Consider the following 72,089-nt stretch of genomic DNA (forward strand, 5'->3'; position numbering starts at 1 on the left):
ACAAGGGTAATCTTTGGCATGTTGACTTTGAAAGAGACATTCATGATGCTCAAAGTGGCTGGACTCCTGATGCGGACACAGGTGCATTCAAGGTGTACCAACGAAGAAAGCGCCAACCACAAGTGCCGTCCTTGTGGATAGGCGAATATTGAGGAGCTGAAGACCTTTCACATGTGATTGGACATATAAAAGACCCCACTTAGGGAAGACACATGTGAAGGAAGATTGGAGAAAGAAGACCGAGCGCCCAAATTTTCCCATACTTATGTTATTTGTGCGTTTTTTGACTTAGTTAGGGGTCTTTTAGTAATCTTATATCTTTATTTGCTTATCCTAGGGGTATTTTAGTAATTTTATGTCTTTATTTGCTTATTTAAGTGGGGTAAAGCCCTAAACACGAATTTCAACTATTGATTAATGAAAAGCAAACCCTTTGGTTGCCTCCTTCCTCTCTTCTCTCTAATGGTGCTTCTTCTCTCCCCTTGATCTTCTTCTTCTAATTTCTTCTTGTGCCCCTCCAACTTCCTCAAGGTAATAACTTTCTTCCTTCTATTTTTCAGTTTTGGCTAATTCCTCTTCGATCAAAATCTTGAGAACCGATCTAAACCCTAAATCCCCAAATTCTCAAATCCCTAATCCGAGAAACTTCTTGGTTCTTCGGACTAGTGATCTTCATTGATCGATTGGGTGTGACCATGCAAGATCGGGAGGTCTCATCCCTCGCCGGATCCAACCTAAGTAGTAATTGAATTCCATACTCCATGGTTGTAGTGATGGCCCGCTCCATTGCATGTTTCCTTTATAATTTTCTCAGTTATGATGATTACTGTTAGAATTTTATATCATTTATTCCTTTTATTTCCGCTGTTTAATTATCTCCATGAGCATGCATCATAATTAGGGCTGTCCTGCGTCAACTCCTCACTTTGATAGGCCTCATCTCCCTAGGTTCTATGGCAGTAGAAGTTGCATACTTGACGCATGTTCTCTGTGTTTGCATGGATCAATGGGTGATGAAGGGGAATTTAATCAAGTTTATTCCCTGCAGTATATGGGCCCTCCCAGTTAGGAAGGTTATATGCCGTTTTTAGACCAAGTTGTTTGGGTGTGAGGTTAGATCTCATTGGTGGGGATCTTCTACCCATGGTTTTGATCCTACTCCAATCTCCATATCCTAACCCTTTGTTGCTACCATCATTCAATTGACTACTTTTCAATGAATCAATTTATACGTTTATTGTTTTCAACGCTAATGATTGGAGTAGTAACTGTTATCATACATCTAATGTAGTGTCTCAAACAGAGGAAAAAGAAAATAAAGTAATGCTGGACCAAACAAATTGAAGAAAGAACAATAAAGGAAAAAGTATCAAGAAATACCTTGTTCCAAACCATTAGCTTTGGAATTGATGCAACATCTAGCTCTGACAGAACTTTGTCGATAGCATCAATCTGTTGCTGAGCTAGTGGATGGCTGAACTTGGTTACAAAACAGATTATAAGTAAACATGACCAATCAGAATGCAAAAGAACCATATACCAATGTTTGAAACAGGTGTGTTACATAATGTATCGTTCGCCATCGATACCATTACGTATCGCCCTGGCAGCTGTTTCAGGACAATACAGAGCTGATACACCCGTATTGTTCATCTTGATACTGCTACATATCAGGCGATATGTACTGACTTCAGATGATACTTTAAACCTTGGTATATGCTATTTTGTTACCTGAATACAGGTCATCAAGAGGCTCATAAAAAATTGTACCTGATATCCACAACATGCACCAAAAGCGAGGACTCTGATATTTCCTCCAGTGTTGCTCTGAATGCAGCAACCTGTAGCAACAACCAGTTTAACAATACTGGTGAGAATTCAATGGCTTCATATTCCTATGATCGATTTGTTGAGTATCCAATAGAAGCTCTTATTTTAGAGCGTCCATGCCAAACCAAATCAACCAAGTTTAGATATGAACCCAAACATACAAGTATAATTGGCAGATTTTGAAGTTCTAGAAGAGCTTACAAGTGTTGTTGGTAGCTTCTGGATGAATCCAACAGTATCTGTTAGGAGAAACTCCTTCCCATTATTGATCTGTACAGGATGCCAGCAAAAGAAGAAATTAGGGGAGAAAAGAAGGCATAAAGAATGATGCCTATTTGCAAGATACATGGCTAGTCTAGTGGCAAATAATTCACCCAACAGTATCAAGTGGACTATCAAGAAACATTTGCTCATGTAGCGAAGTTAAACTATGTGAATTCTCCCATCAATCGTTGTATTTCATAATCTGCCTCTTCATTAGCTAAATGAGAAGAATTTGTTTCTTTACGAACATTACGAGAACTTCAAGAAGACCTATATTTGTTCCTGCATCCTAAGTTCCACCCACCAGGAAAGAAAGGTCAGTTTTTCTGAAAGATAATTATGTTTGGATGTCATGGTCTTCAGGACTGGAAACAAAGCCAAAGGTTTGAAAGAACAATGATGAACTATAATAAGGGCCTGTTTGGTAGACGCTGATTTTCAGTTAGTCACAATTATATATTAGATATCACGACCTCTAATACATAATTCCATTTTATTTAATCATAATTAGAGCTTTGCTAAGCCCACACGTGTGTACAATAATGCTAATGCACAGGCCACCACATGTGCCGACCTGGCACATTCATACGAGATCATCCATTAATCAGAGTAAAACTCTTAAGCTGCTTTCCTCCAAGAATTAGGTGAGTCCAATTGCCAGATGTGGCACAATTTACAAAATAAATTTATAGCTCGGATGAAATTCTTTTAACCATTCAATCGTTTCTAGCATTTTGGCCCACCTGCTGAATAGACCAGATTTATTTTTGGGAGAGAACATATACACAGTCTGGACCACCATATGGATGGTTTAGATATTGCACCTATTAGCTAGGTTGACACATCTGGTGGTGTGTATTAGCATTATTGTACACGCATGTGGGCTTATACTGGTGGCTGATGCTATACAGTGAAATTTTCTTTTTGTGTCTATCACAACCTTCTTCCAATTCATGCTCAACTAAGAAAACAAGAATACCAACCAAATCCAACTATACACTGGTGAAATATGAGCATTCATATGTACATGCACCCTACAATTTTCCACATGGCAAACATGTACCACAATCCAACCTGTCTGAATAATCCGCATGAGCCAAGCAAAAACAGGAATTTTGTGATTTTGCACCTGTTGGTTTCCACCTTTTGGTGATTTTGCACCTGTCACATCAGTTTACTGAATTTGATTTAATAACAATTTTCTTAATAGAAATAAAGTGCACTTAATAACATTTACTCAAACTGTCTATGACTCCTCTAAAGGATATAATTCATAAAGCAACTTCATTTCTTACATATGATGAAAGTTATGGTGACCTGCATAACACATTGTTCAACTAAAGATATCACCAATGAGGGATACAAATGAGTAAACTACCAAGCCATGAGTGTGTGTGTGTGTGTGTGTATGTGTGAGTGAGAGAGAGAGAGAGAGAGAGAGAGCAGTGTTTTTTTTTTTTTGGTAATAGAATTTGGTGGTCACAGTTTCCATCTATCTCTATAGAGTGAGAACCATTTACCTCCTCCGTCAACACCAAGAGCAACAGGACTGCCCTGCAGAGACCACTGCAGCAGAACCACTAGAAGAACCTCCAGACAGCCCTGCAGAGACCACTGCAGCAGAACCACTAGAAGAACCTGAGAAAACATAACATGATCAAGAATACAGATGTATAGATTGATTTATAGACGTTACATAGTAAAGAATAAACTAACAAACTTATCGAAATGGCCAAGTACTGGAACCAACTTATTTTAGTTAGTGCCGGCAAACAAGCCCCCCACAGCGTCAGCTAAGCCTACTTTTGTTGTAGTGCAAGTTAGACCCATGACATCCATGCAAGTTTAAATGAATAAATACAAGGGCATTAAACAACAAAAACACTTGTGGAACAGTGGATGGAGCGTCTCCTTGTCAACGGTAACACCTTTACTCAAGCACATTTACAATCAACATTTACAAAAAAATTGTAAATAAAATAAAAGTTGGTTTCTAAAAAAATGAAAAAAGACCCAGATGGCTGGACCAGCTGACCAGCCTAACCCGGACAGTTCAAATGGTTTCTTGCCCAAAATGGGTTCTGGTGACTCAACCCATTTATTTGGCCATTCCATCATCGATCCAACTCACCAATCCATAGTTGTCAAGACCCACATCAGATCTGGTCTACAGCTTGGGAGCTCCAAGCCATTGGATGATCAACAACTTAAAGAAGAGAGGAATGGACATTCCAAATGTTTGTTTGTTGTGCTTTAAGGCTGAGGAAACAGTAGATCATCTCTTTATCCACTGTCCTTATTCAAAGGATATTTGGTGGAGGGTTCTTAGGATGGCAGGAATCTCATGGACTATGCTAAAGCAATCGAAGACCTTTTCTGCTTGTGGCACAATAAGCACAGAGGAGGCTTAGGAAAAAGAAAGTGGAGGATTGTTCTGTTGGCTGTGTGTTGGGATGTGTGGGTAAATGAACAATCATTGTTTCAGGAATCAGAGCTCTTCTTCAACCAAGGTGCTCTTGAAAGTCCTTGTTTTGTTCAGGGATTGGGCTCCCTAGCTGTTAGGTTCCCCTGTGGCTTTTGGTTGCTTCTGTATATAGGGTTTCTTCCTTTCAGCAGTGGGGTTGAAGTTTGTAATATAGTTTTAGTTCTTTCTAGTTCTGTCAGTCGTTGGGCTGAGGGTTGTACTTTAGTTTCTGTTTTTAGGTTTTTACTTTTCTTCTAGGTTTTTTCTTGTTCTTTCCTTTTTCCCTTTCCTTAGTGTTGTTTTCTTACCGGTTTCTTTTAATAATATTCACTTTTCAAAAAAATTATAATGGGATTGTCATACTCAATAGGGAGTTGAACTTCTGCAATCCCAGTAGTCCACTGTGTAGAAGTTTCTTCTGAGTTCCTCCTCTTCACCTGACAGAGAAGTAGTCAAATTCATGATTCAGTAGAGATTGGATGGTACCACAAATAAAATATGGCTGCAAGATTGGGTAACAAGACATGCGAATTTAAAGCAAGAATTACTTGCCTTAGAAAACAAGAGATGCTCAGAAAAAATAAATAAAATAAAACAAATAAAAAATAAAAAAACAGAAGAAGAAATCAACAATGAGCATAATGACAACCCCACCAATGTCTAAATCTAATATGTGATAGATTTACAAGATTTTTTTTATTATTACTATTTAGTATGAGGGGTTGAATACACAATCCTTCAAGTAAAAACAGGATCATATGAATATCAACAGGATATGATTGGATGTGGAGCAAACAGTTAAAAGGCATGTCCATCAAAAACCATATAGACATGGCTGCATGGGCTGTTAATCTCAAGAGAGGAGGCGAGAGCAGTCCAGATACAACCATTGTCAAAGGAAAGCAGCCCCAAGGCACTGTTCTAATAAAAACAATGAGGAGATGTAATACCACCAATCTCACCTTAAGATGCTCTGGAATGACGTACAATTCATCCTCTGCACTTTGTAAATCATTCTCAATTTGATCTGTAGCATCAATGCTCTTGCCCCTTTTCTTCGACAATTCTTGTTCAACATACTTCAACCTAGAAACAAGAAAACATGGAAATATGGGAGTTGATACAAGTTGAAAGGAGTCAGTCAGTACAATTGGAGAAGTTAAGAATTCAGCACTCAACATTGGCAGACAAACAACACCAGCCATAACACAAATCGAATTCAATAAATGCATAAAAAACACTGGGAAAAAAAAAATCTACTTATGGAAACACGCATTTTCCATTTTTTCTGATTTTCCCAGAATATTTTGAATTAAAAAAAGTTTGCAGAAATATTGGCAAATATTGGCAACAGTGTGGTTGATAATGGCGCAATGGTATTAGTTTTTTGGCTAGCTGATACAGCCACAGATTCCAATATTTAGACCTTTGATTGTACGGTTATCAGAATCCTCAAAAAGTCCATGTACCATAGAATTTAAACATAGATTGGACATCATGCATCCATGTCTGATGCAAGCAGTCACATATCTATTCAAGTAAAATAATCCACGAGAAGGTATGAAGAAAAAAAAAATTTTGAATGCTGCAGAAGCAGGAAGTACATATCTACCAAACTGGATGTCTTACGTTAGAGTTTGTGTCCACTTTCACATCAGTTGTAATGTTCTTGTTCTTCAATTGCGTATTCACATCGGCCAGAAACAGCTCGCCTTTCTTGGTTCCTGATGCAGTGATTGCCTACATATGTGGAACAAGACAAAATGTCATTTAACATAAATAGGCCAGGATTCAGCAAGTACTGAAATCAATAAAACCCTTGCAATTGAAACTTGAATGTGAACAAAAATATGGCTAATGACAAGAGGCCCAACAAGACTAAGAAGTACCCCACAGACCAGCACATGAAATGATAATTGTAACGAGACATACCCAATTATAGCTTCTTTAACATCAGAGGCGCAACACAATGACTACAGAAGGAGATATTGAACCCAATAATATTCTCACCCAAACAAGCCTAACTGCTTGGTTTTATATAAATGGTGGGTAAGACATTTTTAAATATACCAAGCATGCAGATACATGTACATTCATAATTGCAGACAATATTATACAATGATATACATGGAGACATATATCACAAACCATATTGAGTTTAACAGAAACATCTGGTGACATCAACTATTAAGTTTAAACTCTAAAACTTTAACTTTAACATGAGATAGTACACTATTGTTTGATACTGTGAGTCACATGGCATGCGGCTAAGTACATAATATGACATTTGTTTGTGCCAGGAATAACTTCAAGACAGTTTGTGCAGCAAGACAGTTACAAATGATAAAAAGATAATTTCCTTCAATAATTGACTCATTGAGATAACATGCATGAAATGTTTGAGTTCGACATGAGTCATTGATTCCTTAGGACTTTACAAGCATAGCTATGAGCAAAATATGAACTTCCTTCAACTTCAGACCTGCTTTGGTTGATCTGGACAGCTACGAAATCATTACCAATTATATAAATAATGAAACATCTCATATCTCTATTCGAGGAATCTGAGCATTTACATAAATAACACTAGTAACCAGCTAATGTGCACAGTGTTTGGTATTGTTCATATAACTACATAATAATTCCAGCAAAAAACAAAGAAAGAGATACTCATCATGTTAACATTGTATTAATTTCAGCTACTAGAAAAGTTCATAAATACTACAAGCTTGAATCAAGAACTGCTTACCGAGATCCAAAACCACAAACCCAATGTATGGAACAACCGGCTTTGGTATGATTATCATTGTATGTCCAGCATATGCCATCAACAAGGGCAGTGCTGCAAATGAGGGTAACACCAATTTTCTGTTCCACAGTTAAATAAAAGGATAGTCCAAAATCATTTAAGGTAAAGTTCCCAGGCAAAGGGAAAAAAGACTGAATCAAGCTTTTCTCAAGCACATAGGAAGCCAGCAAGGATGAAACCAGAACTTACATTCTCCATGGGACATGAAGGGCATCATCAACAAATCCGAACAGAATCATGAAGCAGATTGATCATTCCCCTATACAGAGTAAAAACAAAAAATATCAGATTCTTACCCTGCACAAAAAGAACAGAAAATATCAGATTCTTGCCTTGCACAAAAAGATGAGACCTGGATATGTGGAACAGGCCCCAAATAGTCCAGCCCTGTTGGGAATGCAATGGTGTTTATTTGCTAACAGAGAATCTATAAAATAAGAAAGTATTTAAGTAAGAAAAATCTAAGATTACTCAGCAGCTGAAATGAAGTCATCGAAACAATTCTGAATGGCCATATAGACCACCATTGCTTCCACCTTCAATACACAGCTTTTTAGGCTGGGTATAACCAGCAGACACAAGATACTCAGCAGCTAAAATGAAGTCATCGAAACAATTCTGTTTCTTTGAAAGGGATCCCGCTTTATCCCATTCCTCTCCATACTCTCCACCACCACGTATATTTGCAATGGAGAAGACAATACCCAAATGCCATATAAGAACAATGCGACTCACACTAAATGATAGTGTAAGAGTTGCATTAAACCCCCCATAACCATACAACAAGGATGGATGCATCAGTTTCCACAGTCCTAATGCACTCTAGTCCCAATTCTTGGGATGCCATTAAAATTGTGAGAGAGTATTCAACCACAAAACTCTACAATGGGAGTATATACAACTCACAGTTTCCATGGAACTGGAAAGAGATAGGATTGTGGAAGTTGAATCACCTTAAGAGGCAGCGCATCTGCTGCCAAAGCACGGTCATCAACAACGAGGGGATTCAGACCATCTGAAGAAGTAAGCTCATGAATACCAGCCAAAAGTGGCCGCCAGCGTTCAGAATGGCAACAAATGGAGGCAAAATAGTCACTCTTTTTCTGATGGATGAGCTACAATGCAGAAGTAACCATAAATAATCTTGATTTCCCAATTAACAAGGACTTCGAATTTGAGCTGATATCTACAAATGCATCAAACAGATACCTACTGGAGGGCAATGGGAATTGCTGAGACTTTTCCTTTTGCAAAGCCCACAACTCCATGATAGTTGCCACAAGATAACATGAAAGTGTACTTGACTACTTGTCCTCCCTGAAACAGGAAGTGAAGAGAAAGATCACATACAATAGAGAAATGAATTTTATTCCTAAGAAAGAACCCAAATAAAAGAGAAAAGAGCATCACCTTTTGTAACTTTGCAAGTCCGATTTACATTGATTAGTTTCACATCAAAACCATGACATTATTCCAGAAAAATTAGAAGTTCTCAAGAAGAACGAAGTACACAAAAGGTTGGTGCAACAAATGAATGACTTGCAACTTAGATAAAAGGTTTCACAAAGAATTATAGAGAAAAATTCTGAAGTAGAGCTCATAAGCACAGGTGAAAAAGAATCATACCAACTAAGATACAGTGCAATTAAAGATGAAATAGATGGCTATAGCAAGCATCCAAATAGGAAGCATTAAGAGATAATAGAAAAGCAAAATTTGCCAGAGGGCTTACACAGATGTCTATGTTGACAGTGGACTGTTGGCAAGTTAATCTTAAACAATCCACCATCATAGGAAGCATTTTAAGGAAAGGATTTTCTCTAGAGGACTTATAGATTTGTATATGTTGACAATTGACTATTAGCAAGTAATCTTTCTTTCTTTTTTTCTTCTTCTTCTTTTTGAACATTGTTGGCAAGTTATCTTAAACCATCCATTGCTTTCATATAGGGGTGGCTGCCTGATGAGTGGACCAGCCATGTTGGCACTCTGCTGCATTTGCATGTAGAGAGGGTGCATATGGGGATAGCAAGCCCCTTATTTACCAACATGTCAATGAGATGATTTTTTATTTTTTATTTTTACTTTGAAGATCTTATTGCACAAAAGGCTAAAAGCCAAAAGAATTACAGGAAAAGAAAAACCAAACAAAAGAGAAACTACAACTACAAATCAGCCCAATTAACAGCAAACTAATCTGCCCCAATTGCCTTAGATTCGATTGCCACCACATTCTACCAACATGCATCTATATTTAATCTTTAAAGAACATCAGAGAATCCAAACCACCCATTTGTAGAGATCTTCAAAACCGCTAGAACAAGACAAACCCCACAAAGGATCAAGAACATCCAATGGCCCAATATATACCCTTAAAAAATTTCTAATTAAGAGTTTTGAATTTCGAATCCCTAATTAGGGATTTTCAGTTTTTTAATCTATAATCCACAATTAGGGAATCGACACTACAAATCCCTAATTAGGGATTCGAAACTCAAAAAATTTCAATACACAAATCATTGCACAATGTTACTTTTAAGGATTAAAAATGCTATAAAAAAAAAAAATGTCCAAATTGATATGAATAGATAAGGAGAGAGGGGGAAAGAGAGAGAGAGAGAGAGAATGATCTGAACCAAAGAAAATAAGAAAATAAAAGAGGGAGCGGTAGATCGAGCGGATAGGGAGAGGGGAGAGTTCGAGAGTGGAGAGGGAGAGAGAGAGAGGTAGAGGTAGATCGACCATAGAGGGAGAGGGAGAGGGAGAGGCACAGAGAGAGAAGGAGAGATGGAGGGAGAGGGAGTGGTAGATTGAGAGGAGAGAGGCGTAGAGAGAGAGAGAGAGAGAGAGAGAGAGTCGGGGGCAGGTAGAAGGAGAGAGTCAGGGTTGGGATCGAAATGAGGGGGTGTAGGGTTTTTTTTATATATATAGAGACAAGTTAGTCGGCGCCCTCTTTTACTTAGCGCCGGTGCAAGGTCCACGCAAAGTGCCGGTTAAGCTCTAGTTTGTTGTAGTGTTGATGAGGTCAATTTTTATTGATTGGTTACCATTATTTTCTGTATTATGGTCCACCTGAGATTTAGATCTGCTTCATTTTTGGATCATGCCTTAAAATGAGTTTTCAAACTGGATGGACAACATGGATATAAGGAAAATACATTACGGTGAGCCTCATGGATCCCACCCCCCTTAATGGAGACGGGCACCAAGCCGCACCCGGTTTGAGTAGATCACCCGATCTACTAAGGTTGGTGCATCCCTAACTATAAGGCCCACTATGATGTACATGCCTTACATTCGCAAGGTCCATCCATTTTGAGCAATCGGCACTAATCGAGCACCCTTTGATCGCTCGAGCATACCAAAGCTCAAGTAACCGAACTAGCCAAAAACTGTCCAGAGAGTTAACAAGAATATTCTGAATATGCTCAATCAATTGACCAGGAGGTTCGAGAGATCAAGCATGGTCCAAAACTGCTGCGCAAGCAATCTATCTAATTTTGGAGAGGCTCGATTGATCAAGCATGGCACTTGAGCAATCTCATGATTTAGCATATATTGAAGACTTCCATTCAATAATCTCCACTATAGATTTAATCTACATGCTCCATTGCTTCGCTGCCATCATCATCTCTAATTGTTTTCCATCATAACTTCATTATCGCTTCTTGTGTAGATTCTTTCTTCATTAAGCCTTTCAAGTTCGAAGAAGTCGCGTAGAACTTGAACTTCTTTGTGGAAACCAATTTAGTAAGCATATCATTCAGATTCACTCTTGGGTGGATTTTCTCTTGAGTCACACCGTCTTCCTCAAGCACATGTCGGATAAAATGACGATGAACATCAAAATGTTTACTAAGAGAGTAATAAACAGAATTCTTTGCCAAATTGATTACACTTTCGATGTCACAATTAACCGGCACGACCTCCTGCTTAAACTGAGATGATTTATTATTCCTCTTAACCAAACACATTCTTTAAATGTCTCCATTTTCAGCTGTGAAAAGAGTCATCACAAACTAAAGCTTCGACATCTAACTAATCGCTCCACCTGCTGACACAAATGGGTAACCAAAAGTCGACCTTTCTATTATCCATACTACCCGCGTAATTTAAATCCACATATCCTAATAACTTGTACATTGATTTTTCAAATGTTAAGACGTAGTTTTACGTACCTTGAATGTATCAAAGTAGTCATTTCACTACCTCTTAGTATTGCCTACCGAGGTTAGACATGTATCTACTAACAATACCCACCGAATATGAAATATTCAGTCTTGTACAAACCATAGTATATATTAAGCTACAAACCGCACTCGAATAAGGCACATAAGACATAACATGCTTTTCTTCATCTATTTCAGGACACTGTTAAGAAGAAAGCCTAAAATGAGTTGCGGGAGAAACATTGACCAGTTTTGTCTTGTCCATCTCATTCTTCACCAATACCTTCTCAAGGTATTCTACCTGAGATAACTATAGCTTGCTCATCTTTCTGTCTCTGTCTATGTCAATATCGAGAACACTCTTTGCAGCTTTCAAATCTCTCATCTCGAATGTTCCTGATAATTGAGTCTTCAGTATGTCGATCTCAGATATACTATGACTGACGATAAGCATGTCATCAATATACAATACCAAGATAATGAACTTGTCATCACTCAATGTCTTCAAGTAGACACAATGATCATACTCATTCCTGATAGATTTCTGAATTACCATAAAAGAATTAAATTTCTTATATCATTGCCTAGGTGACTATTTCAGGCTATACAATGACATCTTTAACTTGCAAAACTTGTTCTCTACCTCTTTTATTTCAAAACCTTCTGGTTGCTTCTAAATTATTTTTACCAAAATACTTCTCTACATTAAACTTCATGTTAGATGTCATTGATACCTTGCTTTCAGATTCAATCTGCTTCCCAATGTTATCTAAAATACCACTTGTTGGGACTCGCAGAAGCACACAGAGCGAATCAAGCAAAATAATCACAATCGCACAAACAAATTCAAATAAGAATAATCCAATTTTTACGTGGAAAAACTCTTGTGGGAAAAAACCACGGCACAAGCGATAAGTAATGCACTATAAAAGCAATATTACAAAAGATAATCAATCTTACTGATTCGAATAATACCTCGAATCTCCTTTGAACCTTAGCTATCACCTTGAAACCCTTAGGAACGTCTTAAAAAGCCCTTAACTTCTCCTAATCCCTATTAAAACCGATATATATACTATCACAACCGGACTAGGAAACAAATCGTGCACATTTTGCACGCGTCGTCGATCACTGTTGAGCGATTGACATTAATAGAGCACCCTTCGATTGCTCGACCAGACCAATACTCGAGTGACCGAACTAGCAAAAAATTATCCAAAGAGTTAACAAGAATATTCTGAATATGCTCAATCGATCGACCAGGAGGTTCGAGTGATTGAGCATGGTCCAAAACTGTCCAGCAAGCAATCGGTCTAATTCCAAAGAGGTTCGATCGATCGAGCATGGCACTCAAGCGATCAAAGTCCCATGATTCAGCATAGATGGAAGACATCCATTCAACACTTACAACCTTACATGAGCTGTAAAATAGATGGACCATGTCAATATTGCAAAAACATCTACTTTGCTGGGGAGGTTTGTCACAAGGACCTGGATTAGGTACTAGCCCTGCCTGTGTGTCGAGAGAGCTCGGTACATGTTGGGCTCTGAAGGCATTATGCATGAGTTTTATTTACACCATTTATCCATTTTGCCATATCATTTTAGAAAATGAGCCCAAGAGGTAGATTGAAGGTTCCAGTGGACCACACCACAGAAAACAGCGGTGATAATGACGCCCACCAGTGAAACCTTGCTAAGGCCCACCGTAATATTTGTTTTCTATTCACCCTGTTCATAAAGTCTTATAAACCTGGATGAAGCAAAAACACAAATGTTAGCTGGATCCAAAACTTCTGTTTTTTGGGCTTGATCCAAAACAACTGATATGAAAAAAATAGATGGACGGTGTGGATAAAACTTATCCATCACTGTGGCCCCTCGAGCCCCTGCTAATGCTGAGCTCGGGACAGTCAAGGAAGTACCCAATCTGCATCCCGGTCACGCTCGCGTAACTTCCGGAAGGATTGCGTCCTGCCCCTGCCTGCACGAAAATCGGTCCAGACAGGTAGGGATGTCAATGTACCGGGCTTGGGCCTGAAAATCAGAAATTTGACTGCTATACAGGCAGGGGTTCTGTGGAGCCCACTGTAATGTATGGGTTTTATCCACGCCGTTATGCATGTTTCCAAATCATTGTAGTACACGAGCCCAAAAATGAGACCAATCCAAGGCCCAAGAAAACCACACCAAAGGAAGCAGCAGTGATAATGACACTCACCGTTGAAATCTTCCCAGAGCCGACCGTGACAATCACCGTTGAAATATTCCTAGAGCTGATGTGTATTTTCCATTCAACCTGTTCATAAAGTCGTATAGACTTGTATGAAGGCTAAACATAAATTTGGATTTGATCCAAAACTTACATGGCCATCAAGAAGTTTTTAATGGTGGGTGTTACATCTCCACTGTGGGGTCCACTTGATCCTTGGATTTACCCCATGTTTTAGCTCATACCCTAAAATGATCCGGAAAAATGGATGAATGGTATGCATAAAACTTATACATACTGGTGGGCCCCACGGAGCCCTGACTGGACTGATTCAGTTCAGGCGTGGCGAGGACGCCATCCGCTTTGTAATTTCAACGTAATTTCAGCTGAAGGAATCCATGAAAGTATCAAAATCTGAATTTTCTAAAGCGCGTTTTGAAACCCGAACTTGTTGGATGGTTGGAGATATGCGGACCACAAATTAGCTATGCACTTTGAACACAATTTTTATTTTTATTTGTTTGCTACTATTGGAAATAGAAGGGTCACTTACACCAAAGGGAGATAGGTAAGTAATTTAAAATTGTCCATAGGCAACGTTTTGGATGAGGCTGATTAGTGTATCTTCGCTTCACGCTAGTGAGTCACACTTGATGAACGGTTTGATGATAGAAACACAAAAACCTGCAGTTGGAGTCAGATCCCCACTGTTAACTGTGGTGTGGCTCACATGAGTCTCTGATCTGACCAGCACACCTGATAGACGGAGCAGATTTCACATATAAAACATAATGGCCCCCAAAGAACTGGAAGCGGATTGGCGGGTTTGCCACACACCACCGTCGGTGGTGTGTTGACGTCACCAAGTTCTCTGGGGCCTGCCATGAGTTATGTATTATATCCAAACCGTCCATCCATTTGATGAGATTGTTGCAAGGCATGAGTCCAAAAATAAGATAGGCACAAAGCTCAAGTGGACAACTCTGAATAAACAAGTGGAGGGATTGAATGTCTACCCTTGAAACCTTCTTTAATGTCACATAAGTTTTGGATCAATCGGATATTTATTTATTTTTCCCTTTGATGTAGGTCCGTGTGACCTTACGAATAAATTGGATGGAAAATAAATATCACAGTGGAATCAATGACCCTACCGCTATAAAAATGAGCTAGACAGAGGAACTGACGGACTTATCTTTTGCGCCACGTCGTGGGGCTCGTGGAACTTTGATCTCACTTCAATCATTTGTACATTTACGGGCTCCGGGAACTGACGGACTTATCTTATGCGCCACGTACACACACCGTCGGTGGTGTCTGATACATCACGCAATCGACTCTGCTCTCCGTCACACACTCGCGTGGAAAAGTCGTCCCGGGACCCTTGACGGGACCCTCACGCGGAGACTGAGGGATGAAGACCCTCAAGTCAACAAGATGGGAGAAAAATATCAGGAAAACAAAAGAAAAAGGGTAAAAGGGTGCGTTTGGTTTCACAAAATATCACAATATCTCATGATATGTGGTATAACCGGATGCAAAATTTCAACCAAACACGCCCAAAATAAGAAAAATATCAAAAGATTAAAGAAAATGCAACCGTGCACCAAAATATATTCTCCATCATATGTCTATCAACAAACCCAAAGGAGATATAAGACAAACCCAAAGGAGATGTAAGAGTACATCGATTTCTCTCTTCTTTCTTTCTCAAAAGGCAATCATAGCTGCAATTTCTTTCTGGCTATATGAATATTCATTACACCATCTCTGTTTCCTTCACTTGTTATAACCTTTGAAATTCTACCAAAAATCCAGTCGTTCCATCAATGGTTACTTGTGCTCTTTCCCACCTTCTCCTCCTCTTCTTTGCACTTCTCCCACTTTCCACCGTTGCCCAAACTTCCGGCAGCAGCATAAACTTGCGCGACTCTCTCTCAACCGATGGAACTTCTTTGGTTTCACCGTCTGGCGATTTTGCCTTTGGATTCTATCGCCTCCAAGACGAAGACCTCTTCTTGCTTGCCATCTGGTTCGACAAGATCCCTGAGAAGACTATAGTCTGGTCTGCAAAGGTAGATTCACCAGTACCGAGAGGATCAAAGGTCGAGCTAAGGACCGACGGCCAGCTCGTGCTCACCAACCAACAAAACCAAGAAATATGGAGGGCTAACGGCATCAACGGCACCGCCGCTCGTGCTGCTATGCTCAACAATGGAAACTTTGTGCTTACGAGAACCGATTCCACAGTCGTATGGCAGAGCTTCAACAACCCAACCGATACGATCTTGCCTGAGCAGGTATTGGATAAGTCGGGCAGACTCGCTTCTCATGAAACAGAGACCAACTACTCCAGTGGGAGGTTCGAACTACGTATGCAGGATGACGGCAATCTTGTGCTCTACACCGTGGAGCGCCTCACCAGACTCGCTTATTCTTCTTACTGGGATAGCAAGACTGTTGGAAACGGTTCTCAGCTGGTCTTCAACCAGACGGGCTATCTCTACCTCTCACTAACGAACGGAACTGTATTCAACCTCACAAACAACCTGGTTTCCGTCGCCAGTGGAGGTTTCTATCACAGGGCGACCCTGGATTTCGATGGAGTTTTCAGGCAATACATCTACCCGAAAACACGCCGGACCGATGGAAGTTGGGAGCAGTCGTGGAGTAGCGTGCAGTTTGTGCCATCCAATATTTGCACGGCTATTAGAGGAGACGTAGGTGATGGAGCTTGTGGGTTCAACAGCTACTGTATTCTGGAAGGCGAGCGGCAGAGGCCTAGTTGTAAGTGCCCGCCAGGGTACACTTACTTGGATCAGAATAACACATTCAAAGGATGCAAACAAGATTTCATTTCGCAAAGCTGCGAGATGGATGGATTAAGAGCAGAGGCTCGGTATGAAATGGTACAGGTGATGAACACGGATTGGCCGCTGTCCGACTTCGAACACTATAATCCCATTAACGAGGACCAGTGCCGAGACGCTTGCTTGGTCGATTGTTTCTGTGCGGTCGCCATCTTCAGAGGAGGAGAGTGCTGGAAGAAGAAACTACCGCTCTCAAATGGGAGGATGGACCCTGACGACGGCTCAAAGGCACTCATCAAAGTGGCAAGAGGTAATTCCACATCGCCACCTCTTCCTACGCCAGGCACCAGCAAAGAGAAGAAAGATGAAAAGACCGCGGTACCGATCATATCAGCAATTTTGGGCAGCTCTGCGTTTCTCAACTTCTTCCTTCTGTCATTGATTTTGTGGTTTATTTTCTTCACAAACCATAAAAAATTGGTGAAACTCCAGCCAGATTCCAGCGCGATCGGAGTAAATCTCCGCTCTTTTACATACATGGAGCTGGAGAAAGTCACGGATGGGTTCAAGGAAGAACTCGGGAGGGGTTCCTGTGGCACTGTTTATAAAGGCCTGCTAGCGTCAGATCGTGCAAATTTTGTGGCGGTTAAGAGGTTAGATAAGGTGGTGAAAGAAGCCGAGAAGGAATTCAAGACCGAAGTGAATGCAATAGGCCGGATTCATCATAAGAATCTAGTCCAACTGTTAGGATTTTGCGACGAGGGGTCCCACCGGCTGCTGGTGTATGAGTATATGAGCAATGGCTCTTTGGCAAGCTTCCTCTTCGGCAGTCCAAGGCCCAGCTGGAACCGAAGAACACAGATTGCATTTGGGATCGCAAGGGGGCTCACATACTTGCACGAGGATTGCGGGAACCCGATCATCCATTGTGACATAAAGCCCCAAAACATATTATTAGACGACAACTTCACAGCAAGGATTTCTGACTTCGGGCTCGCAAAGCTTCTCATGACTAACCAGACTCGAACTACCACATGCATCAGAGGGACCAGAGGATACGTCGCACCTGAATGGTTCAAGAACATGGCAGTCACTGCAAAGGTGGATGTGCATAGTTTCGGTGTTATGTTGCTGGAGATCATCTGCTGCAGGTCTAACGTCCTCCATGATCTTGAGGACGGAGATGATGCGATATTGACAGATTGGGTTTGTGATTGCTATAAAGAGGGGAGAATAGATAAGCTAGTTGAGAATGACGAAGAGGCATTGCACGATCCAAGGAAGCTTGAGAGGATGCTGATGGTGGCAATTTGGTGCGTTCAGGAGGATCCATCCCTGAGGCCTTCAATGAAGAAGGTCACACAGATGCTAGAAGGAGCCGTGGAAGTCGCTGTTCCACCCGACCCCTTCTCCTTTATCAGTTCACTAGCTTGAAAATGCACCATCCTCCAATGCGGATGGTAGGTGCTCATGAAGAATGTGCATGTTCACACTCCCATTCGATCAAGTACTTGCTATGTATCAAGGCCCTTTGCAAATCAACGCCAGCTTAGTCAGTATAATCAAGTTTGGGCTCATTTGCAGCCTAGTGCATCTTGGTCATCAAGCACTTAATAAGACCATCATTTATGTTAGTTGAAGATGTCTAATAGTTACAATCTATGGCGCTGATGTTGCATTGCCTATTACCCTTTATCAAAGGCTATCTTGTGATTTGAATGACAGTCGCATCTTAGAAAATTACAGACAAACAGCTACATCCCACACTCGTGCGCAATTCTACAAGTGGGTTTCACATACAAAATAGGTCTCAAGCTTCAACACAAGGCTTCCTGGAACTTGAAAATGTTTTAAACTAACCAGTGTTTCATGATTTTAATTATTATTTTATTTTTTGGGTAGAAGCTGCCAGTAATCATAGAGTATCTCGTTGAGAACAAGTCAATGAGCGGCAGGACACGGCTACCTTTGCTGATATGCTCTGTTGATAAGCCACTATCTTCCTCGTCTTGAGAGTACATCGAATACAGTGAATGCACGTTGAAAATGAAGCTCAGGGTAGCTGGTAAGTTAGGTTTACCACCCAGCAGAGGCATGTGTTTCTAAAGCTCATTTTCATGCCTCAAGGCTACAATATATTTTGGTTTCTCTTTCACAATGGGCAACAGGGCATTTTAGTCTAGAGTTGGTTCCACTCCATATTTCATTGCAATTGGTAAGGCCCTCCTCTTTAATTTTGATGGGGAGAGTTTCTACCAACCAACCTCCCTCGAATTTGAAGGATAAGTAAGAGTTTCTACGATTTTTTCAGTTGCCAGTTCCAAATAAGAATGGGGCATTTGCTTCAATTCCTTCATTGGGCCTGTCGGGTATAGGATTGATAGGTCTGCCACCCACACCAAGTCGCCAAATGCAGGCCACTTTTTTCCATTCTGTTGTTTATTTTGAGAATATCTCATCCAAACAAAAAATTACAAATCTCAGGATTTGCAAGTCCCCGTCCAGGATATCAACCAAAGAAGAAGAATGCCAATCCAAGATTAACTGCTCACAGGATTCGTAAGTGCCCTAGAACTGGGTCCCACCATCCAAACAGCCACTTGGCACTTTATTCAGCATGGAAATGTTCCAACAGCATTATGACATAGCTTGGAATGGATCATCATCCAAATGAACTATACATAGATGAACCATTAGGACTACTGTCAACAAGTATTTTACAGAAATAACAAAAGCATGTTGGGGAAGCACATTCAGCGCCTACATTCCCACTACCATGGTTTTACAAGACTCAAGTCCAAATTGCTTTAACTGCATAAATTTAAAATGAAAAACAAGGTTGTAACTTGCCATCAAGTCCCCGCATTTCAGCAATTCCTTTGTTTGCCCACATAAGAAGATCACAACAAGAAGACGAGAAAAGAAGAAAAAACAAACGAAGACACATCCAATCTTTACTGTGGTGTCAGCATCTCCCAAACAGAAGACTGTATTACCAATTTAATTCAGGTGCACTATGAAGTCTGATGCAGAACTGGAACTCTCAGAAGAAGCAACTGAAATTTCTCAATTGGTTGGGACCCACAAAACATCAGCCTGCCTAGCCTGAACTCTTACTGTATATGAGTTCTGTCATACATTTTCCTGACTTTCACATGCTGCTTTATGGTTAATATGAAAAAACATTGGTGACAGCACCCCAAAAGGGTAATGGAAAATTGAAATACGTGTCATGCCAATACTACCCTATGCTATAGCCAAAACCAATGGGGAACCAGAACCAAACCTCAAAAAATAAAATATGAGAAAGTGACACATCACTGAAAAATGCTACTCACAGAGCCATCATCATGAAACCGCCAAATCGTTTCGCCAAGGAGGTTGGCGACTGATAGTACAGTCAGTTGAGGAAAATAATTTTTCTCTGCTACGGGGATTGTGTTTGTGATGATAACTTCCTGAAACAGGCCTCCAGAAAGCCTCTCAATCGCAGGAGGACTACAAGAAAACCATTTTAAACAGTTGATTGAGAGGGGAGGAAAAAACAGCTTCAGCAAGAGAGGGAACTAGAAAAGATATTTCATTTTCACATGAACCGTAATGTTGGCAACTCTCAAAGTTCGTAATGATGGCAACTCTCAAAGTTCTAGGTTAACTACTGCAGTGTTTTAAGATTAGGGGAGTTCTTTCATACTCTGGCAGTGTATTATCCTTGATACGCAGGAACTAAGAAATTGTACACGGAACTCAAATTAAATTGTGGAACCCACTCTTAAGTCGCAATCCCAAAATCAGCATGGTTGAACAATCCTAACCTTTGACTCTTGGACATTTGTTTTCTGAAATACAGTTGATATTTTTCATCTAACCAATCCAATAAATGTCCAACTATATGATAATCATACAATAACTGTAATTGGCTATGATAAATCTAAAATACAACCCATAATTTGGCAAGTTCAATTTGAATTACTTGCATGCACATGCAAACCTACCCTTCAAAATTACTTGAAAGACTAGGTACTAGGTCACAAATGCTAACCGCAAGGGGTGGTGACAATTTTCTTGTAGAGAGGGTGCATATGGGGATAGCAAGCCCCTTGTTTACCAACATGTTAACGAGATGATTTTATTTTTTATTTTTACTTGAAGATTTTATTGCACAAAAGGCTAAAAGCCAAAAGAATTACAAGAAAAGAAAAACCAAACAAAAGAGAAACTACAACTACAAATCAGCCCAATTAACAGCAAACTAATCTGCCCCAATTGCCTTAGATTTGATTGCCACCACATTCTACCAACATACATCTATATTTAATCTTTAAAGAACATCAGAGAATCCAAACCACCCATTTGCAGAGATCTTCAAAACCGCTAGAACAAGACAAACCCCACAAAGGATCAAGAACATCCAATGGCCCAATATATCCCCTTAAAAAATTTCTAATTAAGAGTTTTGAATTTCGAATCCCTAATTAGGGATTTTCAGTTTTTTAATCTATAATCCACAATTAGGGAATTGACACTACAAATCCCTAATTAGGTATTCGAAACTTAAAAAATTTCAATACACAAATCATTGCACAATGTTACTTTAAGGATTAAAAATGCTTTAAAAAAATGCCCAAATTGATATGAATAGATAAGGGGGGGGGGGCAAGGGAGATACCTGATGTTGCAGAATGCTCCTTGATGTGCTGAATCAAAGAAAATAAGAAAATAAAAGAGGGAGAGAGAGCGAGAGACAGAGAGAGTGGGGGAGCGGTAGATCGAGCAGATAGGGAGAGGGGAGGGTTCGAGAGTGGAGAGGGAGAGGGAGAGGGAGAGAGAGAGAGAGAAAGAGAGAGAGAGAGGTAGATCGACCATAGAGGGAGAGGGAGAGGGAGAGGGAGAGGCGTAGAGAGAGAGAGGGAGAGGCACACAGAGAGAAGGAGAGATGGAGGGAGAGGAGTGGTAGATTGAGAGGAGAGAGGCGTAGAGAGAGAGAGAGAGTCGGGGGCAGGTAGAAGAGAGAGTCGGGGCCGGGATCGAAATGAGGGGGTGTAGGGTTTTTTTTTATATATATAGAGACAGGTTAGTCGGCGCCCTCTTTTACTTAGCGCCGGTGCAAGGTCCACGCAAAGTGCCGGTTAAGCTCTAGTTTGTTGTAGTGTTGATGAGGTCAATTTTTATTGATTGGTTACCATTATTTTCAGTATTATGGTCCACCTAAGATTTGGATTTGCTTCATTTTTGGATCATGCCTTAAAATGAGTTTTCAAACTAGATGGACAACATGGATATATGGAAAATACATTACAGTGAACCCCATGGATCCCACCCCCCTTAATGGAAACGGGCACCAAGCCGCACCTGGTTTGAGTAGATCACCCGATCTACTAAGGTTGGTGCATCCCTAACTATGAGGCCCACTATGATGTGCGTGCCTTACATTCGCAGGGTCCATCCATTTTGAGCAATCAACACTAATCGAGCACCCTTTGATCGCTCGAGCATACCAAAGCTCGAGTAACCGAACTAGCTAAAAACTGTCCAGAGAGTTAACAAGAATATTCTGAATATGCTCAATCAATTGACCAGGAAGTTCGAGAGATCAAGCATGGATCAAAACTACTGAGCAAGCAATCTATCTAATTTTGGAGAGGCTCGATTGATCGAGCATGACACTTGAGCGATCTCATGATTTAGCATATATTGAAGACATCCATTCAACAATCTCCACTATAGATTTCATGTACATGCTCCATTGCTTCGCTGCCATCACCATCTCTAATTGTTTTCCATCATAGCTTCATTATTGCTTCTTGTGTAGACTCTGTCTTCATTAAGCCTTCGCCAAGCTCGGAGAAGTCGCGTAGAACTTGAACTTCTTTGTGGAAACCAATTTAGTAACCATGTCATTCGGATTCACTCTTGGGTGGATTTTCTCTTGAGTCACACCGTCTTCCTTAAGCACATGTCGGATAAAATGATGATGAACATCAAAATGTTTAGTAAGAGAGTAATAAACAGAATTCTTTGCCAAATTGATTACACTTTCGATGTCACAATTAACCGGCACGACCTCCTGCTAAAGCCGAGATGATTTATTATTCCTCTTAACCAAACACATTCTTTGAATGTCTCCATTTTCAGCTGTGAAAAGAGTCATCACAAACTGAAGTTTCGACATCTAACCGATCGCTCTACCTGCTAACACAAATGAGTAACCAAAAGTCGACCTTTCTATTATCCACACTGCCCGTGTAATTTAAATCTACATATTCTAATAACTTGTCCATTGATTTTTCAAATGTTAAGAGATAGTCTTACGTACCTTGTACGTATCAAAGTAGTCATTTCACTACCTCTTAGTATTGCCTACCAAGGTTAGACATGTATCTACTAACAATACCCACCAAATATGAAATATTCAATCTTGTACAAACCATGGTATACATTAAGCTACAAACCGCGCTCGAATAAGGCACATAAGACATAACATGCTTTTCTTCATCTATTTCAGGACACTGTTAAGAAGAAAGCCCAAAATGAGTTACGTGAGAAACATTGACTAGTTTTGTCTTGTCCATCTCATTCTTCACCAATACCTTCTCAAGGTATTCTACCTGAGATAACTATAAATTGTTCATCTTTTTGTCTCTGTCTATGTCAATATCGAGAACACTCTTTGCACCTTTCAAATCTCTCATCTCGAATGTTCCTGATAATTGAGTCTTCAGTATGTCGATCTCAGACATACTATGACTGACGATAAGCATGTCATCAATATACAATACCAAGATAATGAAATTGTCATCACTCAATGTCTTCAAGTAGACACAATGATCATACTCATTCCTGATAGACTTCTGAATTACCATGAAAGAATTAAATTTCTTATATCATTATCTAGGTGACTGTTTCAGGCTATACAATGATATCTTTAACTTGCAAAACTTGTTCTCTACCCCTTTTATTTCAAAACCTTCTGGTTGCTTCAAAATTATTTTTACCAAAATACTTTTCTACATTAAACTTCATATTAGATGTCATTGATACCTTACTTTCAGATTCAATCTACTTCCCAATATTATCTACAATACCACTTGTTGGGACTCACAGAAGCACACAAAGCGAATCAAGCAAAATAATCACAATCGCACAAACAAATTCAAATAAGAATAATCCAATTTTTACGTGGAAAAACTCTTGTGGGAAAAAATCACGGCACAAGCGATAAGTAATGTACTATAAAAGTAATATTACAAAAGATAATCAATCTTACCGATTCGAATAATACCTCGAATCTCCTTTGAACCTTAGCTTTCACCTTAAAACCCTTAGAAATGTCTTAAAAAGCCCTTAACTTCTCCTAATCCCGATTACAACCGATATATATACTATCACAACCGGAATAGGAAACAAATTGTGCACATTCTGCATGCGTGGTCGATCACTGTTGAGCGATTGACATTAATCAAGCACCCTTCGATTGCTCGACCAGACCAATACTCGAGTGACCGAACTAGCAAAAAATTATCCAAAGAGTTAACAAGAATATTTTGAATATGCTCAATCGATCGACCAGGAAGTTCAAGTGATTGAGCATGGTCCAAAACTGTCCAACAAGCAATCGGTCTAATTCCAAAGAGGTTCAATCGATCGAGCATGGCACTCGAGCAATCAAAGTCCCATGATTCAGCATAGATGGAAGACATCCATTCAACACTTACAACCTTACATGAGCTGTAAAATAGATGGACCATGTCAATATTGCAAAAACATCTCCTTTGCTGGGAAGGTTTGTCACAAGGACCTGGATTAGGTACTAGCCCTGCATGTGTGTCGAGAGAGCGCGGTACATGTTGGGCTCTGAAGGGTCCAGCATTATGCATGAGTTTTATTTACACCGTTTATCCATTTTGCCATATCATTTTAGAAAATGAGCCCAAGAGGTAGATTGAAGGTTCTAGTGGACCACACCACAGAAAACAATGGTGATAATGACGCCCACCAGTGAAACCTTGCTAAGGCCCACCGTAATATTTGTTTTCTATTCAACCTGTTCATAAAGTCTTATAAACCTGGATGAAGCAAAAACACAAATGTTAGCTTGATCCAAAACTTCTGTTTTTTGGGCTTGATCCAAAACGACTGATATATATATATATATATATATATATATATGGATGGATGGTGTGGATAAAACCTATACATCACTATGGTCCCTCGCGCCCCTGCTAATGCTGAGCTCGGGACAGTCAAGGAAGTACTCAATCTACATCCCCGTCACGATCGCGTAACTTCCGGAAGGATTGCGCCCTGCCCCTGCCCGGACGGAGATTGGTCCAGACAGGCAGGGGTGTCAATGGGCTTGGGGCTGAAAATCAGAATTTTTACTGGAGCCGGCCCGAAACAGTTCAGAATCGGGCCGAGATCTACCCCAAGCCTGGCCCATTGACTGCTATACAGGCAGGGGTTCTGTGGGACCCACTGTAATGTATGGTTTTATCCACGCCATTCATGCATGTTTCCAAATCATTGTAGTACACGAGCCCAAAAATGAGACCAATCCAATGCCCAAGAAAACCACACCAAAGGAAGCATCAGTGATAATGAGACTCACCGTTGAAACCTTCCTAGAGCCGACCGTGACAATCACCGTTGAAATATTCCTAGAGCCGATGTGTATTTTCCATTCAACCTGTTCATAAAGTCATATAGACTTGTATGAAGGCTAAACATAAATTTGGGTTTGATCCAAAACTTACATGGCCATCAAGAAGTTTTTAACGGTGGGTGTTACATCTCCACTGTGGGGTCCACTTGATCCTTGGATCTGACTGGACTGATTCCATTCAGGCGTGTCCAGGACGCAATCCGCTTTGTAATTTCAACGTAATTTCAGCTGAAGGAATCCATGAAAGTATCAAAATCTAAATTTTCTAAAGCGCGTTTTGAAACCCGAACTTGTTGGATGGTTGGAGATATGCGGACCACAAATTAGCTAAGCACTTTGAACACAATTTTTATTTTTATTTGTTTGCTACTATTGGATATCGAAGGGTCACTTACACCAAAGGGAGATAGGTAAGTACTGTAAAATTGTCCATGGGCAAAGTTTTGAATGAGGCTGATTAGTGTATCTTCGCTTCACCCTAGTGAGTCACCCTTGATGAACGGTTTGATGATAGATACACAAAAACCTGCAGTTGGAGTTAGATCCCCACTGTTAACTGTGGTGTGGCTCACATGAGTCTCTGATCTGACCAGCACACCTGATAGACGGAGCAGATTTCACATGTAAAACATAATGGCCCCCAAAGAACTGGAAGCGGATTGGCTGGTTTGCCACACACTACTATCGGTGGTGTATTGATGTCACCAAGTTCTCTGGGCCTACTATGAGTTATGTATTATATCCAAACCGTCCATCTATTTGATGAGATTGTTGCAAGGCATGAGTCCAAAAATAAGATAGACACAAAGCTCAAGTGGACAACTCTGTATAAACAAGTGGAGGGATTGAATGTCTACCATTGAAACCTTCTTTAATGTGACGTAAGTTTTAGATCAATCTGATATTTATTTATTTTTCCCTTTGACGCAGGTCTGTGTGACCTTACGAATACATTGGATGGAAAATAAATATCACAGTGGAATCAATGTCCCTACCGCTATTTGTAGCGTGGACAACTTGAGCTTTAGATATCACTTATTTTAAGGGCATGCTTTAAAAATGAACTGGACAGTGTAAATATAACAAATACATCGTCGTGGGGCTCGTGGAACTTTGATCACACTTCAATCATTTGTACATTTACGGGCTCCAGGAACTGACGGACTTATCTTTTGCGCCACGTACACACACCGTCGGTGGTGTCGGATACAGCACGCAATCGACTCTGGTCTCCCTCACACACTTGCGTGGAAAAGTCGTCCCGGGACCCTTGACGGGACCCTCTCGCGGAGACTGAGGGATGAAGACCCTCAAGTCAACAAGATGGGAGAAAAATATCAGGAAAACAAAAGAAAAAGGCTAAAAGGGTGCGTTTGGTTTCACAAAATATCACAAAATCTCATGATATGTGGTATAACCGGATGCAAAATTTCAACCAAACACGCCCAAAATAAGAAAAATATCAAAAGATAAAAGAAAATGCAACCGTGCACCAAAATATACGCTCCATCGTATATCTATCAACAAACCCAAAGGAGATGGAAGAGTAACATCGATTTCTCTCTTCTTTCTTTCTCAAAAGGCAATCATAGCTGCAATTTCTTTCTGGCTATATGAATATTCATTACACCATCTCTGTTTCCTTCACTTGTTATAACCTGTGAAATTCTACCAAAAATCCAGTCGTTCCATCAATGGTTACTTGTGCTCTTTCCCACCTTCTCCTCCTCTTCCTTGCTCTTCTCCCACTTTCCACCGTTGCCCAAACTTCCGGCAGCAGCATAAACTTGGGCGACTCTCTCTCAACCGATGGAACTTCTTTGGTTTCACCGTCTGGCGATTTTGCCTTTGGATTCTATCGCCTCCAAGACGAAGACCTCTTCTTGCTTGCCATCTGGTTCGACAAGATCCCTGAGAAGACTATAGTCTGGTCTGCAAAGGTAGATACACCAGTACCGAGAGGATCAAAGGTCGAGCTAAGGACCGACGGCCAGCTCGTGCTCACCAACCAACAAAACCAAGAAATATGGAGGGCTAACGGCATCAACGGCACCGCCGCTCGTGCTGCTATGCTCAACAATGGAAACTTTGTGCTTACGAGAACCGATTCCACAGTCGTATGGCAGAGCTTCAACAACCCAACCGATACGATCTTGCCTGAGCAGGTATTGGATAAGTCGGGCAGACTCGCTTCTCATGAAACAGAGACCAACTACTCCAGTGGGAGGTTCGAACTACGTATGCAGGATGACGGCAATCTTGTGCTCTACACCGTGGAGCGCCTCACCAGACTCGCTTATTCTGCTTACTGGAATAGCAAGACTGTTGGAAACGGTTCTCAGCTGGTCTTCAACCAGACGGGCTATATCTACCTCTCACTAACGAACGGAACTGTATTCAACCTCACAAACAACCAGGTTTCCATCCCCAGCGGAGGTTTCTATCACAGGGCGACCCTGGATTTCGATGGAGTTTTCAGGCAATACATCTACCCGAAAACACGCCGGACCGATGGAAGTTGGGAGCAGTCGTGGAGTAGCGTGCAGTTTGTGCCATCCAATATTTGCACGGCTATTATAGGAGCCGTAGGTGATGGAGCTTGTGGGTTCAACAGCTATTGTATGCTGGAAGGCGAGCGGCAGAGGCCTAGTTGTAAGTGCCCGCCAGGGTACACTTACTTGGATCAGAATAACACATTCAAAGGATGCAAACAAGATTTCATTTCGCAAAGCTGCGAGATGGATGGATTAAGAGCAGAGGCACGGTATGAAATGGTACAGGTGATGAACACGGATTGGCCGCTGTCCGACTTCGAGCACTATAATCCCATTAACGAGGACCAGTGCCGAGACGCTTGCTTGGTCGATTGTTTCTGTGCGGTCGCCATCTTCAGAGGAGGACAGTGCTGGAAGAAGAAACTACCGCTCTCAAATGGGATGATGGACCCTGACAACGGCTCAAAGGCACTCATCAAAGTGGCAAGAGGTAATTCCACATCGCCACCTCTTCCTCCGCCAGGCACCAGCAAAGAGAAGAAAGATGAAAAGACCGTGGTACCGATCATATCAGCAATTTTGGGCAGCTCTGCGTTTCTCAACTTCTTCCTTCTGTCATTGATTTTGTGGTTTATTTTCTTCACAAACCATAAAAAATTGGTGAAACTCCAGCCAGATTCCAGCGCGATCGGGGTAAATCTCCGCTCTTTTACATACATTGAGCTGGAGAAAGTCACGGATGGGTTCAAGGAAGAACTCGGAAGGGGTTCCTGTGGCACTGTTTATAAAGGCCTGCTAGAGTCGGATCGTGCAAATTTTGTGGCAGTGAAGAGGTTAGATAAAGTGGTGAAAGAAGCTGAGAAGGAATTCAAGACCGAAGTGAGTGCAATAAGCCGAATTCATCATAAGAATCTGGTCCAATTGATAGGATTTTGCGATGAGGGGCCCCACCGGCTGCTGGTGTATGAATATATGAGCAATGGCTCTTTGGCAAGCTTCCTCTTCGGCAGTCCAAGGCCCAGCTGGAACCGAAGAACACAGATTGCATTTGGGATCGCAAGAGGGCTCACATACTTGCACGAGGAGTGCGGGAACCAGATCATCCATTGTGACATAAAGCCCCAAAACATATTATTGGATGACAACTTCACAGCAAGGATTTCTGACTTCGGGCTCGCAAAGCTTCTCATGACTAACCAGACTCGAACTACCACATGCATCAGAGGGACCAGAGGATACCTCGCACCTGAATGGTTCAAGAACATGGCAGTCACTGCAAAGGTGGATGTGCATAGTTTCGGTGTTATGTTGCTGGAGATCATCTGCTGCAGGTCTAACGTCCTCCATGATCTTGAGGACGGAGATGATGCGATATTGACAGATTGGGTTTGTGATTGCTATAAAGAGGGGAGAATAGATAAGCTAGTTGAGAATGACGAAGAGGCATTGCACGATCCAAGGAAGCTTGAGAGGATGCTGATGGTGGCAATTTGGTGCATTCAGGAGGATCCATCCCTGAGGCCTTCAATGAAGAAGGTCACACAGATGCTAGAAGGAGCCGTGGAAGTCGCTGTTCCACCCGACCCCTTCTCTTTTATCAGTTCACTAGCTTGAAAATGCACCATCCTCCAATGCGGATGGTAGGTGCTCATGAAGAATGTGCATGTTCACACTCCCATTCGATCAAGTACTTGCTATGTATCAATGCCCTTTGCAAATCAACGCCAGCCTAGTCAGTATAATCAAGTTTGGGCTCATTTGCAGCCTAGTGCATCTGGGTCATCAAGCACTTAATAAGACCATCATTTATGTTAGTTGAAGATGTCTAATAGTTACAATCTATGGCGCTGATGTTGCGTTGCCTATTACCCTTTATCAAAGGCTATCTTGTGATTTGAATGACAGTCGCATCTTAGAAAATTACAGACAAACAGCTACATCCCACACTCGTGCGCAATTCTACAAGTGGGTTTCATATACAAAATAGGTCTCAAGCTTCAACACAAGGCTTCTTGGAACTTGAAAATGTTTTAAACTAACCAGTGTTTCATGATTTTAATTATTATTTTATTTTTTGGGTAGAAGCTGCCAGTAATCATAGAGTATCTCGCTGAGAACAAGTCAATGAGCGGCATGACATGGCTACCTTTGCTGATATGCTCTGTTGATAAGCCACTATCTTCCTCGTCTCGAGAGTACATCAAATACAGTGAATGCACGTTGAAAATGAAGCTCAGGTAGCTGGTAAGTTAGGCTTACCACCCAGCAGAGGCATGTGTTTCTAAAGCTCATTTTCATGCCTCAAGGCTACAATATATTTTGGTTTCTCTTTCACAATGGGCAACAGGGCATTTTAGTCTAGAGTTGGTTCCACTCCATATTTCATTGCAATTGGTAAGGCCCTCCGTCTTTAATTTTGATGGGGAGAGTTTCTACCAACCAACCTCCCTCGAATTTGAAGGATGAGTAAGAGTTTCTACGATATTTTCAGTTGCCAGTTCCAAATAAGAATGGGGCATTTGCTTCAATGCCTTCATTGGGCCTGTCGGGTATAGGATTGATAGGTCTGCCACCCACACCAAGTCGCTAAATGCAGGCCACTTTTTTCCATTCTGTTGTTTATTTTGAGAATATCTCATCCAAACAAAAAATTACAAATCTCAGGATTTGCAACTCCCCGTCCAGGATATCAACCAAAGAAGAAGAATGCCAATCCAAGATTGACTGCTCACAGGATTCGTAGGTGCCCTAGAACTGGGTCCCACCATCCAAACAGCCACTTGGCACTTTATTCAGCATGGAAATGTTCCAACAGCATTATGACATAGCTTGGAATGGATCATCATCCAAATGAACTATACATAGATGAACCATTAGGACTACTGTCAACAAGTATTTTACAGAAATAACAAAAGCATGTTGGGGAAGCACATTCAGCGCCTACATTCCCACTACCATGGTTTTACAAGACTCAAGTCCAAATTGCTTCAACTGCATAAATTTAAAATGAAAAACAAGGTTCTAACTTGCCATCAAGTCCCCGCATTTCAGCAATTCCTTTGTTTGCCCACATAAGAAGATCACAACAAGAAGACGAGAGAAGAAGAAAAAACAAACGAAGACACATCCAATCTTTACTGTGGTATCAGCATCTCCCAAACAGAAGACTGTATTACCAATTTAATTCAGGTGCACTATGAAGTCTGATGCAGAACTGGAACTCTCAGAGGAAGCAACTGAAATTTCTCAATTGGTTGGGACCCACAAAACATCAGCCTGCCTAGCCTGAACTCTTACTGTATATGAGTTCTGTCATACATTTTCCTGACTTTCACATGCTGTTTTATGGTTAATATGAAAAAACATTGGTGACAGCACCCCAAAAGGGTAATGGAAAATTGAAATGGTTGTCATGCCAATACTACCCTATGCTATAGCCAAAACCAATGGGGAACCAGAACCAAACCTCAAAAAATAAAATATGAGAAAGTGACACATCACTGAAAAATGCTACTCACAGAGCCATCATCATGAACCCGCCAAATCGTTTCGCCAAGGAGGTTGGCGACTGATAGTACAGTCAGTTGAGGAAAATAATTTTTCTCTGCTACGGGGATTGTGTTTGTGATGATAACTTCCTGAAACAGACCTCCAGAAAGCCTCTCAATCGCAGGAGGACTACAAGAAAACCATTTTAAACAGTTGATTGAGAGGGGAGGAAAAAACAGCTTCAGCAAGAGAGGGAACTAGAAAAGATATTTCATTTTCACATGAACCATAATGTTGGCAACTCTCAAAGTTCGTAATGTTGGCAACTCTCAAAGTTGTAGGTTAACTACTGCAGTGTTTTAAGATTAGGGGAGTTCTTTCATACTCTGGCAGTGTATTATCCTTGATACGCAGGAACTAAGAAATTGTACACGGAACTCAAATTAAACTGTCTAAATTGTGGAACCCACTCTTAAGTCGCAATCCCAAAATCAGCATGGTTGAACAATCCTAACCTTTGACTCTTGGACATTTGTTTTCTGAAATACAGTTGATATTTTTCATCTAACCAATCCAATAAATGTCCAACTATATGATAATCATACAACAACTGTAATTGGCTATGATAAATCTAAAATGCAACCCATAATTTGGCAAGTTCAATTTGAATTACTTGCATGCACATGCAAACCTACCCTTCAAAATTACTTGAAAGACCAGGTACCAGGTTACAAATGCTAACCGCAAGGGGTGGTGACAATTTTCTTACCAGCAGTAGCAAATGAACTGCTATTGGCAAACATATATGTGAACACCACATTCATAAATCTGGCTGTGATTGCTGTAAGGCATAAATCTGGTCGCAGTTATTATAAAGGTTCAGAGGTCTTATGTGAAAACAGAAAGGGAGTAAAAAAATACCAGCAAAAACAGTAGCATTACAAACATTATTCAAGAGGATATATTGACATGATTAAGGATATTTATGAGGGAGCAGTAACAAATGTGAGGACCACTAGTGGAGAGTCAGGTGAGTTTCCAATTACTGTATGCTTGCACCAGGAGTTGGCATTAAGCCCTTGACTCTTCGCATTGGTTATGGACAAGTTACAAGACATTTTTAGGAAGAGATCCCTGGTGTATGCTTGCAGATTGCATTCATTGACAATACAAGGGAGGACATAAACACAAAGCTAGATTTATGAAGGGATGCTTAAAAATCTAAAGGATTTAAAATTTGTCAGACTAAAACACAGTATATTGGGTGGAATTTTAGTAACAATAGTAGGAATGAGGAATTCATTAAGGGGGTGTTTGGCGCATGTATTGGGAAGGATTAGGTGGGATGGGATTCACAAAACGTAATTATTACATATGTCAGGGATTGTCTCCTGTTACCATGGAATAAGCTTAATTACATGCTATGTTTGTAATATGGTGGTACATTGAATGCATATACCCACCATCTTTTGAAACTATTGAGAATAACACGTGTTATATCCAAACCATTTATCTATTTTGTAACCTCATTTTATGGCATGGGCCTAAAAATAAGGCAGATCTAAAACTTATGTGGCCCCAAAGAAGTTTTCAACAGTAGGTATTCAATCCCTGCTGCTTTCTATGGTGGGGTCCACTTGAGCTTTAGATTTACCTGATTTTTTCGGCCCATACTCTAAAATGATCTCGAAAAAAGGGTGGACGGTGTGGATATAGCCCACACATCATGGTGGGACCTACACAACTTGCTAACATTGAGTGGAATTGGCATGGGACCCAATGCAATTCCATCTAATCTAATTCCAAGCTTTTCCATTCTTCCCAAACATTGAGTGAATTGGCAAGTGACCAAATGCAATTCAATCCCACCTAATCCCATCTAATACCATGCGCCAAACACCCCCTAAGACAACTGGCCAAGAAGTTCCCTGAAACGACACTTTCGATACCTTGGGCCAATAATTCATGAGTGGAGAGATTCTGAAGGATGTTGCCGATAGAATTCAAGCTCGTGGAAGAAATGAAGATGTGCCTCCGGAGTTTTATGTGATCGTCATATAACACTTAAACTGAAAGAGAAATTTTATAGCATAGCTATAAGACCAGTCATGCTTTATGGGACAGAATGTTAGGCAGTTAAGGAACAACATGTTTGTAGGATGTATGGCTGAAATGAGCATGTTGATATGGATGAGTGGCAAGACAGGGAAGGATAGAATTAGGAATCAATACATTCAAAAGAATTTAGGAGTAGCACCAACAGGTAATAAGATTGCACTAAAATCAAAAGAATGTGGGTGGATGTGTAAGGAAATACTTGACGACCTATTGTCTAACCGAAGTTATGGCCCTTAATAGAGTGGAATGGTGGAAAAGGATTGATGTAGGCAACCCCAATTAGTTGGGGTAAGGCTTAAATGATGATGATTCAACATTTTGGAGCATTTTATCAAGTTTCTAATTCTTAGAACTGGGGCATTTTGAAAAATCCATGAAGAACCAAAAAAATCATAATTCCCTAGCCATGAGTGAAAGCCCACGAATAAAAATTTAGAAGAGATAAATACCTGAAAACAGCATGTGTGCAGCATGCATAAACTGCCCTTGCCCCCTCTTGGTGTAACAAAGATGCAGCACTAGCAATGGTCCCTGAATTTACCACATTGTTGGCAAAATTCTGAGTGAAGTGAACAAGAACCCAGACTACACGAACATATGTGGAATCAACTTGCAAGCATCAGAGTACAACAATGACAACAGCTCACCAGCAGTGTCAATCATGTCATCCACCATGACAGCAACCTTTCCTTTGACATCACCAATCAAATTCATCACCTGCATAAAACAATAAATTGTCAAATCAGAAACATATGTGACATCAAAGGAACAATGTCCCTTTAGTGAACCTAACACATTCTCATCAAACTAGTTGAGATATGGCAGGAAACGGATACAAAAAGCTGAAGCAAGAACGAAACAGGAAGGTACCACAACATATCATTTAGAACAAGATGGTGAGGTACCACAACATTCAGGACTATAGTAAATTTGTTTGCATCTATAAAAGATTTATTCAAATGAGAGGTACCTTACAATCACTGAAAACAGTGGATGTACCTCAGAAACATTATGTCCTGGACGCCTTTTATCCACTATTGCTAAAGGTGCATCAGAGAGCTTTTTGGCAAAAGCACGTGCTCGAGCAACACCGCCCACATCAGGAGAGACAACTACTAAATCATTTGAAGAGATCATCTTACTGGCCAAGTAATCCAGAATTACAGGCTACAGCCATGAAAAAGATTAGCAGAAATTCAGTAAGTTGATGAATAACTTTCTTAACAAATATTTTACTCCATTCATGATCGAAATACATGTCTCTTGCATAAGTCTAGGGCTGCCAACAGGCTGGGCCAGGTGTTAGTTTTGCCCCAGATTTGAACTGGCCACATGGTGCCTGTCAGTGTGGGCCCATTTGAAGTCTTGATTTTTGGTCGGAATGGAGCCAGCCCAATGGCAGCCCTATATAAAGCTTAAGACCAACAACAGTACACAAGTAATAAAATTATTAAAAAACGAAAAAGTAAAAAACCTTTGCTCCAGCTGCTAGAGAATTACCTCTCCATAGACATGGTCTACAGGAATATCAAAGTATCCCATCGATTGCCCAGAATGAAGATCACAAGCGAGGACGCGGTTAGCACCTGCTTCTGTGATCAAGTTTGCAACAAGTTTGGCTGCAATGGACTCGCGCCCTTGAGTCTGAAAATGCAAATGACTCGCAGATTGGAGAATAAGTAAAACACAAGAGTAGATGCAACTGTTAAACCGGATGATTAATGGCATCTAGGATATGTTGCCCATGACCTTGATTGATAAAATGGCAGGGAAGCATAAGGTCCATTGATTTAGGGGATATACGGAGAACTGAAGCTCCACACAACAACAATGAATATTTTCAAACATTGTTGATGGGAGCACTTCTAGAACTTCAATCTGATATACAGGAGATATTTAAGAACTTTATGAATTAGCAGCAGGGAGATTTACCTTTCGATCTGCTCTAGCATATCCAAAATATGGAATGACAGCTGTAATAGTTCGGGCGGATGCCCTTCTGCATGCATCTATCATTATTAAAAGCTCCATAAGATTCTCATTTGCCGGTGGACATGTTGGTTGCACCAGGAAAACATCACATCCCCTTACACTCTCTTGCAACTGAATGTAAATTTCACCATCAGCAAACCGTTTTATCTTGATTTTCCCCAGGTTTAGACCCATGTAAGAAGCAACTTCCTAGAAGCAGACAGAAACAAGAAAAATAAATCAGCCAACACAAACAACAAGGACATGTTTGGTGTTGCTTCATTCTCAGGAAACAATTCTCTGGAATTGTTTCTTGAGAATTGCTCATGTGAAAAAGTGCATATGTTTTGTAAACATGCATAAGAAAAACAATTTCCCCACTAAGATTTCAATGGTGAGCGTTGAATCTTCAAGTGTTTCTTGTGGTGTGGCCCACTAAAGTCTTGGATCTACCTCACTTTTGGAGTCATACCCTAACATGATATGGCAAAACAGGATGGACGGAGTGGATGTCACATGGTCATCGCAGTGGCCCACACAGCACTGCAATACAACTCACGTACGCGCCACATGTTTGCCATCATGGCTCATAGGTCCAAGATCCAATCCATCCATTAGAAAGGCACCACTATATTTATGCCCTAGTCCAAGAATAATGTTGATCCACTGATCAGGTGGGCCACAGTTTGCAATACAAATGTATGGATCTAAAACACTCAGAAGAGGTTTTCTAACCCATCCACATGTTTCCAATATTGGGTTCCACCTTCTGAGTGGACAAGATTAATTTTACGGAAGCATGGTCAGACAGTGGATGGATTCGATCTCGGACCTACATACCAAGATGCCACATATGTGGAGGTGTACAGCTCTACATGTGTGCAATTAACAAACCTTCCAACGAGAGAGAGAGAGAGAGAGAGAGAGAGAGAGAGAGAGAGATATCTTCACTGTTATGAGTGTTTTTCGTACAGTGAGAGAGAGAGAGAGATCTTCACTTTTATGAGTGTTTTTCGTAAGTTTGTAGGAGTGTAAATGACAGTAGGAAATAGGGGCTAGGCATTGCGGATAAAAGCACAAATTTTGGAAATTTGTTTTTCTAAAATTGATTAACTAAGTGGTTAACCAAACACACTTAAAAGGCTAAAAAGTGATTTCAGAATCAAAATCACACACACATACACAGAAAAAAAAAAAACACTTTTTCAGCAAAGCCAAACATGCACTAAGATTTTGAGCACCCATACCAATAGGCAAATGAATCCTAGGATTCTGAGAGGATTTATGGGTGCATATTAAGACAGGAATATGTGCCTGCTCTGATAAGGTAAAGGGTGAAGGTCCATGGTCAGTGATCTGGAATGTTGATGTAATGGGCCCCATGGTGGATGGAGATGATCCAATGATCTTCCAGACTGGAATATTCTAACTTTGGATCAATGGCCTACAGAATTACGAATGGACAATCAAGAAACAAACACAACAGAGTCCTGTTAAAAGGCCGAAGAAGTGGATGGCTAGGAACTTCTAATCTCTAACATTTTGGGCGACACCAATCCATGGCAGCCCACCAGATCAACAAGTCCAGATCAGCTTGTTCTACGGTAGTATGGGTGATGATAGTCAAGCTTTTTTTCCACTACTTGTGATTGTATTTAGCAAAGCTTGGTCCTATCTAATTTGGAGAATGAAGCAATGGGCTGATGTGAAAGTTCAGCCATTAACAAGTTTATGTAAAATAATAACACACACATATATGCTTACACAACATTCTGTTGGTCTTAATTTCTAATTAGACAACATTGTGTTAAAAATTTTAATGGCAAACTTATGGAATAGAGTTGAGGGTGATTAGCAGAATAACTTACCCATGTAATAGCAATTACATAGTTCAAATTAAGCATTAAATAGTAGTATAATATAGATGGTTTTTGAGATAACTAATTTTTCTATTTCAAATTTCAGCATGGAGAAAAGGCTCCAAAGTTTGAAAAAGCTCACCATGAGGATCATTAGTCAAATTATCTCCTCCTCATGGTTGTGTGAGAAATTGGAGCAGATTCGCTCATACATACTGAGACAAGGGATCAGATGACATCTGCAAAGATGGAGAAATTGGTCTACACACACTAAAACATGAGATTGCAATGAGAAACCATATGAGAATAAACAAAGAACAAAGTTATTTCATCAATTAATTTAGACTTTATATTTGAAGATGGCCGTCCATAGGTGAACGTCACATCTAAAAAGATCCTAGTGCCCAACCTAAGTTTCTTAGAGCCATCGATGTGGACATGGAAGATATACCCACACAAGAAGGATGGAAGCCACCTGGAGAAGGGTCCAGTTTCCTTGCAGCCGGTGCTTTAAAAAAAAACAAAAGGTCTCAACCACAAACAATTGATGGTGACAAGATCGGTGCACGGGTCCCATTATGCAAAGCAAGACACTCAAGCAAGTCATATTTTGTAGAATGTGGAGAATGTTTACACTGTCAATGATCCATACCATTGAAACGATGTCCATTGTCTAGCGATCCATAACAATGATATGATGGCCTCATTGTGGTGGCCCATCCACGAATACCCCATTTATTTCAAGAGATCTTAGATTTATTTTTTTTCCATCTCGTTTTTTGGTTAAGAGAAAATGGCAGTAGCAGAAATTAAGCAATCTTGAAGAGCTCTGGATACCCTCCTACAAAAGAGTTGTGCTAGCTGAGATCCTAAGACTTGATGCTAATCAGAAAGATTTTGGGGTTAACGAATTGTCTTCATGTGTAAAAGAGTTCCAAGTAAAGCTAAATACTGCAAAGGACGAGGAAATATCTGAGCAAAAGGCTTCTAAGGAGCTTCAGGCAATTGGGGAAAGAACACAAATTTGTTGCAGGAGATCTGAAGCTTGCAGCAAGAATTGCTAAACTTGTTGATGCAAGACATGAAATTTAAATATGATATGCAAGAATTCAGGCTTAGATCAGACTAATGCAGAACGATCACATAATAATTCCACATCCCACACAAAAGTTCAAACATTCAAGTAAAGGGGAATCTACACGGGTCTAGGCCTACACATGTTAGGGCTGGATCAATAAAAATTATGGACCAAACGATGCTCAAAGGGAAGTAAAAATCATCCACACATGCATAGCAAACAGTCCCTAATCCAAGAGATTCCCCAATCTCAATTCAAGAAACCCTAGGGTGAAAAAGGGGCAAATAAATTAGGGCTAATGCAAACTAAGGCAAGGGTTTAGGAAATATGAATGAAAAGAGGAAACCTGACCCGAAGAAAGCTCCTGCGTGCAGATGGTGACCCGAGGCTGATGCACGTGCGCGGGTGGGCTGGCCGCACGTGTGATGAAAGCCCACCTCCCCAAAGTGACACCTAGGCCTTGGTCGGCCAAGGGAGACTTGCAATCCCTCCAAGTTTGATGACGATCCGACGTAAGGTAGAAGCGTAGTGCTCCACCGAAGTCCGAGCCCTCCTACAGGTCCAGATTCTGGAAACTGGCTGTAGGGGGGTGAATAGCTGCAAAAAGCTGGGAAATTCAAAACAGTAATGATGGTAGAAGATGAAATATATGGATCATAGATGGGATATGATAGGGACGGATGAGGATAAATGTGGCTTCACACCACGTATTTAGTCCTTCGAAAAGGGAGGGCTTCGCACCCACTTTTGAATTCTTCCACAACTCACTAAGAGAGCAGAAAAATAAAGTAGGAATTTTTGTTAAGCTTCAATGAATCAAAATAGCTATAAGGGGTGCCTATTTATAGGAAAACTCTATACTCCAAAACTCGTGCCATGTGCGCAACCTATTACTTGGCGATGAAGTAAATTAAAATAAAAACCAAACAAAGAAATCTAAAGCGTTCACGATGTTCTAAATAACATGAATAAGCAAAACCTAAAATATGAAATCAATCCGACTAGTAGGCCACGATCATGAGATCCCATGATGGGATTTTCTTGACTATTGGGTCCACTCTTTTAAATCAAATCTTAGACTTCTAGCTAGGAGGCCCTCCCTGGACGTCGTCATCGAGCCAGATCAACGGTGGGGCCCTCCTTCGTACATACGTTCGTAAGGGGCTTGTGTGCGTGCATGTGTGGACGGCATGCGGGCATGCATGTGCACGATGTCCTCATCAACTCTCCCCGGCTGTGAAGATTTCGCCACTGGCGAAATAAAACTCCTGAACCGCTTCAAAATGTCAGGATCAAGTCTCTGAAGCTCTTCCTCAGTGAGCCACGTGTTGTCTGAAGCTGGGCTTGACTTCCATTTAACCAAGTACTTTTGAAAACAGCCATCTGACGTGGAAACTATCGTATGGTCCAGGATATCCTCTATTTCCTCTCTGGGTGTGTGAAGGCTACGTATGGGAGGTAGAGGCTGGGAAGAAAGGTCGAGGAGAGGTCATGGAGCAAGGGGCAAATCTGAAGAATTAGGATGGGTGGGCGAAGGGCCGAACAATGTATCAGTGGGTCCCTGAAAAGCAACTAAATCCTCCACATTGAATGTGGAACTAATTCCTATGGAAGGTGGAAGATCTATCTCATACGCATTGAGACCGTTTCATTTTATAATTTTGAAGGGTCCAGCGCTACGCGCGTGTAACTTGTGAACGGCTCCCGGAGGATACCGCTCAGACCTGATGCGGACCATCACAGAGTCCCCAATATTGAATTCTTTGAAACGTCTATGTTGGTCTGCAGAAAATTTGTAATGTTCATTATTAGTAGTGATCTCACGCCTGATTTCTTAATGCAATGAATGTATGTGATGCACAAAAGACTCTGCAGACTCTGATGACCTATGGGACAATTAGGGGTGCACACGGGTCGGTTCGGTCCGGTTTTGGGGTGAAACCGGAACCGAACCGTTCCTAACGGTTCTACCATTTTTAGAACTGGAACCAAACCGTTAGTACCCTGGAACCGAACCGAAACCGAACCGTGAAAAATGGTTCGGTTCCGAATCGATTCCACGATTCTAGGGTGGTAAATCAATGCAATCTTCACCTGGGGAAGAGCTCAAAAGCCCTAAGCTAGTAGGATTTTCAGGAGTAAGAAAACTAACACCTGCATACTTCGTGAATCTTTCTTCATCACCCCTGTGACAGACAACAGATTGTAACTGTTGCAGATTCATTTCCTCTAAAATCCTAGATAGCAAATGTATGGGGAGAGAGCTGCAAAAGATGTCAAATCCCAAATGGGATTTTCTTCTAAAACCAGTTACAGAGTGGAAAAGGGGAGAGATTGTGATTTTCTTTTTTAAAAAAATATGGGGCCATACCAAATCCCAGATTTAGAGAATGAATGCTCAAATTTAAAAAATAAAAAATAAAACTATATTAAAAATCGAGACGCACCTGTCTGATGTACATCCCAGATCGTGAGGACGTGCTCCACTAGCTTCTGTCCTGTTTGTAAATCATCTCCACCTAACATTCTCGATGCCAGGTCACCTTGCAAGTGAGGCCCACATTATCCACAACTCAGATGCATACAACTACTGCCTCCCTTAAAAAAACTCACAGGGAGATGGGATAAATATAAACAGTAACACATACCTGTTCTAACGACGAGAGAGAGAGAGAGAGAGAGAGAGAGAGAGAGACTGAGAGAGAGAGAGGCAGGGGTGCAGTTGGCAAGAGAGGGCAGGTAGAGGCGGCAACAGTCGGGCGAGAGAGTAGAGAGATTAGATATTTAGGTTTTTTTTTTTAAGTAAAGGTTCAGATCGACAGTTCGGGTCACGGTTCGGATCTATAGTTCAGATCAACGGTTCGGTTCGGTTCTACAGGGCCTTAAACCGGAACCGATCCGTATTCAACAGTTCTCGAATTTTTGGAACCGGAACCGGTGCTTTCTAGAACCAGACCAAACCGGACCGATCCAACGGTTCCAGTCCGATTCCGACGATTAGATGTGCACCCCTAGGGACAATGACATAGGGACAAGGTCAATAGGCTTCCTAGGCTTGTAACCAGTAACAACTTCAAAAGGACTTAGACTTGTGGACCTATTGACAAAACTATTAAATGCAAATTCGGCTATGGGTAGTACGGTGTCAGATGTCCTGGTATGCTCCCCCACTAAACATCGTAGTAAACTCTCTAGGCTCCTATTAATCACCTCAGTCTGGCCATCGGTTTGAAGGTGGTAGGCAAAAGAAAATTGGAGCCTAGTATTCATCATGTGTCATAGTGTCTTCCAAAAGTAACTCATGAATCGCAGGTCACGATTAGACACTATGGTTTTTGGTAACTCATGTAGTTTGACGACCTCACTAAAGAATAGCTTAGCAACATGAGATGCGTCGGAGGTCTTAGAACAAGGAATGAAGTGGGCCATTTTAGAGAAACGGTCCACGACAACAAATATGGAATCATGTTTCCGAATAGTCTTGGGAAGTCCAAGCACGAAGTCCACATTGATGTCCTGCCAAGGGATGAATGGGACAGGCAAAGGTGTGTATAATCATGTATTCTGTTTCTTTTGCTTTCCCAATTGGCAAGTACAACATTGTCCTATAATTTTGGCCACGTCTCGCTTGAGGCTTGGCCAATAAAACCTATCCTCCACTAGGGCAATGGTCTTGTTTCAACCGAAATGACCCGCAACCCCTCCTGAATGTAACTCCCAGATAAGAAAATCGCGGAGGGACTCTATAACAACGACGCGTACACAACTCTGAAATCTGGACACTCAGAATACTCTTCTTTGATGCGCTCAAGGCCTGTAACTTCAACGCTCATAGAGTTGAGTAATACGACTCGACGACTTAACGCGTCGGCGGGCTTATTCTCTACACCAGCCTTGTGCTTAAGCACAAAAGTGTACTCTTAAAGGAATTGAACCCACTTGGCATGCCTAAGGTTTAATTTCTTCTGAGAGTTCAGAAATCTCAAGGCCTCATGATCTAAGAATAAGACAAATTCTTGCGGCAATAGGTAATGACGCCAATGGCGCAGAGATTGCACTATCGCATAAAATTCCTTGTCATAGGTGGAATATCTTTGTTTCGCCTCATTCAGTTTCTCACTAAAAAAGGCGACAGGGTGCCCTTCCTAACTAAGCACTCCTCCTATGCCGACTCCTGACGCGTCACATGTGACTTCAAAAGCTTTTGAAAAATCTGGAAGTCGCGTAACTGGAACTTCGGTCATCTTGACCTTTATCTCATTAAAGGCCTTCGAGGCGGCCTTTGTCCATTAAGACTCTCCTTTTTTTATGCAATCTGTGATGGGAACCATAATGGAACTGAAACCTCGAATGAACCGCCTATAGAAGGTGGCTAAGCCGTGAAAGCTGCGCACCTCATGAATATTGCGGGGGTCAGGCCAATTGACGATGTCCTTGACCTTCTCGGGATCCGCCAATACGCCCTCAACTAACATAATAAAACCTAAGAAGATCACACTACTAGACAAAATCGCACACTTCTTTAGATTGGCGTACAACTTCTCAGCCCTAAGGATCCCACAAACCTGCCTCAAATGGTTGAGGTGTTGCTCCTTGGTCATGCTATAAATCAAGATATCATCAAAGTATACGACCAGGAATTCCCCCATGAAGGGCCTCAACACTTGGGTCATCACACGCATAAAAGTGCTTGGGGTGTTAGTTAACCCAAAAGGCATAACTAGTCACTCGTATAGTCCATCCTTTGTCTTGAACGCCGTCTTCCACTCATCACCAGGGTGTACACGGATTTGGTAATAACTACTCTTGAGGTCAATTTTTGAGAAGATAGTAGCATTGGCCATCATATCCAGCATGTCATCAAGATGCGGTGTGGAAAACCGATACTTGACTGTGATTTTGTTGATGGCCCTACTATCAACACACATCCTCCATGTGTCATCCTTCTTAGGTGGAAGAATAGAGGGTACGGCACACGGGCTCATGCTCTCTCGAATGAAACCCTTCTCTAGGAGCTCATCAATCTGCCTCTTCAACTCAGTATGCTCCTTTGGGTACATTCTGTAATGCGGGAGGTTTGGTAGAGTCGCGCCAAGGATTAAATCGATGGCATGTTGTACATCCCTCATATGAGGAAGCTCATTCGGTAGATCATCAGGGAAGATATCACGAAACTCATGTACTACCGGAATGGCCTCGGCAGGTAACTCTACGCTTGCTTCTGGTACACTCTCCCTAACCACAAGGGCGTATACTATTGCGTCCGCCTCCGTCTCTCGCTCAAAGTCTTTGGCATAGAGCGGTTTGGACTTAGACTTGGACTTCGATTCATTTGCTTCTTTCGAGCCGCTCGCACCACTGTGTGATGGACTCCTTTCCAGTCGTACTCTTGAGTGCCAGAGGGTTTAGCTTAACCTTCTTGCCCTCAAACCAGAATGTACACACATTTGAATGACCAAATATGGTGACATCCCTGTCGTAGAGCCATGGTCTGCCTAGAATAATATGGCCAACGTCCATGGGAACAACATCACACCAAAGCGTGTCTTTATAAGATCCAAACTGAATAGGAACAAGACAACAGTGTGATACTAGAATGAAGGTTTCGTCAACCCAAGAAACTCTATAGGGTTGAGGATGAGCTTCCAGCTTCAAGCTCAAACGGCTCACAGTGCTAGTCGATGCCACGTTGGCACAACTACCACCATCTACGATCAATTTACAACTCTTTTCTCCACATTTTGCATAAGTGTAAAAGATCGTGTTGCGGCGCTAGTCATCAGTGTTCTTGGTTTGAGCCGAAGCGCAACACACAATTACGAGGGTCGCAGACTCTTGCGCTCCCTCTTCTTCATCATTAGGGGTCTCTACGGGCTCATATTCTTCCTCTTCGCCATCACTCTCTGGGGGCACTACTTCTATCTGCCCATCAATAAAGAATACTTTGGTGCCCTCTCTCGTGCTGCACTGGTGAGCAAAATGACCAAACCCCTGACACCAAAAACACCTACTGGCTCCACTTCCCCGTGAACTAAACCCGGCAATTTCTTTACCCTTATCATCATTGGACCTAGGCTGCAAATTGTTAGAAGGTTTGTTTTGATATCCAGTGTTAGGTTTAGCCTCAGAGGGATTGGCCTTAGCACTAGATTCGCGAAAATCAAACCGCTTTCCCACAGACGCTTTAAGATATTTCTTGACGTTCAACACTACTTGATACAACTGTTCGATAGTCTCTATGTCTTTGGCGAGCACTTCTCTCCTAATGTCAAGACGGAGGCCTGTTTTAAAACGAGCAAGGGTGAGTACGGGGTCCTCATCAACCTCACAGTGGGTCAAGTACTCTTCAAATTTCTCAATATAGTCAACAACACTCATGGAACCCTGTCGAAGAGACTGTCACTCCTCAATCAACCGTAGGCGATAAGAGAAGAGGAGGTACTTCTCTTTCAGCGTTTCTTTCATTTCTCCCCAATAGACTATTGGGAGTACCCTCGCCCTTTCTTGTTTTCGTTCAACCGTCGCCCAAAACCTCTTTGCTTAGCCCATAAGCTTCATCTTGGCAAATCAAACTCATCAAGCATCCAACATGTCATACCACTAAAAATAGTGGTCCATATCCGCCAACCAATCTAAAAAGGCTTTTGGGTCCAAGTGGCCATCAAACATAGGGGTATCTAACTCCATGAAGGAGTTGCGCATCTGGGTCATATTGGCCATGGTGTCCCTCGCAGGGTGGGTGCACAGGTGCGCACCCATGACCAACTCCTTAACCGCCTTCATTCCTTAGTCTAACTTCCCGACCACCTGCCTGAGATTGAACATCTTCCCCGATGGTGGGGTTTGCCCCAAGGGAAGCCTCTATTTGGGTAACGCGATCCTCAAATTGGTCAAGGCGTTGATCTATGCGTTGCTCTAAGCGCTTACTCAAAGAATCAACCTGCTGGGTTAACTTGTTCAATGATTCTTGCAGTTGCTACATGTTTAGTATAGGGTGCAAACCAAAACCGCGACCCGTACGTGTGGGCGTACACTTGCTAACTCCACCTAAGGACTTTCTAGGGTGACTATATGTAACTAAATAGGACTAAATGATCCTATGAGACTCTATATGAGAGAACTATACAGTATTTATTAAAATCCAACAATATAGATGACAAAGGGACTATGAACTCCTAAAAGCTACGTGATAAACTGGATGCATAAAGGACTCAAACAAACTAACCCTAACATGTAATGTATTCTCCTATAAGAACCCTAAGCTCTGATACCAAATTTGATGCAGGACATGAAATTTAAATATGATATGCAAGAATTCAGGCTTAGATTAGACTAATGCAGAACGATCACATAATAATTTCACATCCCACACAAAAGTTCAAACATTCAAGTAAAGGGGAATTGCACAGGTCTAGGCCTACACATGTTAGGGCTGGATCAATAAAAATTATGGATCAAACGATGCTCAAAGGGAATTAAAAATCATCCACACATGCATAGCAAACAGTCTCTAATCCAAGGGATTCCCCAGTCTCAATTCAAGGAAGCCTGGGGTGAAAAAAATGGGCAAATAAATTAAGGCTAATGCAAACTAAGGCTAGGGTTTAGGAAATAAGAATGAAAAGAGGAAAACCAGAAGAAAACCCGACCCGGAGAAAGCTCCTGGGTGCAGATGGTAACCCGAGGCTAACGCACTTGCGTGAGTGGGTTGGCCGCACGTGTGATGGAAGCCCGCCTCCCCAAAGTGACACCTAAGCCTTGGTCGGCCAGGGAAGACCTCCAATCCCTCCAAGTTTGACGACGGTCCGACGTAAGGTCGAGACGTAGTGCTCCGCTAAAGTCTCAGCCCTTCTACAGGTCTAGATTCTGGAAACTGGCTGTAGGGGGATAAATAGCTGCAAAAAATTGAAAAATTCAAAGCAATAATGATGGTAGAATATGAGATATATAGATGGGAGATAGTAAGGACGGATGGGGATAGATGTGGCTTCACACCACGTAGTTAGCCCTTCGAAAAGGGAGGGCTTCGCACCCACTTTTGAATTCTTCCACAACTCACTAAGAGAGCAGAAAAATAAAGCGGGAATTTTTATTAAGCTTCAATTAATCAAAAGAGCTACAAGGGGTGCCTATTTATAGGAAAACCCTATACCCAAAAAATCGCGTCATGTGCGCAACCTATTACTTAACGATGAAGTAAACTAAAATAAAAACCAAACAAAGAAATCTAAAGCGTTCACGATGTTCTAAATAACATGAATAAGCAAAACCTAAAATATGAAATCAATACGACTAGTGGGCCACAATCATGAGATCCCATGATGGGATTTTCTTGACTATCGGGTCCACTCTTTTGAGTCAAAACTTCATCTTCTAGCTAGGAGACCCTCTCTAGATGTCGTCATCGAGCCAAATCGACGGCAGGCCCTCCTTCGTACATACGTGCGTGGGGGGGGGGGGGGGGGGCATCACTTGTGGCAAGCAAAACAAACCTTGCAGGAGGAATTGTGGATCATGTGAAAGGAAATGGAACGTTGCAGCAACTCGTGTGAAGGCGGCAGAAGAACTATGAAGCGTGGAGCAGAAATTGCCAGGATTACAGCAGACATTCCAAAGCTTGAGGTGGAAGCAAAATGTGAAACTCCGATATTGTGTTTGCCCATCTTGTGAAGGCATTAAAGGAGAGGGACCTCAAGTTGGGAGTTGGAATGTGGATTAGTTACAACTTTGAGATCAACTAGTAGCAAAAAGAAAAGATAAGAAAAAAACTATTGCAGCAACAAGAATTGAAAGCAAATGAGGAAGGGTACACGACTCGCCAACATCAGCGAGTCTCAGGAAAACTTGCCTGATTCATGTCATATTCTCACTCCAATTCTGCACCATTTGTTCACTCAATGGGGCATAGTAGTTCGACTCAAGCAAGTCCCTCCCGAGTCAACTCGCAGTCTGCCCTAAGTTGTGATTTATTTATTTTTTCTGAAATGGTCCCTAATTTGTTAATATGGGTTCAATTTTGTGAATTTTTATTTAGTTTTATATTTTCTGTTTTTTATTTTAATATTTTCCAATATTCTCAACTCATTCAGTTCCAGACGAGTCATACCAGTTTAGAAGGTATAACCCAGTTTTGGACCTGAACAAGAAACTGTAATTTTAAAACATGAACTTAACCATAATAAAATAGGCCCATGTAAACAGACTGCCTAAGAACACATTGTTATTCTGATAGGAATGCATCTTCAGGCTGAAATGGATCAGTATTAAAACCTGTGAAAGTAAAGAATTTGCTGTGCCAGAGAATATACGCAGTCTTGTATCAGGTTTTGAAACCATTTCTTGATGATGTCGTTGAACTGAGGAGTCAGGTATACTGTGTTCTTTAAACATCGGTGGGGTCAATCTTCCATTAGAGAATTGTAATGGCCTAACCAAACTGCACTTCTGCCAAAAGGAAGAAATGGAAGAGATTCAATGAAAAGTTTAAACAGCGCAAAAAGGAAACCTTTGAATGGTTGGACATCTTTAAATAGTGGTATAATGTCAGCATAAGTTCTATGTCTGCATTCATAATTAGTCAAGAACAAACAATTAAATACAGTAAATGGGCAGAAAAAATGTGCCTGATAGTTGGTTCAAACAGTTTAGTCACAGAAGCATACTCACAAGTCAAAGGAATTCCAGATTAAAAGATGATGGCATGCCAGGAGAGCCAGAGTCGATTATCTCTAGCTCTGCTCATTAAGAAATCATAGGTTCTCTGCCTAATAGATGTTCTGTGTTTCAATGCAGAACAAAATATACCCCACCTATTCTTTCACTGCTCTTTTCCAGGTTGTCTTTCTTCGCGAAGTTCGGAATTCACTGGATCATTCCAGAGTCGGTATGTGGTCTTTCTGCTGGTTGATGGTCTATTGCTTGAGACCATATCAGGAGACTGCAGTGGAAATTTGCAACCAAAGCTTTTGGTGCCTTTGGCTGGAAAAAGACAGAAGCAAATCTAAAGGCAAAAGTAATTCAGAGGACACAATTGCAAAGAAAATTTTCAGCCTTATTGTGGAATAGGTAAGCAAGATAGCTTCCAAAAGGGTATCCAGTTCATCAACTTCGTTTAAGTGGGATGAGTTGATTTTCTGGTGCCTGAAAGTAATTCAGAGGACACGATTGCAAAGAAAATTTTCAGCCTTATCGTGGAATAGGTAAGCAAGATAGCTTCCAAAAGGGTATCCACTTCATCAACTTCATTTAAGTGGAATGAGTTGATTTTCTGGGGCCTGAATTTGTACCCCCACCCACCCACCCACACACACAGAGACCCGGCTCGTTTCGGCAGTCTGGTCAAGAGCGATTAAGGCTATGTTATGTCAGAGTCCTCAGGCCCTTTGGGTGTTCATGACTCCAACTATGCCAAAGCCGAAACCCTCCTTCAAGCTATTAAGCTTGCAACTAAATGCAATTTCAGCCCGATAATACTAGAAGGGGATTCTAGTAACGCAATCAAATTTATGACTGCTACTAGTGGAGTATTGCTAACATTACCGAAGGAGCGTCAGGCTCGTGTGCCCATCTTTGTCTCTCACATGCACCGGACGCAAACTAAAGGGCAGACAAGCTACTAAAAGAAGGTGTGCATAAGGTGGAGTTAACAATTGTGGATAGGGCGATAAGCACCAAGGAATGTAGAAGTCTAAGACTTAGGGTCATCGTTTTTTAGTGGATTATATTATTCCAGCCTAGAAGTCACTATTATATCTTTTTCCCCCTTCTTTTTATAAAATCTTAGCAATCATAAAAATAAATAAATCATTACCATAGTGTGTCGTAAAGGCCGTTACAAGGCCGTAAAGGGCAAAAGACCATTACGTAAAGGTAACTATGGCAACCGTTACACGTTATAGGGTCATAAAGGCCGTAACGGCCATTACAGAAAAAATAACCTATAAAGGCCATTACAACTGGGGGTGTCAATGGGCCAAGTAGGCCCATCGGGTTTTCGGGCTGGGCTTGGGTTGGAGAATTAGGCCTGAGGACTGGGCTTGGTTGGGCTCAACAATCAAGCCCATTTCAAAACCAGGCCGGGCTTGGGTGTAGATGTTTGAAAGCCTGGCCTGGTCTGTTAGGGTATGCAATTTTTTTAATATAAAAGTCCCTCCCCTCCCCTTCTCTCTCCCTCTTTCTTTGTACATCCCTTCCTGTGAAGGACGAATTGAAAATCAAGTGGAAAAAAATGCAAAAAAAGCTGATGCTCAACTCCTTCGCTCTCCACTGAAACACTGCTGCTCAACTCCTATAACGAGTTGACCCAATCAACAACCTCTCTCTCTCTCTCTCTCTCTCTCTCTCTCTCTCTCTCTCTCTCTCTCTCTCTCTCTCTCTCTCTCTCTCTCTCTCTCTCTCTCTCTCTTTTTCTCTCTCTCTCTCTCTCTCTCTCTCTCTCTCTCTCTCTCTCTCTCTCTCTCTCTCTCTCTCTCTCTCTCTCTCTCTCTCTCTCTCTCTCTCTCTCTCTCTCTCTCTCTCTCTCTCTCTCTCTCTCTCTCTCTCACACACACACACACACACATCCCCTTACCCTCCCACCTATAAAGGCCGTAATGGCCCCATAATAGTCCATTACAGGGCCAATATAGGTTTTTCAAAATTTTTCAATAAAAAAGAGACTAAAACACTGGTTACAACCCCCAAAAAAGCCGTTACACCACATATCATAAAGGTAACAGTGGTGGTTGTTACAGCCATCATTACCATTACAGAATACATTGATCATTACAGTAGCTCTATTGTGAAGGCGCAGAGAAAAAATAATGAAGCAGCCAAGCATTTTTGGCACAACACACCTAGAAGAGCTAGAGTTTATTCTCTCTCTCTTTTTTCTATTCTGTTTTTTTCCTCTCTTTTTTTTTTGTTATAGAGAGTTGATTCTTGGAATACAAATGGACACGGCCTTTTTTTATAAGGGTAACTTCTACGAAAAGATAAACAAAAGAGCCAATCCAAAGAACTCAAATGTCCATAACCCTTTTTTTGCCTTGCACTCTTGCTATTTCCTTCTTTTATCAAACCTTACTATTTTTTTCACAACGAAAAAAGTTGAGGTGTAAGTGTCATGAACTCATGTCCCCATCTTCACTATAAATCCCAATTATCATCATCATGTAAGCCTTATCTTAACTGATTAGGGTTAGCTACACAATCTTATTACGCCATTTCACTCTATCGATGACCATATCCTCGGTAAAACCAAAGTTCATCAAAACTTCCCTTAGTACCTCCACCCACGTCCTTTCGGCATCTCCCTTGCCTTTTTAGAGCATTCAACTTGAACCAACTCACTCCTAACATGTGAGGTCTTTATTGCACCAAGACAAACCATCTAAGTCGTCTTTTACCCATTGGCGCTACTCCTAAGTGTCCAAGACCGCACCATCATTCCTCGTCTTGCCACTCATCTATCTCAACATCTACATTTCAGCTACACTAATCCCATGAACATGTTCCTTAACTGCCCAACAATCTGTCCCATAACACATGGCCACTCTTATAACTATCCAAAAACATTTCCCCTTCATGTTTGATTAGTATACAATGATCACATAAAACTCCAGAGGCACATCTCCGCATCATCCAGTGAGCTCTAATTCTATGAGCAACATCATTCTCGATCTCTCCGTTATCATGAATCATCTACCCAAGATTTAAAAATTAGTCATTTTAGGGTATTTTGTGGTCAACATTGTTACCTAATTCCTCATTTCCACTCCTATTATTACTAAAATTACATTTCATTTACTCTAATTTAGTCCGACTGATTTTAAAACCTTTAGATTCTAAAGCACCCTTCTAGAGAATTAGCTTTACATTGACCCCCTCCCTCTTCTTGACAACCAAAGTTATGCATCCATTAATTGCAAGCAGCGTACACCACAAGATCTCTTCCTATAAATGCCTCATTAACTCAACCATAACCAATACAAATAATATGGCTTCTATGCCGACCTTGGTGTCAATAAGCCTATGGTAATTGGAATCTCACTTAGTCTTTCCACAAATGAACCTCACATTCACTGTAAATACAATTCTATAATGCAAACCTGACCCCTCTCAAATATGATCTGTTTTCCTTAACCCTACGAGCATGTTTGGATAGTGGGAAAAGAAAAGCAAAGAAGAGAAGAAAGTGGATTACTTTTCCTATGATGGGTCATTTCACTACGTTTGGTTAACAAGAATATATTGGATTTCAAAATGCAATCATTACCCAAGCACCATCTTCAAATTCTCATGGGCGAGATTAGGGACTATAGTGAGAACTTCATGAGATGTTCATTTGTTACCAAACAAGACCTCGAAAAATAGAATCCATGGGAATCCATGACTCAATAGTGCTCATTACTCATAGAAATCTTAAGAAATCATCATTGTATAATCATTACAATTTCATTCTCTTTTCTTTTCTTTTCCCACTATCCAAACAAGACCTAAGCCGAATCCTCGGATTTGAATACCCAATTACAAAACAAAAAATAAATAAATAAATAAAAATAAAAAATAAAAAATTGAAGGATAAGAAAAATAATAATAAAGTGGTGAAATCACACCTCTAATCCCATTTCCTAACCTCAATTGATAAAGAATTAATTGCTATAGCTCACCTGATAGATTTATTTATTTATTTTTGGAAGGCAGCTCACCTTACAAATGAAGGTCATACTCCACCCTCACCTATGGCCAGTAATCTCATTGGAAAACTTAACTTTTATGAAGACTATACAAATAGCTCAGGCACAAAAAAAAAAAAAAAATTTACTAGTACATCAAACTATAATGAGTTCACAGACTCTGGGATGAGGAAAGCTTGAGTGGAAGACAATGTCGACCGCCAACGGCCAACGAAGTGGGGAGATTGCTCCACTGTCAACTCCGGGAAGTCGAGTGGGAAATCGTCGGAAGCAAGAGACGTTAACCCATTGGAGCAAAGGATACATACACCGCCTAGTACCGCAACAGTGGGAGAGAACGAGCATGAGTGGCAGAATGTTCCTGGTCGAGAGTCGAGAACAGTGGGTCCCTCTGCTAGGAATCGAATAGCATACCCGACCTTATTTGTTAAAGGATTTCCAAGAAGTTGGTTTCCTCTCAATATCGAGCGGATTTTCGGCCGCGCAGGTGCAGTTATGGATGTAGTTATGCCAAGAGACCGAAGCACTGGTGCTTATAGAGGTTTTGCATTGGTTCGCATGTCGTCTGAAATGGAGCTAGCCAGAGCGGTGGACATGTTACATGGTGCGAAATTCGCCGGATGTCCATTACTGGTTCAAAGAGCGAGATTCGGCCCCAATCTTACCCCCCCTCCCAAGCCTCTCCAGACAAATATGAAGATGTATTGCCCAAAATCCAACAACATACCCACTCTCCCCTCCCCTATTCCTACCAATCCTGATCATAATCCTATCTCCTTGGGGCCTGCCTCTTTCAAAGAGGCCCTGCTGAACAATACTTCTCCTCCGCACAGCATTCCCCCTATGTCCGAATCTATGGCCATTCCTGCTATCAAATCGGATTCTCCCTCCCTTCCTACGGAAGGCGTTCCTATTTCGATCAATTTGACTCACTTTCAAAGGGCTACAGACGATTTAAAGGAGACAGTGGTAATCCTCTGTAAGGAAGGAGCTTCACTATCTCAAGTGAAAGACTGGATCATGGAAATGACGGGTTTCCGGCCGGGAAACTATAAGATTAAACCGTTGGGATATAACGAGCTCTGGGTAAAGGTGTGCCCAGGAATTAACCCTGAAATGTTGATGATGGCAGGACACCTCCACTTGAGAGGTCCGGTGGCCAGGGTCATGAGACGGGAAGAGTTTTCCATCTTTGGCATGGAAAACGTTCGGTTTCAAATTTGGGGTATTCCTCTAGAATTGTTGTTTGACAAATTTTTCATCTCCGTCGCTGCTTATCTGGGATCATACTTGGAGCTGGATCTAAAACGAAACCTGGGGAGGAAGTTGGCGTCATTAGGGTTAGAGTTCAAAGGAAGAAGGGTGTGTCAATGCCATCATCTGTTAAAGTGGTGGTTGACGACCGCACTTTGGAATTTCCAATCGTTAGGGAAGCACAGGATGTTTCGCTGCCCTGGTGGGGTGACCTATGGCAGATCAGAGAAGAGCTTCCGTCGATGCCAACGAAGAATCAACAGCCTGCTCCGGAAGAAGGTACACAAGGCAGATACTCCTACGGAGCACCATCTCGAACGCCTGCCAGCCATCCTGACACCTGCGACGGAGAAGATCGTTCTCTCGCCCTCTACATGACACGTGGTGGCACCCTGTCGAGTCGGCCGCCTTCGCCTGACGCAGGTACATCTCGTCCGTCCGCGTATCCTACAATTTCGAGACATCAGTTGACGCGTGGCGTGATTGATAACCTCTCCGTTTCAGAAAATGGGCATGCAGCCATTTACCCGGGGGAGGGTAACGAGTTTCCGCTGGTTAAAGAAGCCCACGTCCAATCGGCATCAGAGGCACTCAATGCCCTGCCACGTCCCCCCTCCTCGCCGAATTTAGAGAGACACGTGCCTATTCCATCTCTGAATCCTACATATGGACAGGAGTCAGTTATCCAAGCCTCTTCCTTCAACTCGAGCGGGCACTCACACCTGGACCCGGACCCATCATTATCTATTATCCAGCTCCCCCTAAGTTCCTTGTCGAGCCCCACTATCGCTGTACACCCAATACGTCATGATTCTCCAGCGCTTGGGTGGCAAACTCCTAACCTTCTCCTCACCTCGATCCCCTCCTCTAAGCCAAGCCCTTCATTCGAGCCTGAAATTGACTCAGTTGGGAGAGATAGCATGTCAGAATACCAAACTCAGCCTTCATCTCCTTCCACTTCCTCCGCTCCTTCGGTTGCCAATTCGGAACTGGGTCCGATTACGCTATTCCAGGATAATCTTTCTAGTGATATTCTAATGGCGGAACCTTTGCAGATGATTGCTGACAATCAGGTGGAGAAAGAACCTTCGAAAATGAACAAGGCCGATCTTTTGGCTAAGATACAGAACAAGAAATGGATCAGAGACGCCATCAGGAAGATTGGGAGATCTCTAGGTTTGTCCTTTGGAGATCGCTTAGAAGATTATGTTGCTCTGTTTCAGTGTATTGAGAATAGGGGGAGACCCATGGCCAAGCGTACTTCTACCGAAAAACAACTAGCCAAAATCTCCACCAGTCGCGAATTGCAACGTTTGGAAGCGAGTCCTGGGTTTATATCAGCCTCATCGTATAAAACCAGGAGACAGGGTATCCGGGGCAGCGCAGTTAGCCAATGAAGATAAATTCTTGGAATGTTAGGGGTGTTGGCTCCAAACACAAGAGGAGCCTGATTAAAGCTACCATTAATAGATGTTAGCCGAATGTGATAGGTCTTAAGGAGACGAAAGTTCCCATCTTCAAAGACAGCCTGCTTTCTACTTTATGGAAGGCGAATGATGCTAAGTGGGTGACCTTAGATGCCATTGGCTCTTCGGGAGGTATACTGCTTGCTTGGAAATCGTCCAAGTGGGATCTTCTCTCGTCCTGCTGCGGCGTTTGGTCGGTGTCTGTCAAACTTCAAGATAAGTCCTCCCCTTTCACTTGTTTTTTATCTGTTGTTTATGGGCCTAACAATGATGTAGTCAGGGATGATCTCTGGGTTGAGCTGAATCGGGTCAAACAGTCTTTTATAGGTCCGTCATGCGTGGTCGGCGATTTCAACATCACTCGATTCACTGAAGATCACTCTAGAAAGAGAAGATCGACTTCTGCAATGCTCCAATTTTCTGATTAGATCCAACATCAACAGTTGATCGATCCCCATTACTAGGAGCCCGATTCACTTGGACCAATGGCCGGGTTAACTCCATTCAAACTTGTCTTGACAGATTTCTTGTTTCGCCCGAATGGATGGAGTCCTTCCCTCATCTTCAGCAAACGGCTCTTCCGAGAACAAAGTCTGATCATTGTCCAATTCTTCTCTCCGTGGAGGACGACAATTGGGGTCCGAAACCTTTCAAGTTCAATTTGTCGTGGCTTCAATCTAAGAGTCTCCGTCAGAACATTGTTGAATGGTGGTCGAGCTTTAAGGCAGACGGTTATGCAGGACACAGGCTTCTCTGTAAACTCAGACTCCTCAAAAATAAGATTAAGGCATAGCGTGATCAGGTTCTTCAAAAAAGATAGGCTGAAGTTGAATCTCTTCTGTCCAATTTACAGCGAATTGACGTTGAGGCTGAAGTTGCCCCGCTATCAAGTGAAGCACTGTCCCGGAGAATTAGCATTATTCAGAATTTATCGAATATAGCTCTAGAAGATGAAGCTTCCTAGAGGATCAAATCCAGAATGAGATGGATTGCCGATGGGGACAAAAATACCAAGTTTTTCCATAACATGGCTAAGATGCAGCCTACGTCGAAGACAATTCTAAGCATTTCTGATAACGGGAACAAAATCGAGGATAAAGCTGAGATCAAACGTATTGCCATCTCGCATTTCAAACACCTTCTCACCAATGAAAATTGGAAAAGACCTCTCCTAGATAATATAGTTTTTACCACTTTGGAGAAGTCAATTGCAGATTCTTTAGAGGTCCAGTTTTCAGAGACAGAGGTCAAAGCTGCTGTTGACGCCTTAGGGGGGGATAAGTCCCAAGGGCCAAATGGGTTCTCGATGAGCTTCTATCAGATCTTTTGGGAGGCAGTTCGTCATGATGTTATGACTTTTGTTCACGAATTTCACGCCAGAGGAAGACTCTCGAAAGGATTAGGAGCTTCTTTCATCTCTCTGATCCCAAAAGTATCAGGGGCCAACTCTTTTTCTCAATTCCGCCCGATCAGTTTGGTTGGGAGCCCCTACAAAATTCTCGCGAAAGTCTTATATTCTCGCCTATCAAAGGTTATCGGCAGACTCATATCCCCTCATCAGAACACTTTTATCAAAGGTAGATAGATTTTGGATGGAATCCTCAATGCCAACGAAGTTCTCCACTCTTGTCATAAATCTAACTCTCAAGGGATATTTTGTAAGCTGGACGTTGCAAAAGCATATGATCACGTCGATTGGAATTTTCTTCTCTACATGCTGACTCGTCTGGGTTTCGGAATCAAATGGAGAAGGTGGATTAAGGCTTGTATCAGCTATGCTCATTTCTCCATTATCCTTAATGGATCTCCAAAGGGTTTCTTTAAAAGCTCCAGAGGGATTCGCCAAGGGGATCCCCTCTCCCCCCTTCTCTTCATAATCGTTGGAGAAGCATTGTGCCAGATGCTGATTAGAGGGCAGGCTCACGGTCTCCTGCGTGGTATTACGATGTCAGGCCTACCAAATCCCATTACCCATATTCACTTTGCCGACGACACACTTATGTTCTCCACTGCTTCTTCAGACTGCATCAGTAACCTCCTTCTTACTTTGCGTTGTTTTGAAGCGGTGTCTGGTCTTAGGATCAACATGAGTAGATCGAAGATCCTAGGAATAAAAGTATCCCATTTGACGACTCAATCTTTCGCCGATTTGCTCGGGTATCAGGTTGATTCTTTTCTGAATTCTTTCGTTAGTCTCCCCCTGGCCGTTAGACCTCCTCCTAAGTATATGTGGGACAAAGTTGTCAGCAAGCTTCACAAAAATTTGTCGACGTGGAAATGCCGATATTTATCATTGGGTGGGCATTTGACCTTGATCAAATCTGCCCTTTCTAGTCTTCCTCTCTACTTTATGTCTCTGTTCCGTTGCCCGGCCATAGTTATGAAGACGATCAACAAAATAAGAAGTGACTTCCTCTGGTTCAGAAAGGAGAATCAAAGGAAATTTCACCTGCTGGAGTGGAATGAAGTCTGCAAACTATTCAAGGAGGGAGGTGCCAACATTAAAAATCTGAAAATTATGAATGCTGCTTTGCTTGGGAAATGGGCTTGGAGATTTGCGACTGAAAAAGATGCGGTATGGACCTCGATCGTTAAAGGGAAATATGACTCTTCTCCAGGCGGATGGTGGCCGAAAGATTCGTCGTATTACAAGGCGTCACATATTTGGAGAGGCATCCTGGCAGCTAAAAATCCGGTGATCAAAAACTGCAGCTATGTTCTTGGTAACGGATCTTCTATCCGTTTCTGGAAAGATCTATGGGTGGGGGAAAATCCGCTGATTTTCCAATTTCCTCAGATTTATTATCTTTCCCCCGACAAAGACATTTGGATAAACAAATGCTATTCCTCATCTTCGGCGCAAATCGTCTGGTCTATTAGATGCATCAGGAATCTGAAGGATGAAGAAATCAACGAACTTACGAATCTGCATGACCTCATTTCTCTCTGCGATCAGCCCGATGAAGTTGGGTGGAAATTAGACAAGTCTGGCTTATTCTCTGTCAAGTCCCTGTATTCTTTCATCCTCCCCTCTGCGCCTTCTCCTTGCCAAGCTAACCCTTTCATTTGGAAATATCTGGCTCCTCCAAAATTCATATGTTTTGGATGGCTCACGGGTCATAATAGAATCCTCACGGTCGACAATTTGGCCAAACGTGGCATGCATATAGCGAATATATGTGTGTGCTGTATGTGGGAGGCTGAATCTGTCAACCATCTTCTGGTTCATTGTTCTTACTTCTCCCCTTTATAGACTAATATCTGTCAGAGGTTCTCGATCTATTGGTGCAACCCCGAAACAACCACTGACCTCCTAGCGGCTTGGCATGGGCCTAAGTTTGGGAAGCTCAAGTCCATCGTCTGGCACATGGTTATCCTTGCCATATGGTGGGCCATTTGGACCGAAAAGAACAATAAATGTTTTAATGATAAGTCTTCCCTCGTTACTTCTGTGGATGCTAGGGCTAAGAAGATGGTTATAGAATGGGCTACTAATGTGCGGGATCTGTTTAATTTTGATTTCAGTTTTTTAGGTTGTTAGGGCGTCTCTGCTATCTCAGCAGTTTCACCTTTCTTTTCTCCTGTTGTTTTTTTCTGTTCTCTTTTCTCTGTATCCTCTTTTCCTTTTAATGAATTTTCTGTTTGTTGCCTTCAAATAAAATAAAATAATCATGGCTTATTCACAACATCATTGTCTCCTTATCATTCATCTGGTCCTCCTTAGCTAAGGCGAGGGGCCTTTTCATACCGGGCTCAAGTGGGGTGGCTTGTGGGATGCAGGGGCACACTCGGGGTGGGCGACCCACAGAACCCATAGATTTGGGGGCCGTGTGAGGCGCATGACTCGTGTAAAGCGGAACCCATGGATTTGGGGCCCACGAGGAGGGTTCGGCTGAGGACCTAACCCATGGATTTGGGGCTTTGGCTATGAGATAAAGGGATTAAATTGTCATGCTCTATCAGTTCAAACTTTTAGAGCAAGTGATTAATTGTCCTACATCAAATTAGTATCAGAGCAGGAGGTCTGGTGTTCGAGACTCCTCACTGGAGGTGACTAATGCGGGGGCATTTTCACACTGGGCTCGAGTGGGGTGGCCCCTAGGATGCAAGGGCACACTCGAGGTGGGCAGCCCGTGGAACCCATGGATTTGGGGACCATGTAAGACAGGTGCCTCGTGTAAGGCGGAACCCATGGATTTGGAGCCCACGAAGAGGGTTTGGCCAAGGACCTAACCTATGAATTTGGGACCTAGGCTACGAGATAAAGGAATTAATTTGACATGCTCTATCAGTTCGAGCTTTTAGAGCAAGTGGTTAATTGTCCTACATTATTAGCCTTATCTCCCTTTGCATAAGTACTTGTTCTGTCCTTTCTTTTTTTTTTTTTCCTTCTTCTTGACCAGCAAACTTCTAATGTCATTACCATTGTTACTAGTAGAAAGAATTTCATTATCGTCATCATATTCTGATGCAAAGACAAACTAGGATGGAAGTCCTCACACACATTCACCCGCTAAATGTTGCTTCTTTCTTGTTTTTAATCTAATATCTTGTAAGAACTATAACAAAATTAGGCACTGGGGGCAAAAATCCAACAACAGCTACCCCATGAAACAAATTTGTTCAGCACCAGCATCTCATTGGATGGCCTCTGCATTTCCATGCCTATCTTAATAAAAGCAGCATTAATATTAAACAATTGCATCAAATAATACTATTTCATGTATGCGCTAGGCACTAAACATAAAGAAGTGGAGTGCCAATTCAATTGGCAGAGATTTTCATTTTCCTCCTTTCATGGGCAGAACTTTCCATCAAGTATATGAGCCAACAGAATTATAAATACCACATCAAATATCACAAATAAAACTCACATACCACCATCAACCATTCCATGACTCACACAGGCAACTCTGGCACTTAAATATCTTCACATGAATGCAAATTCTCCAAAAAATCCAATTTCATGTGTATGGGATACAAATCAAGAAAGACAAATACAAGACGGCATTGATCTCATTACTCCTTCCAACAATTCCAAAACCATCACCATTTTCAGCCCATCTCCTAACATCGCCAGAAGCATATTCTTCACATTATCTATACCCAACTTTCAACTCCAAAATCCTTTTGAAAGAAAAGCATCTTGACGATATATTCAATTCACCATGCAACAATCAGAATTTCCATGCAGGCATTCCAGAATCCCCAAAATTACAGAAGTGCCAACTATACGAACAAAAAAAATCAAACAAAATCCCAAATTTCACCGTATAAATCGAAAAAAAAAATGACAAAATAAACAAGAAAACTCACCGTTTCCACGAAGCGAGCATTTCTGCAGCCTAGGGTTTGGAAGCTCGCCATCTCCAAGCTCCTGCCGAGAAACGGCGTCCGAATCTCGGACACCGATGCCGAGAACGCCATGGCTGCCATCGCTTCTTTTCCAGAAAAAGATTACAAATGGAGATAGATAGAGAGAGAGAGAGAGACGGAGGGTTTGGGGAAAGGAGATTAGGGTTTTTGAAGCGTTTAGAGACGGAAAGCTTTCGCTAAAAAAAGCAGAGGAAGAGAGGAAGAATCTCCGGATTTGGTGAGAGAGCTTTCAAAGGGAGGCATCTCTATCTCTCTCTTTGCTCTTTGGAGGCACAGGCCTATAATACCACCCTCTGCTTTTTCATATTTTTAGGCGGTTCTTTGGATTTCCTCACGATATTTACCAAACTGCCATTCAACTTTCTTTGACAAAATTGCCCTCATTTTTGCCGCCATTTCCGGAAGTTTTCGGACCTAAAGTCTCAAGTGCAACAGGTAGACCACAGGTTACGGTCCACCTATTTGATATCTCCTAATCTATTAATTTCAAGAAAAATCCAACCCTTCCAATAGTTTTTCCCCATTATAAGGATCGTTTATTGTAAAGATAAAACCAATCTAATAACAGGGGAGCCATAAATTAAAAAATAATATCTAGCCATTGATAAATATCAAAATACAAGTGTGGACCACTGAATGAGTAGATGTGTCTGATTTTTTTGCACAATTTCATAGGTGAGCCTAACCTATATTGGAAGAGTTGGATATCTCACTCACATTGAAAGGTAGGAAGTTGTCTATTGGGTGGACCGTGACTTGCGGTCCAACCTTTTAGACTTGTCAACTCATTATCATTCCCCAACGATACGCCTGCGTATCCATCTGTATCGGCCTGTTTAGAGAACCGTATCGGTCGTGTTGACCGGTACCACTAACTGTTACCCTTACCGTGGGGCCCACCTTCATGGTGTGTTATATATCCACGCTGTTTATATGTTTACACAGTCCATTTGAAGACGTGGTCCAAAAAAGTAGGCAGATTCAAATCTCAGGTGGACCACACCACATTAAACAGTGGTGATTGAACACCCACCAATAAAAACTTTCCATTGTCCACCGTAAGGTCATTAGTGTTTATTTTCCATATAAGGTCAAACAGACCTGGATGGAGTGAAAATACAATAATCAGCTTAACTTTAAAACTTTTGTCTGTTATAAAAAGTTTTCAATGGATATTCAACACTTTTTCCAATGGCAGGTCCACTGGATATTTGGATCTGTTTGAAATTTTTTAAGATGATGAGCTTAAATGAGACGAAAAAAAGGATAGGAGACGTAGATATACCACAGTTTCATTAAAGTGGGCCCCACACAGTAAGGGTAACACTCACTAAGGGCCTGTTTGATTTTTATCATTTCACCTGAAACGGTAAATATCCTGGAAATGACTTATTATTATCGTTTCACCGTTTGGATATTCATGTGAATTTCATTTTTGGAAACTGGTTCAAAAGTAGTAGCAGTCATTTTAGGACCCCATTTTGATGTATATGACATATCTATTCCGTCCATCCATTTTATCACAATATTTTGAATACTAAAAAAAAAAAATGAGGTTGATCCAACACTCAACTAGCCCATACCAAAAGAAAGAATAGCCTCAGGAAGTTTTTAATGGTAAGTATTTGATTCACATTTTTCTATGGTGTGGTCCACTTGAGCTTTGGATATGCTTGAATTTTTGGCTTATATTATAAATTCATCTAACATAATGGATGAACGATGTAGATATATGATATGCATCACAATGGGACCATAAATATTTTACAATACTTTGCCATAGGACCATATCAATTACCAAGAAGAGTGCGGCAACTGAGGAGGGAATATTTATTATCATTGATGGGCCATTTTCCTGGGAATTGGATTTTCCAATGCACTGGTGGGAAGAGTAATAATTATTTCCTCGTGTATTTACGAAAGGTAGTTGATTTGCTGCTTACGTTTTTTGACACAAAAATTGAAAACATTACAAAATATATATGAGTCCCACTATGATGCATTTTGCTTATCCACACTATTCATCCATTATGTTTTTTGAATTTATAATATAAGCAAAAAAATGAGGTATATCCAAAACTCAAGTGGACCATTCCATATGAAAATAGGAATCGAATACTTACCGTTAAAAACTTTGTAAGGCCATTATTTCTTTTAGTGTGGGCCACCTGAGTGTTGGATCATCCTCATTTTTTGGGTTATGCCTCAAAATATTGTGGTAAAATATATGGACAAAATTGATATGTCATTTTCATTTCCTTGAGGCTCAAAAATTTTAAATAGCTATTTAAACTGCTCCCAATGCAAAAGTTTCCCTAAATGATGAAAATCCTACTTCCTGGTAAATACCCGCACCCTTGAAAATCTAACACACCTTACAGGCGTGTCTCGGCGAGGGGATTAGAAGAGATTATGTGGGATGGGATTTAAAAAAGCATAATTATTATCCATAGCAGAGATTGTCCCCTTTTGTCATGGGATAATATTAATGTCATGCTTTGTTAGTAATATGGTGGCACATTAAATGGATATACCCACCATCATGTAAAATTATTAAGAATAATACACATGTGTTATATCTAAACTATTCATTTGTTTTGTAACATCATTTTATGGCATAGGCCTAAAAATGAGATGGATTCAAAACTCATGTAGCTCCAAAGAAGTTTTCAACGGTAAGTATTCAATCCTCGTTGCTTTCTATGGTGGGGTCCACTTGAGCTTTAGATTTATTTGATTTTTTGGCTTATGATTTAAAATAATCTCAATAAATGGGTGGACGGTGTGGATATAGCCCACACATCATGGTGGGACTTACAACTTGTTAACATTGAGTGAAATTGACACGAGGCCCAATGCAATTCCATTTAATGTAATTCCAAGCTTTTCCATCTCTTCCCAAAGATGGAGTGGAACCAGATGAATCCCATCCCACCTAATCCCTTCTAATCCCACCGCCCAAACAGGCACTAAGGGAAACGGATTGGCTACTCCCCCTGCCAGGAGCCCGTAGGCCCCACCATTATGTATGTGTTTCATCCACTCCGTTCATCCACTTTTACGGATCATTTTAGGGCTTGATCCCAAAACTGAGAAGCGCGTAATTCTCAGGTGGACCACACCACAGGAAAACAATAGTGATTGTATATCCACCATTAAAATCCTCCTAAGGCCCTATGTACTGTTATTTGACATCCAATCTGTCGATTAGGTCATAAAGACCCAGATGAAGATAAAAAACAAAGGTAAGCTTGATCAAAAACTTGTATTGCTTCCAAAAAGTTTTTAATGGTCTACGGTTTCCTGTAATGTGGTCCACCCAATATTGGAATATAACTCGTTTTTGGTCTCATTCCATAAAATGATCTAGGAAAATAAATATACAGCATCGATGAAACACATACATCATGGTCGGGCCACATACCGCCGACCACCAGCCATTGGCTGGTGGCAGGGAAGTAGCCAATCCGTTTCCCCCACTAAGATGGTGTTGCCGGGTAATCGGCTTCCATTCAGCCCTGTATTGTATACGTGTCTCTTGGGCCGATATCCTAATGCAACACGTTGCTCTTGGACCGGAATCATCCGCAAGCTCTTTTAGGCAAGCCACATTGTATATATGAAATCTACTTTGTCCATCAGGTGGCATCCTGGCATATAGGCTATGTGGCCAAAAATAAGCTGATCCACAGCTCATATGGCTCACAGCACAGGAGACAATGGGGGTGGAACTCCAACCATTGGTTTGAGTGTTGGGCCATTATGGTGTGTATATTTCATCAAACTGGTTGATCATGTGTGTCCCACTGGGATGAGGTCACGATACAACAACCAGACTGATCAAATACTCATGTGGGCCACACCGCACGAACTTGGGGATTTCAGGCGTAATTTTACATTGTTCTTATTAGTATCTCCCATATGAAACGTTTATGGAGTCTATATTTTATTTGTACAGTGAAAATAAGAATCATTACTTGATGGATGGAGTAGATTTTGTATATATATATATCATGGTGGGCCCTAAGGGACTTGAGTGTTTTACACGCTGCGGCTAACGGGTGTTAAAGAAGATCACGTTCCTTCCCTCTTAAATGCACGCGTGCCTCCATTCCTTATCGTGTGCCGTACCTAATGCACACGTGTAAAATAATGACCAGAATTAGGTATCCAGCTACCTCCTAATCGGAATTTTCCTTGACTGTACTATAGTAACTATCTAATCAATTGGAGGCGTTGCTGATTTCAGAAGCGGATGACGAACTGGGTCCGGGTCCATTGTCACCTGTACTGTGGCCACACCGTGATATATGAGGTATCCTCGGCATCCTTTCATTGTTCCAAACCATTTTAAGATATGGTCATAAAATGAGGTAAATCCAAAGCTTAAGTGGACCACATCAGAACACCAGATAAAACAGTTGTAATAATAATAATGAAATAAACTTTCAGAAAGTAATGTTTATTTGTCATTTCACAGATGAAAGGAAAACAAATTCAAATTTTGAAACTTTTATGACCCTAGGGAAGTTTTCATTTGTCTGAGTTCAATCCTACTGTGGTTAAGCGTTAGATCTAGCTCATGGATAAGGAGGTGGATGAAAATCATTCATGACGGTGGCTGACGTAGCCCATGCCTGTGCGAGACGATTTCCATTCTCGTGCACAGGTTAATAAATAATAATATAGGCACGTGACATTTTAGCACGTGCGAGTATCCCCACGTGGTGGAAGTGGATTGCGTGGGGGTTTGTCGAACAAGTTATGGGCCCCACCATGATGTATGTCTTATATCTACATAATCCATCCATTGGCCAAATCATTTTAAGGTATGAACACAAAAATAATACAATGGACCACAAAAAGGAGACAGGACAATAATGGCCAGCGTTAAAACTAACCTAAGGCTCACCATGATGTTTATTTGCCATCAATCATGTTTATATGATCACACATCAAAGGTAGGCATTCAATCTCCATTGCTATCTTGATGTGGTCTATTTAAGCTTTGGAGTTCCCTCATGTTTGGGCGATGGGCCTACAAAACTTGGCTACATCAGCACCATGACATCGGTGTGAGTGGTAGGCCACACAATCCGCTTTCCAACGCCATAAAGGGTTGGGATGGAACCGCCGTTACAGACTTACAGAATTAGTTTTTTTTCTTTTTTCTTTTTTTTGGTCAGACCTAATCAGCCTAATTTCTTGGATCAAATCCAAAAAATGGGTGATGTACGGCGTGGATTCCATGCGCCTTCAAAGTTATCTCCCCATGTCAGAAATGAGTAACCCCGGTGGTAAGATGAATTTGCAAAATCAGGGTCGTCCATCGACATAAGTTACACTGGTCGATCTTCTGATGGGTGGGTATTTTGTTCATCCAATGTCAACAAATAGTGATTCTACCTTTTATGATCCTCCATTTTTAGCTATCAAAGTCTTCTCTTTGATTGCAATGAGTTTCAGGTTGTGGTCCATCATGGTGGCCATTGAGAGATCAACGGTTCAGATCCCATACATATAAGCGGACCATGCCCCATTTAAAGGGGAAGTTGCCAATATAAGGGATGAATGGGAAATGTATTTAGTGATGTTGGCATTGGAAAATATTTTGTGATAATATTAGAAACAGAAAGATAAAATTAAAATTAAGTTAGGCTGAATCATATATGAAATATCCTGTCCTTAAAACTTAATTTGCCTCATTCTGGATTTTTATTGAGATTGTTGATGAGTTATTGGCAAATTGCTTAGGTCATGCCTGCAACGAAACTCAGGAACTCAGTTTACCCATATAAGATTCGCGATATAATCTGTTGGGACTTGGCGAGATTTTGGACATGGAAAGTCCAGTTTATATAACATGTGGGGGTATGGACCGTTGCCAAGTGGTTATTAATAGTTCAAAATAAAAATCAAGTTTAAAGAAAGCTGTTAAAAACTAGATTTTCTTGTTATGGTATAACTGGAATTAGTTGTTAGAGAGTCATTCAATTGCCTACAAGTGGCATTAGAGCATTGGGTCTTTGTCTTCTCTCAAAAGTATCCTCTTGTTTATAGTAAAGGTCCATCACATTTATACATTGGGACTTCAGCCACTAGATTTGGGTAATTTTCAGATGATCTTAATTGTTTGTTTATATGATATTGCTTGCTTTGTAGGGTGGATTGATAACAAACCAAACCTCCCAATTGGATTATTTCAATCCTCTTTTGCTTTAAATACAAAAGGTCATCACAAACTTGTATAATCAAAGGGTTAGAAATATTCAATCTAATGGGTTTTTCAGGCAACCCCAATCCAAGGGGAGTAAGCAATTTGGATCATTGAAAATAAAAGAATAATGTCTCAAATACAGCTAGTGACATACTTGGGATGTATTCAATCAAACTCATGCATTTTTTTAAACAAAATAAAGTCCTAATAAGTCCTAATAGAGTGCATCTTATTTATTAAGCTAGCCCAACTTGAGAGACTCATTCACTGTACCATGGGATATATGCATGCCATCTGAACCTCCGTGCTAGTGGTGGGCCCCAGAATGGGTGGCCATTGGGTCGATAGAATAATTAACCATTCAATTTTAATAGAAAAATCAGATGGTCCAGATTTTTTTTATTAACTTCTCTTAAATATGTGATCCATCTACCATAGGGCCCATGATTTGGACGGTCTAAAACTGCCACTGCATGTATGCCATGTTTAGAGCGGATTGATTGTCGCAAGTTGAAATTGGGTGCTTTGTAATCCATGCTAAATAGAAAATTTCGATAGGAACGATAAAAATATTCAACTTCTTTTTCTAATTACTTGCTAGACTATTTTGGTCATTTTCAATTTGATTAAAAAGGCTCTCGATTCGATTAAGAAAATTAAAAAATACACATTGACTCTCTAAATAATTTTGAGCACTTTCGATTTGATTGAAAGTGTAGTCGATTCAAAGGACAGCCCTCCATTGGAATTAATTTTATTGAAATAGTTTGTGCAATTTTGCATAATTGTGCTTTTTTTTTCTTCTTCTTCTCATTTCTGGATTCTAATTATATATACAGGTGTAATACGAGATTAGATATTATAAGAGTAATTGGAAACTTATTCTAAAGAGAGCTAGAGTTTGGAGACAAGGAATTTAGGGTTTTCAACTCTAAAGTTTGCATGTAAGTTAATTTTATCTCTTATAATTTCTTTTTCATAATAGATTATTTATTACTTTGGGCATGGCTTTTTCTACTTAGAGTTTTCAACATAAATCGCAATGTTATCTATGCATACTTGAATTTTCTATCTTTGCACTTGTTTGATTCACATCTTAGACATGTTTGAGTAACACTTCCACACCCAACACAAGTCACAACCTAGTCATGTATAGCTATATAGGCCACCGTGGCCAATGCCCCTTATGTAATTATTCACTGGAGAATACTAATGTCCGCACCTTGATGGGTTTCATTAATACATGAGAATTAGTCGGGCCGTGGTGCAAAATTCAGAACACCATAAGATATTAACAATCTAATGGATAGCATGAAAAATATCGTCTAATGGATAGCATGAAAAATGCACATCAATCGATTAATTTCCCATTGTTTCAATACTTGATTTTTCAATATTGATCTTGGGATTTTATTTTATTTTATTTTATATGTTATAATTATTATTTTTTTGCCCTTGGGATCACCTTGTGAACGTGAATTTATTGCTAGGGAAGAGTTTGACTTGCCCATATAACGACTCAGGAACGTCCCACATGTGTCATGCCGGTGGGCCCAGATACTGAGATGATCTGATAATCGGAACCATCGATGTTCTAGATGCTCTACTCTCAACATGCTACAATTAAGAAACTTATCTCAATCTATTCCTTTTTTATTATCATTTAACTATCCACAAAAAAGGGCTAGACTCCTGTAAGTACTCACTGTCATTTTAAAAATGTTGGTGATTCATCTCCTCACATTCGGGGCTCATGAATGGGTATCTACACCACTCTAATTATGGTCACATTGCGGATGAAGAATTGCTCAAAAATCACAGAAATCAAACGGTTCTAACCAAGCCAATTGACAGCTAAATAGTGAGTGGTCCAAATTCCAAAGGCAAGATTAGATGGTAGATTTTATGACTGTCAATCGGCCACGCTGGCCCACTTTGGTCAGGGTTTGGTTTGGAATACAAAGCCTAAGGGCCATGTCCGTGACTACAATTTAATCCCGTTTAATAACAGGCTGGGCTCCAGCTTTGTTTAAGAGCCCATCAGCCTGGTCTGGACAGGCCCATTTAGGATTTCAAGAGCATTTTTCTTATGCATGCACAAATGAACAACCCAGATATTGCACAAAAATGGGTCTCCAGGCTTGGGTTTAGGCTAGAGATCAAGCCATGCATAATCATCACAGGCTGGGCTCGGGCCTGCTTGTTTTGGCCTATCACAGCCTGAGTACGGGTTCAGGCTTAGATTTTACTTTGCTGGCCGGGCCAAGACAGACTCTGAACTGGGCCAAGCCCGGCCTGTTGACAACCCTAGTAAATTTCATATGTGGTCCATCCAAAATTGGGTCATCAAAATATTGGATGGTTTGGATTGCCATAGCATTAGGTCATGTGCAAGGTTGAAGTATTACCATAAATTTCAAATGGCATTGAATTATATAAAGATCGCTATCACAACCTCCCTTCCTAATTTTCCCACCATTTACACACTATTTCCTCTCATAAGATTTGAATTATACAAAAACCAGCATGATCCCTAACTGAAGTAGGCCATACCAAAGGGAACAATGGGGATATTATGGGGGAGGATACCAACTGTAGAAAATTTCAGATGGAATGTGAGGCCCACCATGCTGTTTTTATGTCAATGCAACTCAGTAATTAGGTGAGCCCCACCATGCTGAAGGGAGGAACCGAATTCAAGCCATTTCAAAACTAAGGTAGGCATATAGGACTTAAGCGTGATTGTACATTTCTCCGTTTAGTGCTCCACTTGGGTTTTTTGAATCGTGATGATTCTTAGGAGGTACACTAAATACAAAGAGGCGCACTAGGCACATGATTCAAATTCCACATAAACATCAAGGTGATCCCCACATAGCTCGAATGTATATGATCTGACTAAATTTCTCTTTAAGTAGGGAGGCAATGGGCCAGGCTGCCTGACCCTACCTAGGTGGCCTTGCCGTCTAGGCACCAATCTCGACCAGAGGTCCATCCTGGGCTTGAAATATAGGCCCGGTGGGGCCGCCTCATGCTAAGGCCAATATTGATTGTTGGCCAGGCCTAACAATATTTAATTAGGTCATGTTTCAATGGTCCAAACCATTGACAGGGACTCATTGGAGATTGAGGAAAATGAAATTTTTAGGTGCACTTATTTTAAACCATTGATCATTTAAGGGCTTGCACATGTATTAATGATCACATTTTTATGATATTATCAGAAAAATCTCAAAAATTAATGTATTTTGGTGAAGATTTGATACTAATTAAAGTAATGAAAAAGTAATATCATTATAATTGTACTGTCTATAAATCAAATATGGCTATCATAGTCATCACATGTGGTTAAAGTAGTCAAATGCAGACATTGCTAGGAGACTGGTAAAGTTAAGTAGGCCCGTTTGGATACTATCAAATAAATTACTATTTCTACTTACCATAGTAGATATAAGTAACTTATTTTAGATAAGTAAATTTAGTTTATGATTAGTTAAGCAATAGTTTCACTTAAAATTTTATAATTACTTAAGTTATTATTTTATTTTTTTAACTTTTCCACTTTTCATAACTTACTAAAGAGGGGCATAGGAGAGACCAAAGAGAGGAGAAGCTATAAGTAGTTTGTATACTAAATATACTAATGTTCTTAATTAGTAGAAACTAAGATAAGTTATTTGGGACACAAGTAACTTATCTTAACTAAATAAGGACTCCATGAGCCAAAAAATAGAGAGGAGAAATTACAGTATGGCACTTATCCTTTTCTTTTTCTTTCAATTGGATAATTTAAAATTAATGGGCTATATTGTAGGTGTCTGGGATCCAACCCATCCAACATGTGCACACCAACATGATTACTAGGTTAACAAAAAATATTGGGGATCCAATCAAAAGGTGGGCTAATCCATGGAAAATAATATACACCACTCAAAACGTCCATATTCAAGTATAGCCCATTTAATTATTTGATTCACCTGATTTTTGGTTTGCACAATCATTATAACAGGGTTCATATGTTGGATGGCTTGGATTTCATATGTATACCAAGTGAGCCCCACAAATCTCGTTTTTCACTAATTTTTAAAGAAGAACTCACTCAGATGGAAGTATTTTAGTAATTTCTTTACTCAGAAATTCCTCGCAATAATTTTTAATTGTCGGGCATCATTTGGAAAAATGTTGATTCCCGAGTAATTTTGCTGTGAAAAAGCCCGATAATATTCCAGATTAGGCATGACATATGAAAATTACTAAACCATCCTCACTTGGAATCTTCTAAAGAACGGGTCTGCAAGTGACCTTGTCCAATGTCAAATAGACCCGACTAGCACATCCGAATCACTAGTCGACTATGTGCCTATCTCGCTCCTAATTCGGACACCTGGACGCACGTGCAGCCGACACGTGTATCTCACACAACAAAAAAGGGCCAAAAAAGGAAAATGAAAAAAAGAAAAGAAAAGGAAGGTGGGCAAAGGCAAGAAGCTTTTGACAAAGATGGGGTCTTAGTGGCCGTAGAATTTAAAAAAGGAGAGTACGAGATCCACACCACAAATTGTCACTTGAATGGGACACTAATCTACCTTTTTAAGACAGGAGAACTCTCATGTGTGGAATTCCAGCATGGCTTGTATGCTGCACGAAAGCTGGATGCAGTTCCATGCTCATGGTAAACCTGGCAAATGAGTCTGGTGTCTCAAGACCGTTGGTTTGGTGGGACACCAAAAGGTGAGGGGTTGGACAATGACATGCATCTGAAAAGTGGCCTTCCAAAAGCAACGGTTAGGCTAATTTGTTCACATTCGATCAGCAAAGCTCACTACAGTAGATGGTTCTGATTGTCTGATCGCTGTGAATTTGGGTTTGTGGCCCATTGGGTGGCAGAACTCACGACAGATGGATGTGATCGTCCAATCACTGCGATTTTTGTCCTATGGTTCATTGATGTGTTGGAAAACCAGATCAAAGGCCAAGATCACCAGATATGTTTGACACGTGTGTGCAACGAGGTGCTGAAGGGAACTTTCCTGTAGCTACGTGCATGTTAGCATTCCTCGTGGAATAACCAGAAAGGGCTGAGAGGGAATAATACGATTGTGTCACGTGGACAGTCGCCCTGCCAAATGCAGCCGTGGATGCCACCCACGTGACACCTTTCAATAGAGCACGTTGCATTATAGATGGGCCATTGATAAAAAAAAAATTAATAATAATTAAAAATTGAGGAAGAGGACGCGTCTACTGCAAATGATTTTGTAGATTTAAGAATATATAACATACGGGGACGGATTGCGTACTGTCGTGATGTATGTATCCACACCGTCCATTTGTTTTTCGATAGAGCATGAGCCCAAAATTAAAGCGTACCGATAGTTCGGGTAGACCATAGTAAAGCCATTTTTGGTTGTTGGTATATGAAATATATATATTAGATTTCAATCCTAGGAATTATGCATTTGGAATTTTCAATTATTTTGGCATCCTATAACTAAAATATATTGGAATCTGAAATTTATATATTAACAAATCTTAAATTTAATTAAACAAACCATCTACAATATTCTACCGGGATATACAAACGCAACATTATAAATAGTTATTCTAGTGGTAAATTTGAAGTAATTTCAAATCTCAAATGGAATACAATCATGGGCCCACCAATTTTAAACAAATGTATCAATTGGCTAACATAATTGACAATTTTGGTGGGCCATCACATGGATTAACGATATGTACTCTTATTGCCTTTGATTGTTAGATTATCTAACTAAATCCACAGATTTAATGGGTCATCACATGGATGGGTGATATTTAGTCCTAAAATCTCTGGTGTTTGGTCACCTGAAAAAATTCACAGTTATGGTGAG

General features: G+C 41.0%; 4 protein-coding genes across 6 annotated transcripts; 2 read left to right on the top strand and 2 right to left on the bottom strand.

Moving 5' to 3' along the window:
- Nucleotides 1-938: 938 nt before the first annotated feature.
- On the bottom strand, nt 939-6,739 carry LOC131223961 (outer plastidial membrane protein porin-like). Its single transcript, XM_058219557.1, has 6 exons — nt 6,707-6,739; nt 6,171-6,298; nt 5,521-5,644; nt 2,032-2,100; nt 1,771-1,841; nt 939-1,474 (listed from the first exon to the last, which is right to left on the bottom strand). The coding sequence occupies exons 1-6, from the start codon at nt 6,737-6,739 to the stop codon at nt 1,222-1,224; spliced, it is 678 nt and encodes a 225-aa protein (XP_058075540.1). The 3' UTR covers nt 939-1,221.
- Nucleotides 6,740-15,413: 8,674 nt separating this feature from the next.
- Nucleotides 15,414-18,192, top strand: LOC131222415 (G-type lectin S-receptor-like serine/threonine-protein kinase LECRK2). Its single transcript, XM_058217465.1, has one exon. The coding sequence runs from the start codon at nt 15,578-15,580 to the stop codon at nt 17,990-17,992; it is 2,415 nt and encodes an 804-aa protein (XP_058073448.1). The 5' UTR covers nt 15,414-15,577; the 3' UTR covers nt 17,993-18,192.
- Nucleotides 18,193-19,222: 1,030 nt separating this feature from the next.
- Nucleotides 19,223-60,281, bottom strand: LOC131222418 (ribose-phosphate pyrophosphokinase 1-like). 3 transcript variants are annotated; one of them, XM_058217468.1, is made up of 8 exons: nt 59,943-60,279; nt 47,501-47,674; nt 35,255-35,503; nt 34,823-34,966; nt 34,322-34,489; nt 33,970-34,039; nt 33,772-33,853; nt 19,223-20,056 (listed from the first exon to the last, which is right to left on the bottom strand). In XM_058217468.1, the coding sequence occupies exons 1-8, from the start codon at nt 60,060-60,062 to the stop codon at nt 19,876-19,878; spliced, it is 1,188 nt and encodes a 395-aa protein (XP_058073451.1). In that variant the 5' UTR covers nt 60,063-60,279; the 3' UTR covers nt 19,223-19,875. The 3 variants fall into 3 exon arrangements, with proteins under 3 accessions (XP_058073451.1, XP_058073452.1, XP_058073450.1); XM_058217467.1 differs by lacking the exon at nt 19,223-20,056 and adding an exon at nt 30,483-31,393 and having other exon boundaries at nt 59,943-60,277; XM_058217469.1 differs by lacking the exon at nt 47,501-47,674 and having other exon boundaries at nt 59,943-60,281.
- LOC131222416 (G-type lectin S-receptor-like serine/threonine-protein kinase LECRK2) lies at nt 26,655-29,619 on the top strand. The gene has a single exon (XM_058217466.1). It carries the CDS (start codon nt 26,915-26,917, stop codon nt 29,327-29,329), a length of 2,415 nt encoding a protein of 804 aa, XP_058073449.1. The 5' UTR covers nt 26,655-26,914; the 3' UTR covers nt 29,330-29,619.
- Nucleotides 60,282-72,089: the final 11,808 nt, after the last annotated feature.

Source organism: Magnolia sinica, chromosome 13 (genome assembly GCF_029962835.1).
Source record: "Magnolia sinica isolate HGM2019 chromosome 13, MsV1, whole genome shotgun sequence".
NCBI classification, from domain to species: Eukaryota; Viridiplantae; Streptophyta; class Magnoliopsida; order Magnoliales; family Magnoliaceae; genus Magnolia; species Magnolia sinica.

Bases quoted from the DNA above. Each gene is read 5' to 3' on its own strand.
- LOC131223961 (XM_058219557.1), bottom strand. From the start codon at position 6,739: ATGTCACCAGATGTTTCTGTTAAACTCAATATG. The intron at 2,101-5,520 runs GTGAGATTGGTG...CATCCTGTACAG, and splicing joins TCATTCCAGAGCATCTTAAG to ATCAATAATGGGAAGGAGTT. The intron at 1,475-1,770 runs GTACAATTTTTT...AACCAAGTTCAG, and splicing joins GTGCATGTTGTGGATATCAG to CCATCCACTAGCTCAGCAAC.
- LOC131222418 (XM_058217468.1), bottom strand. From the start codon at position 60,062: ATGGCAGCCATGGCGTTCTCGGCATCGGTGTCCGAGATTCGGACGCCG. The intron at 47,675-59,942 runs GTGAGTTTTCTT...TCCTTTTGGCAG, and splicing joins ATGCTCGCTTCGTGGAAACG to AAGTGCAGTTTGGTTAGGCC. The intron at 34,490-34,822 runs GTAATTCTCTAG...TCATGGCTGTAG, and splicing joins TAGACCATGTCTATGGAGAG to CCTGTAATTCTGGATTACTT.
- LOC131222416 (XM_058217466.1), top strand. From the start codon at position 26,915: ATGGTTACTTGTGCTCTTTCCCACCTTCTCCTCCTCTTCCTTGCTCTT.
- LOC131222415 (XM_058217465.1), top strand. From the start codon at position 15,578: ATGGTTACTTGTGCTCTTTCCCACCTTCTCCTCCTCTTCTTTGCACTT.